General features: G+C 31.2%; 5 protein-coding genes across 8 annotated transcripts; 2 read left to right on the forward strand and 3 right to left on the reverse strand.

Moving 5' to 3' along the window:
• The first annotated feature begins 7,102 nt into the window (after window positions 1-7,102).
• LOC127266042 (uncharacterized) lies at window positions 7,103-12,722 on the forward strand. 2 transcript variants are annotated; one of them, XM_051296125.1, is made up of 11 exons: window positions 7,103-7,231; window positions 7,361-7,465; window positions 8,538-8,599; window positions 8,699-8,782; window positions 8,900-8,931; window positions 9,145-9,226; window positions 10,178-10,406; window positions 10,927-11,154; window positions 11,250-11,542; window positions 11,737-12,128; window positions 12,245-12,722. In XM_051296125.1, exons 1-10 carry the CDS (start codon window positions 7,208-7,210, stop codon window positions 12,095-12,097), a joined length of 1,500 nt encoding a protein of 499 aa, XP_051152082.1. In that variant the 5' UTR covers window positions 7,103-7,207; the 3' UTR covers window positions 12,098-12,128; window positions 12,245-12,722. The 2 variants fall into 2 exon arrangements, with proteins under 2 accessions (XP_051152082.1, XP_051152081.1); XM_051296124.1 differs by having other exon boundaries at window positions 11,737-12,722.
• Window positions 12,723-13,501: 779 nt separating this feature from the next.
• On the reverse strand, window positions 13,502-22,114 carry LOC127265998 (uncharacterized). The gene is made up of 12 exons (XM_051296060.1): window positions 21,952-22,114; window positions 21,254-21,302; window positions 21,128-21,176; window positions 19,392-19,462; window positions 18,895-18,953; window positions 17,760-17,864; window positions 16,537-16,594; window positions 15,602-15,738; window positions 15,452-15,508; window positions 14,518-14,615; window positions 14,105-14,316; window positions 13,502-13,822 (listed from the first exon to the last, which is right to left on the reverse strand). Exons 1-12 carry the CDS (start codon window positions 21,997-21,999, stop codon window positions 13,752-13,754), a joined length of 1,014 nt encoding a protein of 337 aa, XP_051152017.1. The 5' UTR covers window positions 22,000-22,114; the 3' UTR covers window positions 13,502-13,751.
• Window positions 22,115-35,983: 13,869 nt separating this feature from the next.
• On the reverse strand, window positions 35,984-37,539 carry LOC127265896 (uncharacterized). Its single transcript, XM_051295914.1, has 3 exons — window positions 37,095-37,539; window positions 36,916-36,984; window positions 35,984-36,840 (listed from the first exon to the last, which is right to left on the reverse strand). The coding sequence occupies exons 1-3, from the start codon at window positions 37,537-37,539 to the stop codon at window positions 35,984-35,986; spliced, it is 1,371 nt and encodes a 456-aa protein (XP_051151871.1).
• A 4,950-nt stretch (window positions 37,540-42,489) lies between these two features.
• Window positions 42,490-45,793, reverse strand: LOC127265845 (protein JASON-like). Of its 3 annotated transcripts, none has more exons than XM_051295861.1 (8): window positions 45,775-45,793; window positions 45,357-45,522; window positions 45,115-45,169; window positions 44,936-45,012; window positions 44,354-44,565; window positions 43,322-44,075; window positions 43,144-43,226; window positions 42,490-42,835 (listed from the first exon to the last, which is right to left on the reverse strand). In XM_051295861.1, the coding sequence occupies exons 2-8, from the start codon at window positions 45,483-45,485 to the stop codon at window positions 42,742-42,744; spliced, it is 1,404 nt and encodes a 467-aa protein (XP_051151818.1). In that variant the 5' UTR covers window positions 45,486-45,522; window positions 45,775-45,793; the 3' UTR covers window positions 42,490-42,741. The 3 variants fall into 3 exon arrangements, with proteins under 3 accessions (XP_051151818.1, XP_051151819.1, XP_051151817.1); XM_051295862.1 differs by lacking the exon at window positions 45,775-45,793 and adding an exon at window positions 45,618-45,712 and having other exon boundaries at window positions 45,357-45,458; XM_051295860.1 differs by lacking the exon at window positions 45,775-45,793 and adding an exon at window positions 45,618-45,666.
• A 2,792-nt stretch (window positions 45,794-48,585) lies between these two features.
• LOC127265807 (DNA-directed RNA polymerases II and V subunit 8A-like) lies at window positions 48,586-51,426 on the forward strand. The gene is made up of 4 exons (XM_051295811.1): window positions 48,586-48,836; window positions 49,979-50,136; window positions 50,356-50,450; window positions 51,000-51,426. The coding sequence occupies exons 1-4, from the start codon at window positions 48,764-48,766 to the stop codon at window positions 51,109-51,111; spliced, it is 438 nt and encodes a 145-aa protein (XP_051151768.1). The 5' UTR covers window positions 48,586-48,763; the 3' UTR covers window positions 51,112-51,426.
• The last annotated feature ends 9,522 nt before the right edge of the window (window positions 51,427-60,948 follow it).

The raw sequence follows: 60,948 nt of genomic DNA on the forward strand, positions 1-60,948 counted from the left end.
TTAAATTATCTATATAATATATAGATAATAATAATAATAATAATTTTTTAATTTTAATAAATATATTTATTAGTTATAATTTCATTAATTATGTCAATGCTAACCTATTAATTATATTAATTAATATTATTATTTTTATTAAAAAATCAAAAAAATAAGCAAAAGATTTTGATCGTGTGGGACCCACACCGACCTCAAATATATATTATATAGATTATTATTATATATATATTAATTTTATTTCATACAAAAAATATATAGCATAGACTAGTATAATTTGGTCTATGGTCAATTTAATTTTACATATTTTATCTGCTTAAAAATAAATTCACTTTTATTCAAGTTCTAGCTAATCATGGTCTGGTTCAATTCGGTCCAGTCCGTTTAGACAATTCAAGTTTTAAGTTTGTGAAATAATAATTTGACATAATATTTTATAAGATAAAATAATATTTATTTGTTTCGTAAGGGATGGTCTGGTGGTGTAGGGGTTTGACTTGTGACCGTGAGGTCATAGGTTTAAACCCCCGACGTCTCCGGATATTAGGTTCGGCATCAACACCTTAGCAATTGTGTGATCAAATTTGGAAAAATTTTAGAAAGAAAGTAAGAAGAAGACATTTAATTTCATTAACGTTTTTATTAACCTCCCAATTAGTAACATAACTGGTATTTATAGTATTCAATTACAAGTATTAAAAGAATCATATTTTATAGTCTCTAGTGTTTTTTTTTTCTTTATCTTCTTCATCGTGAATTTTTCCGTCTCTTTATATTTGTCTTGGCCTCAAGACACAAAACCAGAAAATCATGATTGAAATTTTTCAAAAAACTCTCAAGTTGCTTCAGCCTGAAGAAAATGTGCCCACTAGATTAACAATTGAGTGGCCGGCGATGAGCCCCGCTTGACTAGACGGCGAGCAAGGATTTTGACCGGTTGCAAAAACACTTTCCCGTCATCATCAAAAGTGGGAAATGAAAAGGTGATCACAAAGGGAAGGCCAACATGCTTCTTCAAGAATGATACATGAAACACGTGATGTAAGCGGGCACACAATGCAAACTCCTGTAAGTGACAAGTCCAACTCGGGCAAGGACTCTGAATAGGCAGCATACATAGGACTCGACTTCGATACTTTTTTGGAATGGATTAAAAGCTGCCTATAACGCTAGAGTTTAAGGTAAACCCAATCACGTTCTTCAAATTTCATTTCACTTATATGAGAATAAACATAATATTTCATCCTAGTTTAAGTTGCTATGAGGACTTGTTTCAATATTAAGTATGTTGTCTATTAGTTACCAACTCCTTAACCCCCTTCACATAGGTATATTATATAGGACCAGAGAACCAATGCTTAGGTTGAAAATCATTCAATGCCTAAAAAGGATTGATACCTAAAGAAGTATGAAATGAGGTGTTATACCAAAACTCAGCCATACAGAGCTAATTAGACCATTGCTTAGGATTAACACTGCACATACACCTCAGATAAGACTTTAAACATTGATTCACCCGTTCCGTTTGCCCATTAGATTGTAGATAGTAGGCAGTGCTCATCCCATGCTCAATGCTGAAAACAAAAAATAATTGTTGTATAAAATGACTAGTAAATATCTTATCTCTGTCGAATATAACACTGTGAGGTAGGCCATGAAGCTTGTAAATAGATGGTAGATACAATAAAGCAAGACTTGATGCAGTGAATGGATATACAATAACAATAAAGTAAGCATATTTGGTGAGTCTGTCCATGATCACCCAAATAGTGTTTTTATTACACGATTTAGGTAGTTGTTCAACAAAATCCATAGAAATGTGAGTCCAAACCTGTTCTGGAATTGGTAGTGGTTGTAACAAATCAGAATTCAGAACATTTCATGTTTGCTATTTTTTTTTTTTCTTTTCATGTTTGCTAATTTGACACACTTGACAAGCAGTAACAAAGGACTGAACATCCTGCCTAACCTCTGACCACGAAAAGGTGTTGATAATCTCTGAAATATTGCAATGATGCCTGAATGTCCACCCACACTACAACTGTAAATATGATGGATGATCTGATTCCTTAATTCTTCCGAAAATCCACCACTAATCTTCCCTTGTATCTCAGCAATTCTTTTGTATAGATGTATGTAGATATATTATAACGCAATGTAGTTAGCTCATCTATAGTGTTTTGAAGGAAGTAGGAAGTGGTCATTGTTGGAACTATTAGTGACCTCAATCGTCCACATAGGTTTAAACATAATAATTATTGAACACCTCTCTTCTAAAACAACCTGATTTATAGTGTGAACTTTAGATAATGCTTTTTCCACCTTGTTTTCAGTCTATTTCTTCTTTTCAATACGATAATCAAACTTCAAAAGTTTGGTTAAATATTTATGTTGGAGTGGTATTGAAAGTTTTTGGTCTAACAGATACCTTAAACTCATTTGATCTGTCTAATAATGAAAAGGGCATGCAACAACTAGTTTGAGGTATAGCCATGATAATAGCTAAGAATCCCTTCTTATAAATGAACAATCCCAAGTTCTTAGGGCTCAAGGTCTTACTTAAGAAAGCTAAAGGAGGTTGTTCTTGCATGAAAACCCTTAAACTCTCTTATAAGATACATCAGTTTCCAGTACAAAGGGTTTAGAGAAATTAGGCAGTGCCAATATTGGGGCTGTAGTCATTGTTTTTTTAGTAGCTAAAATGCAATCTTTATTTTTTCAATCCACACAAACTTATCATTTTTTGTGAGATCAGTTAGGGCTTTAGCAATCATCCCATAATGTTGTATGAATTTTCTGTAATACCCCGCAAGCTCCAAGAATCCTTTCAATGCCTTAACATTAAGTGGTGTTGGCCAATCCAGCATTAGATGTATCTTAGCCCTATCCATGGGTTCATGTTCACCGCAAATTATATGCCTCAAGTACTCTACCTCTATTTTACCAAAGTTGCATTATGACATCTTAGCAAATAGAGTATGCTAAGATAGAACGGTAAACACAATCCTCAAGTGTTGTAAGTGGACTGTCATTCTTATGTTGTAGATGAGAATATCATCAAAGAATACCAGTATAAATTCCCTCAGATGAGCCTTAAAAATCTGATTCATTATCGACTAAAAAGTGGTTGGTGCATTTGTGAAGTCAAAAGGCATCACGAAGAACTTATATAACCCGAAAATAGTTACAAAAGTTTTTTTAGAAATATCCTCATCTTGCATTCTAATATGATTGTATCCAACCCTCAATTTGATCTTTGAGAATATAGTTGTTTTTCCCAATTTATCCAATAAATCCTCCACTAATGGAATATGATAGCTATCCTTAACTGTGGCAGCATTGAGCTTCCTATAATCAATACAAAACCCCCAAGATCCATCCTTTTTTTTTTGACTAATAACACATCGAAAGAATATGGATTGTTATTGTATCTAATAGTATCCGTCTGTAGCATCTCATCCACCAACTTCTCAATTTATTTCTTTGAATCATGGAATAACTATAAATATGTTTCTTAATAGGACTTATATTGGATTTAGAAGGATTTCGTGATCCATATTTCTTTTAAGTGGAAAATAAATGGGAATTTAAAAAATATGACGGAAGTGTTTACTTAGTGGCTCTATTTCAGGTTGGCAAATAACTAATTCTTTTTTTGTTTGTTCAGTAATGACACATAAGAAGCCTTCGGTGCTCTCCCTATCCATTTATATATTAAATTGATTCATATTCAACATATATATTGTGAATCCATGTTGAATCCTCTTGAGCTTGATCAATATTATTTTAAAATGAAATTTGACAGTGTGCTCGTAAAATTCAGAGTTACTTGCCCAAGCTGGAAAAGGACATCCACCCTAATTACCATGTCACAAACCCCCAACTCAGTAATCTTACAAAGAGTTCTAATCCTATGTCCCCTCATTTCCCATTCAAACATTGGACACTTAGAATTGCATTCAACTTTATTTCTATCAACAACTCTTATTAGTTGGATTAGCATATTCTACTATATAACCCACACTTGCAGCTGTTTTAAGATCTAGAAAGGTGTGGGTGTTGCCTGAGTTTAATAAAATAACCAATTTATTGTTGTTAGACTTGCCCAATAATTTCATAGTGTTGGATGACACTTGCCCAACCACAATATTCAAAGAGATTTGTGGTTCTTTAATTTCACTCTTATTATTATTTTTAATTCCATAGTATCATTGTCATTCAGACTGTCTTTAGCTTCCTCTTCCATAATCAAGTACACTATTTTGCATTTATGTCAAATATAGAATACCTCATCAGAATTAAGGCATAATTTTATTATTATTATTTTTTTATCTACTAGCCTTCATTTCCTCAGAGGTTAACCTCCTAATAGATGACAATTTTTGGCTTGACAATGTCTGATCCTCCTTCGGCCTCTGTTGCCATTGACGGTTGTGAATTAGTGAGTCTGTTAGAGCATCTTTGCCTTTTAGTGAGGAGATTGACAATATTTTCACTTTGGATAGCCAATTGAATACCTGTCATCCGATTGCTAAGCCCCTGCTTTGCCACAAGCTTACAAAATTCTTCTTTCTATCATTCAATAAACTTTGCACAAAGTAATTCTTCCCTAAAGCTTTATTACTCCCTCTTATCAAAGCTTTCATCTCCTCAAATTCCCGAATGTAGCTTATAGATTGGTAGTCTATTGTAGTTTATTAAATTGAACCACTAAACTTTCTCCAACGGGATTCAAAAACCACTCCAACACTAGTTCACAAAACTTAGTCCATCACATATTATTTTTTCCTCGATGTAGTCCATAAACCAATTGTCGGCTAATCTTTCTAGATTCAAATAAACTAGGCTAAGTTTATCATAACCGATCATTTGATTATAGGAAAAAATAATTAGAACATTTTATAAGCCACAATCTAGGGTTATCCCTACTGAATTTAGGAAATTCTAACCTCAATTAATTATCCAACAGGTTAGGATGAGGCTCATTCAACCTAGTCGTTGGGAAAGAATCAAGAACAATGTACGAAATAAATGGATTAAAAAGCTCCTTACTCCTTGTTGAAGGACCTGGTTGTTGATCCTTTATCAAGTTTAAGAACTGTGCTTTTAGAATCTTCTCTAGACTCTCCAATTTTGCATCCAACTTCGATTTTTAACCTAGCTTCCATTTGGATTTGGCCCTCCAACATTGTTGTCTAGCCTTCCATCACCTCGTCTATCTGTCGTTCCAAAGTCTCCAGGCGATGCGTATGTGAGGGGCCATCAAAGGGAGCAACGAATTATAACTTTGATACCAAATTGTCATGCCTCAACAATAATGTAATCGAATTTGGAAGAATTTCAAAAAATAAAGTAAAAAAACAAAAAAACGAAGAAGAAGATAATTAATTTTATTAGCTTTTCTATTAACTTCCCAATTAATAGTAAAACAAGTACATATAGTATTCCATTAAAAGTATTAAAAGAAGTCAAAATAGCATAAAATATCATTGTGATTTCGTAATTTGCTAAAAAATTCCTTTCATCCTAAACTTTCACATAGCTTACTCGTAGTTTTGAAAATATTGCACACTCACCCCTTTTTAAATTTTACTAACGGTGTTATACTTTACCAAAAGTGGATTGTTATGCCTCTATTTGTATTTTTTTACTTAGTAAATTTTGGGTTGGGTAGAAACGAATCATCCCCTATTTACTTACACCCATTGTCTGTAAGATACTCTCACCAGCCTCGACACTGCAGACAGTTCCACGCCGCCTCTTGTGTACGCTCTTCCACTCCCATGTCGCACTCATTTTGACACTGTAGTCGCTCTGATGCCACCGTTGTCACCAGTTTAACCTTACCTTACATTATTCTCCTCACGTTGAAACAAATCAGGTTTAGATCCAAGTTACATAAATTTCATATCAAATCATTTACTTCACCTCTAAGATCTTGCTCTCTCAACTATTGAATTCAAGAATCTAAACTTAGTACAACAAATTTGATAGAAGTTTAAGACAATCATCATAGCAAAGCAACCAAATACAATGGAGTAAAAATATCAATCATATTTATAGAAACAATGATGGATTAATTTAAAAAACTAATGCATCAACACATCAATTTAATTAAATCAAAATCAAAAGCACATGACTGTTAATTTTTTTTTTTTTTTTCTAAACTCCACTCCACCACCATCATCTTTTCCCTTTCTCCTAACCCTAATTGTTTAATCGGAGAGACCAATTTTCCATACACGAATCAAATAATAATAATAATAGCAACTAAAGTGTGAAAAGGCTTTGCATTAATTTAACCATAACAACTCTCAAATGTGCTTTGTCGCCCAACAGGGGACTCTTAAAGCCCTAGATAGATATATTCTTAGGCACGCCAAACCGACACAGTTCCATTCACCATCCACTTGCAAGTTTATTTTTCCCATTTTTCATGAATCAATTGGTGAATGGTACTTTCGCTTGAAAAAACGATGGATACAAATGTTTCCTCAATTCGATAACCATGATGACGGCCAAGGATTTGCAGTGCGATTGATTAGGATCAAAGCGAAAATGTATATTATCGCGGAATTTGGCGTGAGACATAGAAATATAGAATCAAACAGAATGAGTCACATGATAACTTCCGCGGTTATATCAAATTTAGAGTAAAGTATGAAGGATGAAGAAGGAGAAGAGAATGGTGAACAAGGAGATGAAGGTACGTCTAATAAAATATGAGGGTATTTTATAAATTCATCTATTGTTATATTATAGTATAGATTTTTTTTTGCCATAATACGCTCAAAGAAATAAAATATTAAAATATGAGAGTATTTCAAATGTTGAACTAAATCATGACCGACAAATCGTGGGTTCAAACTTTCCATCCCTCCAAATCTTGCCTTATAGACTATATGAATGGTTGCGAATTTCTACGTCATTAAAATATATATATATATATTGAAGTCAAAATTAGGGGCTTAACTGTTATATTTTGATATATGAGGGGATTTTCAAATTATAAAAATATTAGGGGTGGAGAATGCAAAATTATTTAAATTTAAATGTGACATATATATAATACAATATAATATTATTACAATAATAAAATAGATAGTAATTCCAAATAAGAGCAGCAGATCATCGCATTTCTTGTTCTCGTCTTCTCCAAAAACCCTCACCGAATTCGCACGCAATAATTCTCACCAATTGAATCGTTATGGCTTCCAATGGAGCTCAAATTGTTTGTATACCATGCCCGCTACTCCAATTTATCTCTACCCTTTTGTTATTTCATATTCAGCTTGTAATTTGATGGAATTTGGAGTTCGTATTTGGGGGTTTTTAACTGTCTAGGGTTTGAATTGTGCAGGGAGATGCGGAGACGAAGGCAAGCTTGGAGAAGATCAAGAAGCAGCTGGCGTCGAGCTCCGGGAGAAATCTACTGCAAGGACCGCTTCTGAAGCGGTCTGAAACGGTTAGTCTTTTTCTTCGCGGTTTCGCTTGTTCTGTTCTGCTCGCTGTTTCAGTTCCGTTTATATGTTTAGAATCTCGCGATTTTTTGTTTGTGAGAATGAATGGATTTCATTTTCATGGTGATTTAATTGTGTGCTTACTCCATAATATAATTTTTTTGGCCTTTTGCTTGTTCAGCTGGTTCTTTTCCAATTTAGGAGGTTGGTGACGAATGGATTGAATTCATGTGTTTTAGTTCCTATAAGTCCATTTTGTGTCGCATAATAGTTGTCGTACGGTACTGAAACAATTGGGTGTGGGTGTGGGTGTGGGTGTGGGTGTGGGTTTGGGTTTGGGTTTGGAGGTGGTGATGTGGAGAAGAAGTAGAATCAGATAATTAATGTGGCTGTGAGATTTAATGTACAATGCGAACTCAGTATCTTGTAGTATGAGGTAACTGTGTTTTCTGCCTGAGTTGCTTTGTAAATTAAAAGGTCTTGTTGACTATATTGGGCATAAAGAGTTATTGCCCAGTTGTAAATGGCAGATGGCGTGCAGGCAGATTTCTATGGCCAGGCATATGTATGTTTCATTAATTGCATATATATGTTCTATGTATGATAAACATATATTAAAAGTTATAGTGTGTGCCATTTACAACTATGCATCACTGTATACCCTCCAGAAGTTTATTTGTGTAACTTGTTCTTCATCAACTATGCAATCAAAGTTTCGTCAACTGAAAAACCAGCTGGGCAAATAATTAGATTCTAGACTACCATCTTTATATTATCTAACTTGCCACTTCTTGTCTTGCATGCTGTTTGAACGCATTATTATGGTAGAAAAATATAAAACGATATCAGGAAGAAGCAAAGTTGAACCATGATTTCTTGTTTACATTTCTTTTTTGTCTGAGTGTTAGTAGGAGATTTCACTACTTTACGTCAACAACTACTTGGTCCTGTGGGCCCTGAGGTGGAGACAATACATAATTGTTCTGTTCTGCAAACTGTCAGATATTTATTTTTTTTGGACTTTAGCCAATCCCATGTTAAAATGAGCAGCATTGCTTACTTTATTCTTTTAAACAGCTGAGGAAGTGGAATGAAAGATGGATAATTTTAGATCCAACAACTGGGAAGATGGAGTACAAGTAAGAGCTTAAAGTGACCCTTATCCGTGGATTTGGAGCCACTTATAAAATTGCCTTCCAATGTTGCCTGCCAAAGTCTTCATATGTTTGTTTTGATAGGCTGAGGAGAAACGAGCCAACAGTCAAAGGAACTATAATATTTGATGCAAACAGCACTATAACAATATCTCCTATAAATTTCCAGTAAGATGTTCTTTTACTTTATTCTGTACATATGGTAGTTCATGTTTTTTATGTCTTTGGGTAGTGCATTTTTACTGTAAATTAATCATAACAATTTATCCTTTTCTATTGATGCAGGGGTTTACCAAAGTATGATGGCTGTTGCATCTGTATCCGTATTTCTTCGAATGATTTCTTTCCATCTACTTCTCTATGTTTTCTCTATTTTATGTGTCATAATGTATTGAAAGATATTATGATATGGTAATCTAATTTGGAGTTCGACAATTCTGAGTGCAATAATTTATGTGTATGTATATAATTCCTTATTTTCATTTAAAAATCCTAGCGCTGGCCTTTTCGATTCTTAACTTGATCAATAGATATCGGGACACCACAGAAAAAAGATTATTTCCTCTGTGCAGAAACTCCGGCTGCTGCTAGAGCCTGGGTATCTACTCTACAGTGAGTTTTTTTTTTCAAGTTATTGCAACTTGTTTCTTCTGTACAAAATGTGTGAATGTGAAGTTCCATAGGCTACCGATACAAATTGTTATTTCAAGTTTAATCCCTTCATCTTTAGAATCCAGCGAGAGTGAAATCTTAGTCTAATTTTTTGTAGCTAATATCATTTCCCTTTTCCATGATATAGAACTCTGGAAGAGTAACTTAAAATAAAAGCATGTCTAATTTGTTTTGTACTCTTACCATTATGATATTGTGTTGTAAATAGGTTCTTTTCTTCTCTGTTATATTTATCATCCCACTTGAAATATTCATTTTTGTTTGATAGTTGCAGTGTGCTTATTCAATCTTCCATAATCATTATTGGCTGTTGTGTTAGAGGTCACAAATCACACTGTGCCTTTCTACGGATTTTTAAATATAAAAATCAGGGTTTTGTGATGGTTAATAAACATATTTACAATGCTAAACTTCTTGAGTGCCACTATGAATGTGAATTAAGTGTTTGTTTCAATGAACAATTATGCAATGTAGAACTTGAAATATCCAAACGATTGTCTGTTTTTTATGCCCTCCATACCACATCTCCTATCCATGTTGCCGTCATATCTCTTTTTTTTTTTTAAAGTATTACACATTTTAAATTTTTTAATCTATAATATTTATAATTTTAATTAGACTAATTAGTTATATTTTTATTTTAATCTATAATTATTTGTATTGTACTGTAACTTTTCTATAAATATATTTTTAATTATTTATTAATGCCACTCCTAAAACAAAAAAGGCGGAACAGAGGAGTATCATTTATTGCCTTTCTTGCATTTTAGTCCCATAAAATATAGTTAAGAGCTTGTTTTACACACTTCGATGTAAATTTTTGTTTACATTTTCTCCCAACTCTACACATCCTGCACACCTTTCAGAATCCGGTTTTCCTTTCAACTGCAGTGCTACACAACTGGTTTTGAAGGCTCATAAAGAGGCTGTGAATACCTTAAGTGGAAATGGATCCTCCAGATTAGGGACAGTTGCTACTGTTGTTGCTGCGGCTAATTCAACTGCCCTAGAAGCTTCTAAGGAAATTGAAGCTGCAATGCAAATCACCATGAGGAATGCCTTGGGATCCATGCTGAATAAGACAACGGATCTTCCAATGGATGATTTATCAATCATGAAGGTAATTTTTTTAGGAACTTAACAACATGGGTTCTTAACTTTTCTTTAAATCGTTAACTTTTACCTTTTGAGATTTATGCTTCGCTTTTTTTTGTGTGTGTGGGGGCGGGGAACTTACTCCATATGCTCTCATTACATCTATATTATTCATAAAATCTTCATTCCAAAATGCCATTTTCAATCAAACAACATATTTGGGGTTTCCAACATTCTTGGATGCTTTGTGTAAGACCAGTGCTTGTTGAGATTATGGAGCGATCACACGATTCAGATGCTAAATCTGTCCGTACATTTAGTAACTTAACGTAATTTTTGCTGCTGAAATCTTCAAGCAGTTTGGAATGTGAGGAGTTTGTTTCCGAGTGTATTTCAATTAAATTAAAGTTACAGATTTAATTTTCTTTTCTTTTTTCTTTTTTTATTTTTTTCTGTTTTTTGTAAATATGGAGAGTTGATCGGCTGTTGCATTCTTGTGATGATATCTTCACCAGCTGAACTTTTAACATTTTTATGTGTTGCAGGAAACCTTGCGTGTGAAGGATGAAGAACTACAAAATTTGGCAAAGGATCTACGAGCTAGGGATTCAACCATAAAGGAAATAGCCGAGAAACTATCTGAAACAGCTGAGGCTGCTTCTGCTGCTGCGTCTGCTGCTCGTACCATGGATGAGCAAAGGAGAATTGCTTGTGCAGAAGTTGAACGTCTAACGAGAGACTCAGAGAAACAAATGGAGTCATTAAAACATAGGGTAATTGTAGATTCTCATTGGCTATAATTTATTTATAGATTCCATTTTCATTCAACAATTTTGATTAATTTACCACATGTTATTTGCTTCAATAGATGAGAGAATTGGAAGAAAAGAATCAGAATCTCAATGAAGAAAAAGACCAGTTGATTAAACAGCGGGATTCAGCTTTTAAGGAGGCTCAGTATTGGCGTTCAGAAATTGCTAAAGCTAGAGAGCGCGCAGTGATTTTGGAAGGAGCAGCAGTTCGAGCTGAAGAGAAAGTCAGAGTCACAGAGGCCGATGCTGAAGCTAGAGTAAAGGAAGCAATGGAAAGAGAATCAAGTGCTGCTAAGGAGAAGCAAGAACTACTCGGTCATATAAATGCACTACAAGAGCAACTAAGAAGGTTTATCAAATTATCTTTTCGGATACAAAAAGATTCGATTTCTAATTCATTTTGCTCAGTTTTGAACTTCACAATAAAAATGCATCTCTTTTATTAGTATTGCCGCCCTTAATTTACTCCCTATCTGTGACGAGTTACATCATAAATGGTCATCTATTATTAAATTTCCTAATTTTATGATTTCCTTCGGACAGGCAGCAGCTTGAAAACAGACAAGTCTTTGCTGAGAAGGCTGAGTCATGCTCAAATATCGGCGGTGATTTACCGCTAACAAAGCATGTGGATCCTTCTCAAGAAAATGTAGACAAAGCCTGTCTTAGTGTCTCGAAGGTAACACCCGGGCCCACAGAGAATATCTTTCATCTCGCAGGTGAACAGTCGGATCTCCATTCTATCAGGGAAAGTGAGTGGAGCGATATTCAAACCACTGAAGCTCGGATAGCTGATGTTCGCGAGGTTGGGCCCGATGCCGGAGACAACAGCCATGATATTTCTGTCGTAGCTTACCCCAGCAACGAGCACCAGGAAAATAGGTCCTCCTCCCATCAACCTTAAGAGATGTTGGGAGTATCGTCAGATCTCCATGGTAAGACTCAACTACCTTGATGATATGCTTGGTGTCGATTTTGCGTGCATACTGTCGTGAGCTATTTGATTATGTTGGCAAATTTTGCATGCTTAGCATAATTTGATCTTTTACAGCGGTGAGCGCGTTTTCGGAGAAAAATTGAGTGCACATATATATATATATATTTGCGTAATGATCTTGCCTGAGACGAGAAGTCAAAATGTTTATACATGACAGTGGTGTTGTGTCATCTCATCGACTATGGTTGCTGATATGTTTAGTTGGTGTAGTGAAATGGCAAATTTTTTTTTTTTTTATTGCCGGTATTATTGTTGAGTTGTGCTTTGGAGTTTTTGTTTTTGTTTTGAGATGTCTGGGATTATGGCTTATGAATTCTTGAATGATGTTTATATGTATTTTGTTCTGTCTTGCTGTTTTTATTGGTTCAATTCTAGAAAAAGTTGTTGTCTTTGTTTCACACACACACACTATATGTGTGTGTATATATATATATATATAGAGAGAGAGAGAGAGAGAGAGAGAGAGAGAGAGAGATTATGGTAACTAGTTGTTGTGGTGGTGGACCATAAGATTATGGAGCCAAATATTTGGTGACGTTTTATCCCAATCTAATTTACTACTAGTGTGTAAGTATTTGAAGAAGATTTTTTTTTTTGTTTTTTTAACTCACACTCCCCCGCAGTGCACACACACTCATCCAGGATTGAATCTTGGACCCAAGTGAGATTTTTCACTGAAGAAGATTAAATGCACATAGGAGTTCAAAAAATATCTTAAATTCGATTCAAACCAAATTGAAATTTAAAATTTTATTTGGATATTTCAAATCGATTTCGTTTGAATATTTCATAAATTTCGGATCCGTTAGGATCAGTATATGCAAATTAATCTGAAAATTTGAAATGTAATATTTTAATAAAAATAAGAACTAAAAATTATTAATTATATTTTAATATATTTATTTAATATCATAAAACAATTATAAAAATTTAAAATTTAAAAAAAATATATATATATAAGGTGTGTTTACTTGTGAGGTTTTTGTTTTAAATTTTGAATAGTAAAATTTTGATTTGAAATAGTTATTTGATGTGATATAAATATGTATTGATATGATGTTTTAAATGTAAAATCAAATTTTAGTGTAATAAAATAAATAAGAATTGAGTGTTTGATTTAATATTTTCTTAAGAAAAAAAAAAAGTTGAAATAGTAAAATTGACTTAAAATTTTACAAGTAAACAGACTCATAGAATTTTTGAAGTTGGCGAAATCGGAATGATCACTGTATTGATTGGATCATACATATATCTGCAATCGACGCATGTTATTCACTTCATTGAATTAAGGTGTAAGCTATGGATAGAGACTTTTATCAAATAGCACCAATTAGATAAGAGTGCAGCAAAAACACACATCTGACAGATTCAAACATGCTCTCTCTCTCTCTCTCTCTCTCTCTCTCTCTCTCTCTCTCTCTCTCTCTCTCTCTCTCTCTCTCTCTCTCAATTTGAAGTTAAATCGGGATACATCTTCCACAAACTACCACCAGCAATTCCATTTTATGTACTCACAAAGTACCAGATTTTTACTATTGACTTTGATAATACGATGAATAAATTAGGCTGAGGTCTGCATCGGGAATGCATCTTTAAGCATCTCGGACATGTTCAGAACAATCTCCGCAAAAGCTGCAGTAAAAAACACCGGAACATTAATAACGAAACAACTGAAAATAGCTATAAATCTTTTAGGTGAGAGATGATCAGAAGCCCCACAGAAATCTCCCATCACATTCATTTATTAGAACAAGCGTTGTGCGCGCAATATAAGAGGGACAGGGACAAGGACAAGGACGCAGGCAGGAAATATTAAATATCCGTCTCAAAACATACAAACGTATCAGCTTAAGATAAAATTGGTGGCATTAAATCATTAATATGTATGTGTAATTTCAAAAAAATTCATCAAACCTTCAGGTAAACTCATTGTTCGTAGGGCATCCTCAGCTGGTACTAAACGAGCTGGAATTAGTTGACTTCTTGTAGCCCCATTGTCCCTCTGGTCAACTGGCAATGCACTGGTTCGACGTTTCTTAGTTTGCCGCTTAGGCCATGCAAATACGCTGACTTCACAAGGTAGTGTTGCGAGAAGATCCGCGTATCTAAGATTCACAGTTATCTTGCTGTGGAATAAATCAGATGAGAATGAACAATAACTCAAAATGATATAATTTTTAAAAATAATAATAATAAAAAAAAAAAAAGGATTTAACTCATAAAGAAAGACAAAACAAAACAAATATTTATGTTAAGAAATAACAATAAAGTAAATTGCTCGTATCATTAATAAAACTCTTGGAAATTGGAATCATGCCGCCACTTACCAGTCAAAATTCGCCAGCACAAACTCTATCATGTGATGCGGGAGACTAAAGTAAAGCTCCCCTATTTGATTTCCATACAATTCCTTTACAAGGCGAACCTAGTTTACAACCAAATTCAAATTTCAAAATCATAATTCACAAAACAACAATGGAAGAATCAGAATCAACGCATATGTATATATATATATATACTCATAAATAACTTCTACAGTTGATAGTGTGAGTATATTCATTAACAAAACATTGTGTTCGGCCACCAAGAAAGAAACCAAATCAACCAAATTCAATCAAAGCGATTTCAAAAGATGCAAACTATATATACATCACACAGAAATATTTCAATTTAATTTTAGTTGACAGCTTCAACTAAAAATAAGCATGGTGTGTTCACCCAACAAAACATTGCGACACAGCTTCAAGATTAATATTACTAAAAAATACAATATATACACACTCATACACTATATATAATGTATACACTTTATTTACTTACAAAAACTCAACAATTCAATAGAAAATATTACTATTTTTAATATTATCGACACGATTTTTCATACCTAATAAAAAAAACACCTCATACTAAAAACATTAAACACGCACTCAATATTATTTATTTAACAAACTAAGATGATGTGAAATGAAAGAAAATGGAGCACTGTGAGTTACAAACAAACCACATTCAGAGACATGTGAATGTAGAAGGATGGGATAACTAGTTAAGATTATTATCATTTTGTGATAGGTTTCTATATGACAAATACACTTGCTGCGAGGGAGTGTAATCATTAAGCCACTTGATTGAAAATTGTGTTTTACTTCAAAATCGCCCCTCGCTGTTCTAAACAGATGATTTTCTCTCAAATGGCTTAATGATACTCGTTATTCATACACACACACACACACGCATATATGTGTATATATTTGAGAAGCATACCTGCTCTTTTCTATCGACATAAGCCTGAAGCAAGTCTCCCACATAATCTATGAACTTCTGCTACCCAGATAAAAAAGGCGTAAAATATAGTGTTAAAATCAGCATAATTAATTAGACTATGAAATTCGGCAGTGAAACAGCTAATCCCACCATTGCATTTGAAGAGAGATAATCATTTTCCACCTCACGTATCGGCAAGAAAAATGGAATTGTATGCTCGAGAACAGTCATTTTCTCTAGAAATGACTTGCTTTCAAGAACACAATGGAACACCTCACAAGGTTCTCCTGTAGAGTTTTGTACTTATAATCACTAACAATTTCTCAGTAAAAACAAGCAAAGGCTGCAGCTAAACATATAAAATTTCCAACATGCAATATATGATATCCGTAAAATAGATTAATGTGTATTTTGAGTTTGTATTTCATTCTGCAAAATAGAGTAATATAAAGTTTAGTGATGTGATCATAAATAATATCTTTTGGATAAAAATTGTTCCAATGATATATTTTTGGTAGTGTGAAGCTTAATTGAAGAAGAATAAGTGAGGAAACAAGATATAAGTTTACATGTGCCATGCTTGTGGGAAAGCACCCAATATCAACCAACAAAGTAAGATCATGAAGATAAAATCTATTATTACAGAACTTCCAGGGTTTGTTTGGATGTAGGATTGGGTTGGGATTCCAACTATTCACAAGTTTCTCCCTTAAAACATCCAATCAAACTTAATTTTTATTTTTTTTATATTACATTAAAAAATTAATATTTCATTCAAAATATAACATCAAAAACCTATTTATATTATACCAAGTACCAAACACATTAAATCAAATTTTCACTGTTCCCAACCCAAAACCTACTCCCAATCCCACATCCAAACAAGCCCTAGTCATCTAAAACCATTGCAAAGATGCATGTATATACACAAATGTATGCACACAAAAAACTCATATGCAGAAAAAGGATAAACCAAATATAAATCATAAAAGCATATTTCCAGTAAAAACAGCAGATGTCAATTTAAGCCATAAAAAGCAACAAAGCATATGAAACAACTTCAAAAGGATGAATTCAAGCAGTACCTGCAAATGACGTTTCATACAGAATGCCAATTCTTGCTCCATCCAAACAACAGATTATCTGCTTAATAAAAAAAATAAATAAAAATAATGTAAGAACTTCGAAACCAGCCATCATCATCAATGGCCACTGAGCTACTGTCAGCCTTTTAAGGATATTGTTTTGGCACTGCTGACAAGAGGTGTAACTCAAAACCATAGGAAGTTACTAGCAGTTATATAAACCATGTGATGCTCTATTTATATAACTGCAGCTCCATCTTTTTATGTTTTAACAGTTAGACAGAATTCATCATTCTTCTACCTCTACTGAATAAAGCTCTTGATCTGATCTACAATTCTTCCTTTCTAAGACTTAATTTCAATTTGACTATCATGCTCAAAGAATACAATATTAATCACAGTTTCATGGAGAAATTCTGACCAGCCGAAATGAAACTTAGAAGTTCCCAAATACAACCAGATAGTTTAGAAACCACCTCTCCTCCTCTCCCGTCTAAATTATAGAAGAAGATATACTAATCAATTCTTTTTATCTTTCTTCACATATTTTATCAGTCAAAGATGAATTATATAAGACCAGAATTATTATATAACCAGAGGATTGTGGAAACACATATGGTGGTTGATGGCTGATGCAGATGTAACTAACAATAATTATCAGTGCAAAACACAGTTAAAAGGATGTAAATGCTAATGCCATCGTGTAATGCATTAAGGGTGTGTTTGTTTGGGGGATTGGATTTAATTTCCACTATTCATCCTATTTTTTCCCCCCAAAAAACATCAAATCAAACACCTATTTTTCATTTTTTATATTATACTAAAAATCAATTTTACATTCAAAACATCACATAACACCTATTTATATCACATCATACAACTATTTAAATTTAAAATTTTTACTATTCAAATCCCAACTTAAAATCCAAACCCTCAAACAAACACACCTAAGTACAAAAAATCTTTGGAAATCGGGATAAAATATATACTGTATGTTTTCATTGACTTGCTGGTTTTATTATTGTGAGATAATTTTCAGCAGCATTACAGAACAATTTTGGTGACACTAGCATGTAAAACTTTCGGTAAGCAGAATTAACAAATAAAAATCCATATGAACACCCTGACAATATCTCAAAGCAAAAAGCAGTAGTCTAGCACAAAGTTTGATGCCAATCATGCCATATAGCACTTCAGAAGCAGAATGCTCAACCTTCATTTACCTTATTTCCAGCTCTATAAGTACATTTCTCATGAATGGAGTGGTCTAACATTGCATCTGCATCTCTTCGCGATTGTAATGTTTTCCTTTCAGCTTCCATGTGAACCTTAATACAAATAAGAAGCCGTGCATGTGAAATTCTTATAAGAGCTAGGAACCTTGAAGACTTGTCATTTTCATCAATCAACAAAGTAGCAGAGCAAAGACATGATATAAGGGATATCATGTTCCAGCAGAAAAGATACATATTCACATAGAAATATATTATAGGCTGATCGTGAAATAAGTGTCAGTATTGTGATGGATATTCTGATAAGTTTGGGATTTTTTTTGGAAATGCTTTTGATTGTTTAGTGGTATCACATTAAAAACCTTGATAGAATTATAAAAAAATTTATACACAACCAATGTAATCCATAAACAAGCATAAAGATTATCCTAAACTTTAACGAATGTATCTGTTTTGAGGAATTTTAGGAATATTAAAGAGTACTATATTTAATGGTAGAAAAAGTGGTTTACTGGCTTCAATTTTCGTTCTTTATTATTATATTATTATTTTCAAAACTGAATTTAGTTTGATAAGCAAAAGCTCATTTGGAGGCAATATGCATGATGATATGGTAGCATAAATGTGCTTATGATAATAATAGTAATAAAAAGTTTATGCAAATTGCAAAATAACATAACGCTCAATTTCATTTTATTTTATTTTATTTTTTTGAGCTTACAACTATATTGGCTAACAGGCCAACTTCTGTTGTTTACAACAATCAATCGACCAAAAGCGTTAGAAGATGCAGGTTGCAGTACAACCTAGGAAAATAAGCATTAGTCACATCTCAAACCTATTAGGAAAATATATGCACGTCTTTACATTATTGTGGCAGTTAAGGTTACTATTCTAAAGAAGGCAATTTAAGCATTCGGGCAAGGTGTCAACACAGCATGCTTAACTACAAACATGGTCTTTTAGCCATCCATGTGACCAAAAAAGGCATCTTACATAGAAAAATCAGAACTTTTTTGTACATAGTAAATGCAAAAGGATATTTTTCTTTAGCCACATAATCCAAAATCCAACAATAGCAGAGAGTGAATTTTAAACCAGGGAATGGACACTCAAAAAAACATACCCGCTCTCTTACTGTTGCTAGTAACCCATCATTCCATTGCTCACCTTCTAAATATATTTCTACAAGGAAAACAAGCATAGAATCAGATGTAGAAACTAGCAAAAAAATGAAAGAAGAGCTGGAATCAGCAACCAAATACATAAATTAAATACGAGCCAGAATAATCAATAAAAGTAGAGCATAAACTAGAACATTGATTTGAAGAATAGAAAGTATCTCTGTCACATCATATTTCGACTATCTATGCCTGATTCCTAATGCATGCAACTCAGATTCCAACTCTATTTTGTATTCTTCACTTGCTCCCCACCGCCTCGATGTTGAAAGCTCTCTCTTCTCTAGCTACTTACTTTGTTTTCAAAATTCTTGCCTATTTAGGCATACATAAGTTTCAGTCTAGAATGATTTGTACAGCTAAGCTCTGAAGATATAAACATATCAATAATTAAAGATGTTACCAGATTGGGGAAAAAAAAGAACCATTGCATATAATCTACCTCGTGTTTGAGAAACACGAACAGCATCAAACTCCTTCTGCAAGCGCTCAAAAAGGGTCTTGTCACAGTCCCTGTGAGACTTCCCAACTTTTAGCGCATTGTACAGTTTAGGGGCAAAAACCATTAGCACTAAATGAAAGTAGTCTGATTTTGTAAGTATACCAAGATAGAAGGAAGAATGAAGGATAGAAACATAAAATTCAGATTTCAGCCCTTTGGGTCATTATCACATACGAGCATTACAAGGTCATCGGCAAGCTAAGCTTGTCCAGCACTATCTTGCCACACCGAGGTTGTAAACACGGAGCCCAGAATGTTGAAGTTTCCCTTATAACAAGAAGAGCCCTATAAAGATTCTTGCTCTTCTCAACTAGGGGGAGAAATATATATTTCAAGCTTGCGGTAAGTTTGAGCTGCCACCAGTTTGGTAAGAACCAATTTAAGCATGAGCATTCAAGTTTTTGTTCCAAGTCATGAACATCCTAATAATAAATTGGTTGTAATCATGAGGATTTCACGAGCAAAGCTCTGTTTCAAGGATTCAATAGATTGGGCCAATCGACTTCCGTCAGAAGGACATGAAAAATAAATGTCAGTTGATCATCGAAATGATGAGGGAAAAGAAACAGCACCAGAATATCTCGATCTTCATTCATCAGAAAAATACCACCTTTTATTGCTCTTGTTTTTGTCATGCAAAATTTGAGGTTAAAGTGGTGAGTAACAATCTCCATGCTATAATAAACAATTCAATCTCAAAATTATTCCCTTAATATTTAAAGAATTGAGAGTTTCAAGAGGATTTTGTTGCCAATTTGGTAGAAACAGAGAACTGATATTATCTCCGAGAGTATCTTTCCTAACAAATGGCATGACTCAATTGATACATGATTCGAAATGTCAGAATAACAATACAATCTAAATAAAAATGTTGTTACCCAAACTCACACACAAGCTACTACAAATTTTTCCGTTGAACAGATCAACCCATATTTGGAACTTGGCTCAGTGTTGAAGTCAAGTAGCTCAAAACTCAATCCAATCAAATTTGATTTGAATTGTAAGTTTCATGTTGAGTGGCTTAGAATTTTAGATGAGGCTCACTACAATCCAAGCCCACATTTTTCAATTTGTAAATACTTGTGAAGAAGGCTAAAAACTATAATTAAGGATACTAAACAGACCAAACTAACACGATTATCACAATGGAAAATTCTTTGCAAAGCATCTATTCACATTAGTTGTAGAGAATATTAGCGCCATATTAGTACCACACCCAATGGGCATATAATTTTATAATTCATAACATTATAGTGTTAAATGAATATTGGCTTAATATAATCGCCTTGCATAATATAATGAGACACTAGAAATCTTGAGTTAATATATAGCAACCAAGTTATAGAACGACAGTCAACAGTTAACTCTGAAGTTTACACCCTATGAGCGAGAATTTGATGCATCTAGCACAATATAAGATAATAAACCAACCGTCTTGAATTAATGAATTGCGAAGTAGCAATAGAACAATGTTCGAAAATCAACTCTTGAACTTTAGACCCAATTAACACAATGTAGCAAATCAACCTTTAAACATAGTCTTTGCCGTTTTGCATAGAAAAGTATTAATTAAGCCAGCAAGGTGAATATATGAAGCAGCAATCACGAAGTACCAACCAAGTGGCAATATAAATGACAGAAATCGACAAAGACTACATTAATGACAGCATCCATACCTCGAAAGTCGCACCGTCAACTCTCCATGCCTTTTGAGGATATTTGTAACTAGAAAAAACAACGGGCTTACCAACAATACAAATAGAAACTTCCAAGATAACAGGACATAATGCAAAGGAAAATACATCTTGCACGGGTAGTCTCTAACCGAATATCTTCAGCCCGAGGGAAATTCTGTTAAAGTGAAAACAAATAAAGTAATTCAGAAACTATGAATGTCTAGAAGAAAATTGCACGAGCCCAATTCCCATTCCAATCTACCTGCTAACGATTTATTAAAGACATGCTTATGTTTAATATATATTTGCCCTAAAAACATCAAATCTAACACCTACCTTAAAAGCCATTTTTCCAGCTGTACTCTCTCGATTATTTCACATTCAAACATAGCATCTATAACATATGCTTGGTTTAAAATTTTCAAATTCAAAGCATCCCAAAAACTACAAAAAAGAAACACACCAGATAAAGGACATATTACTGATGGCATAGTAAGGAATTCAATATCTACAACAATTTTGAGAATCCTCAGCCTACTGATTCAATCATGATAAATTTCTGATCACGTAAAGGGTGTAACACCAATCTTAAATTATATGTTCTTTCTCGAATATATATATATATATATTCTAGTCTACACTTCAAAACGTCTTACGTCTCAATCCATCAGACTTAGGACACTTCAAAATCCCCAGCCCTCCCAAACTGAAACCCTAATTTAAGCCCCAATTTTCTTTTCGATATAACACAATTAGGGTTCGAGATTGTACGAGCAAGAAGATAAAGGCAATGTACAATAGCAGGCAAAAACAAGTAGACGAACCAAAACATTGACCGAGTGACTCCCGTCTTCTTCCCTCGTCATCAACATGGTTCGCCGGAACGCTGAAGCTCGAAAATTTGGATGGGGTCTGCCGGCGATAGAGGAGCGGCGGAGGAGGGTTTATTCTTTTTTTTTTTTTCCTATTATTTTATTATTATTGTTTTCTTTTAAATTAGTTACAAAGGTGTTGTAACAATCGATATATATACATACCAGTCTTATGTTTTTTATTTTGAATTTAAGATTTATTTTATTTTTATTTTTTTGTTAGACACTTGCGATTCAAAACTATTTTAAATGAAATATATATAACTATTGTCTTCAACTAATTATTTTATTTTTATTTATATTAATTTTACTTTAATTATAAACTTTAATTTTTACTATAAAAATATATTTTTTATATATATTTTTTTATATTATTTTATATAATTTTTAATATTTATAAATTACACCACAACTTTAATTTATTTTTACAATATAATCCAAATATATATAATTACATATTATATATCACTTTTCGAAAGGTAAATATATCCCTTTAAAAAATAAAATTATACATTATTTTTAGAAAAATAAAATTATATCACTTTTCAAAAAATAAAATTATACATTATTTTTTTAAAAAGTAAAATTACATATTATTTTCTAAAAAAATAAAATTACACAATATACTCAAAAAAACAAAAATACACAAATACTATAAAACATCACACAAACTTCACTCCAAAAGTGGAGTGGAGTGTATAGTGTTACTCCAAAAATGCAGTGGGTTGGAGCTGCTCTTAATACATATAATGAAAATGCTTCATATATCAAATAGACAAGAAATAATTTAAATTAGGAAAAAAATCAATTTTAATTTTAATAATATAATCAAAATTTATCAATTTTGGTCTCAATATAAAAAAAAAAATTATCAATTTTAGTCATGACGTGGATGTAATGGAGTTATCATGGCAGCTGACACAGAAACTATATGGTCATGTACAATTATATATCATCATGTTGTCACGCGGTCATTTTTAATTCTACACAACTGTGTACATTTCTATTTTTGTCTAAAATTTTATTTTTTTTGTTATATTTTTTGAAAAAAAAAACATTTTTTAATTAGAATAGTTGATATAGTTAAAATAGAAAAAATCAATAGTAATTATAATATAATTAAAAATATATCAATTTTAATTCAAATTTAAAAATGTACATTCTTTTAAAAAAAATTTGCCTAAAATTCTACTATATATCAAATTTTTCCTCTTACAAACATTAACTTTGATAAATTTAATCAAAATTGTGTGATAAATTAAGTTATTTTAATTTAGTTTTACTAATTAATTATAAGTGAAACTTTATTTTATTTATTTTAAAAATATTCTTATATTTGTATAATTTTTTTTATACAAATGTCATTATATTAGTATTATAAGAAAGTATTTTTGTCATTTTTCTTTAATTTGTAATATGTTTTGATATAATAATTAATATTCAAATATCAACGTGCAAAAAGAGTAAATTGATACTAATAATATAGTAACTTAACTGACAGACAAATAATTATATCAATTATTTAAAAATGAAACTTATCCAATTAATTTTAATGATTAAGTACATTAATGAAATTGTAGATAAATGAGAGTAGAGAATAAAATTAGAGAGAAATGAAATTGAACAATGAGAGGTAAAACAGATAATTCAGTTAACGAGAAATGTTAAAAAAAATTGCAGATATACGAATGGATCAAACAATAATAAATGATTAACCAAATTAAAAAAAAAAAAAAAAAAAAAGAGTTTTAACGAATGAGAATTTATAAAAAATATTTTTTGCGAATTTGTTTTTTTTTAAAAAATTATTAAATTATATACGATGTTTTTTAAGATTATATTTTATTACAATTTCTTAAAAAAATCGTAAAAATTAAATATTTTACCGATAAATTAAATTTGATTTTTGTAAAATTAAAATAATATAATTTTAAAAAATTATAAAAATTAATTAATAAAAAGTAAATAAATAAATAAATATATATATGCCACGTCACATAAATAAAAACAGAGAAATGAAAAATAATTTATTTGTCAAGTTTATTTTTCTACTCAAATAAACAAGAGAAAATAGATCATTTCCATTTCTCTGACCTAATTTATCTGTACCAAACATACCCTTACGGTATGCAAACCACATATTTATTTAAATAAAAGGACCGACCAACCGGATTAACTTTTGGTATATATTTAAGACTGATATTATCACTTTTGTCTTGAATTTATCTCGCTAGCAAAATATTTTTACATATTTGCAAAAGTAGCTATTTGTACCTTTTTCCTGCGCGTAGCCACGCGTGATGCAGCGAGATAAATACAAGACAAAAGTGATAATAGGATATAGAGAGATATTTTTTACAATTTTCTCTTGATAGATACTAGCGTTTCATATATATTTCGGTATGGTATATATCCAAATTCGATGCCACGCTGGTGGGTTTATGCATGAGATTATGGTGTATTATATTATTTTATCCGATCTAATCTCATGTTTATTTTGATGTATTAGAGTTCTCTATAATTAAAAGCCTTAATATTATTTATTCGTATGTACTAAATTATCTTTCCTTTAAACACTTAGAAACTTTTTATATAAATATAATACAATATTTTTGTTTAATATACTTTGATTTTATTTTAAATATAATTTATTTATTTTTTAAAAAATATTAATTAATAATATAAAGTTATAAGAATACTATAAAATATGTTATTAAAACTTAATATATAATTTTGAGGACAAAATTTAATATATTTAATAAATGATAAAAAAAAATATATCAAATTATATATATTATGTCATGACAATATCATAAGTAAATTTTAATATTGTTATATATTATATTGCTATAATTAAAATTTAATATATATATATAAGAAATTATATTACAATAATTTATAATAAAATCATTAACGGCGTTTTCAGAAAAAAAAAAAAAAAAAAATCAAATCAAATCAAATATAATTTTGTCTAATATTTGATCATACAAAATAAATGTTATATTAATTAATCTATTGATTATATAACCCATTGAAATGATTTCGGTATAATAATCAATTATTCAAAGTAAACACACCCTAACGGTATGCTATACACCGTGATAAATAAAATTTATATTATTTCGTACCAAAATTTTATGATACAATAGTATACCAAATTAAAAATTGTGGTATACCATATATATATATATATTTATGATATTGTATGATACCACATTTTCGATATAATTATTTACCCTTCATTGCTACAGTTGATATGTTTATTTTTAATTTACTTTATTAAATAGCTTTTTTGAAAAAATATAATTCTTATTTATTAAAAAATCATTTAATTAGTTTATTATATTTGTTAAAAATATTTAAAATTAATAAACTTTAATAATAATAGTTTAATTATTACAATAATAGTTTAATTATTACGTAAAACAAACTAAAATAAAAAATAATTTAAAAAATATGTCAATTTTTGTGAGATATAAATATATATTTTCTCCTAAAACCTTTTCTATTTATTATTATTTTATTTTTTTCATTCAAATACGCATTGATTATGATGTTGATCAGGCAAATCAATTCAATTCTAAGAGCATTTTTTTACCGATCAATTTTCTCATTACTTCTTTTATTATAACTAAAATTATTATCTCTAATAATAAATACAGTTAACACTCACTTATTATCTTTTTTCAAATTTATTTTAAAATATGACATCCACTTATATATTTTTAAATCATATTTTCTTTAAGTATCTAATTTCAATATTTAAAATTTTAAAAGATTTATATTCAATTTTTTTTTGATAAACTATTTTTTTAATCCCGTTAGTGAAGTCTGTCACAAACTAGTCTTTTAAGTAAAAAATTTTTGTAATTTTAATTCTTCGGCGCGGGAGATGCCTGTGTGGCACCCACATGGTTCGTCGGATGCGACGTGTCCGCCAAGTCAGCGACACCGGCGGACACGTAGTTTTTCATTTTCTCAAAAAGAATTTTAATTTTCTTTAAATAAAAATAAAAATCTACGTGTCCACCAAGTGTCACTGACCTAGGAGGATACGTGGCCTCCGGCGAGTTACGCGGGTGCCATGCTGGCATCTTCAGCGACAATTTTTCAATTACGAAACTAAAATGATAAATAGGTACAGTTACGGGATTAAAAAAACAGTTTACCCATTTTTTTCCAACTAGTTCTTTAACAAAATTATTATAAACGAAAATTGTTATGTACCTGGGCCAACGGGACAGCTTCTACCCACATCATGAAATAATTGGTAGCCACGAGGATAAATGTGTGCACTTTTGATGACGGCGGGTGGATTTTAGTGATGACGTCCATTGCCCATCCTCTAAAAGACCACAGTTTGAGAATTGAATGAAGCTCCTCGGTTGGGGCGCGTTGTAAAGGATCGTGGCGTTAGCAAGATGGACATCCCTGGGCATAATCGATGCAATCTTGCGAGATCTAGGGCCAGAAGTAACCATATCGGAGGATAGTCCATCTTATAATCGGGCCAGCATAGTGCGCACCTATAATTCCTTCGTGTACTTCCGCCATTATTCCATCGCTTCATCTCGCCCCAAACATCGAGCCTAGGTTCCATCAGCCGTCGGCGATAGAAGTTCACCCTCGATGCACGTATATTTCAGAAGCTGTTCCCGCATGTGTCTCAAACCAGCTTTTTCGGGGTCTGCCAATGCCTCAAGGAGCTCCTTGCGCCAATCTACAACTCTGCTGGTAGTAAGGTATTCAAATTTAGTGGTTGGTTCATCCGTTCGATACCCGAATGCCTATTGAGCAAAGTCATTCGCCTCAAAATTCTCTTCTCGGGGAATGTCATCCAGTATCACCTTTATGAGCTGTTGAAGCAGACTGTGCACTTCCGAGAAGTTCCTGAAGTCGTGGGTCTTTGCATTTAAACTCCTTTAATGATTGTCGGATGACCAGCTGGGAGTCGCCCCGGATCAGAACATTTTCAGCTTGTCTTCCAGTGAGAAAATGCAGCGCCAACAAGAGAGCTTCATGCTCTGTCTGGTTGTTGGGTATTCTTTGCGGTAGTTGATGTGTGAAACACCAAATTTCTCCTTGAGGACTAGTTATGACGACTCCAGTCCCTGCCGCTCCTCCGGTGCTCGAACCATCGAATGTAACTTCCTATGGTTCCAGTCCGATATATCCCGCAAGGGCGGCCTCGATCATTCCGAGGTGTTCGGCCAAAAAATCGGCAATGGCCTGCCCCTTTACCATTTTTAGGGGCTCATATTTTAAGGCGAATGACACTAGTTTCATTGCCCATTTGACTAGGCGGCCTCGGAAGACCGGCTTGCTTAGCAAATATCTCAACAAGTCTACTTTGCATAACACGATAGTTTCAACAGACATCAAATAATACTCTAATTTTGTGCATGCATAGTATAAAGACAAACATAGTTTCTTGATACATGCATAACAAATTTCATCAGTATTTAAAGTCTTACTAAGGTAATAAATTGCTCTTTATAGGCTTGACTCATTATCTTGCACGAGAAAGCAACCAATAGTGTTCTCTGTCGCTGAAATATAAACTTTCAGCTCCTTCCCTGGGGTTGACGGCATCAGAACCGGTGGTGATGCAAGGGCCTGCTTGATCTCTCCAAAGGGGTCTGTTGCGCTGCTCCCCATTCAAAGACTTCCTAGCTCTCGCGTAGCAACATGGAGAACGTCTTCATCCTTCCGGCGGCGTTGGTGATGAATCGTCATAAAAAATTGATCTTGCCCATCAAACTCTGTAGTTCCTTGAGGTTGCGTAGAGGTCCAAACTCCTGGATCGCTTTCGCATTATTCTGGTCAATTTCGATCCCCCTCTGATGGATGAGAAAACCTAGGAAATTTCCTACTTGGATGCTAAACGCGCACTTCGTCGGGTTTATTTTAAAGTCGTGCTACCTCATCTGGGTGAAGGCCCTCTGGAAGTCAATGAGATGTTGGTCGAATGCTCTGAATTTGACAACTACATTTTTATATATACTTCCATGCAATCGTTTATTAAGTCGTTGAAGATCGCATTCATGGCCCTTTGATATGTTGCTCCGGCGTTCTTCAATCCAAAGGGCATTACAATCCACTCGAAGATGCCGATTGCCCCGGACATTGAAATGTTGTTTTATGGGCATCCTCTTCATCTAAGTATATCTGATTGTACCCCGAGTACCCATCCATAAAAGACAGAATCTCATACCCCACTGTTGAGTAGACAAGCATGTCAGCGATCGGAATAACGTATTCATCTTTGGGCGTCACCAAGGTAAGGTTGCGAAAGTTGATACACACTCAGATCTTCCCATTTTTATTTACCATGGGTACAATGTTGGATATTCACTCCAGATATCAGGAAGTACAAATAAAATTAGCCTTAACAAACTTTTTCACCTCTTCTTTGACCTTCGGCATCACCTCCTCCGGGTTGAAACGCTGTTGGGGCTTTTTGTGAGGTTTAAACGACGGCTTAGTGGATAGCCGATGTTCAACCAAATTTTTGGATAGGCCCAGAATCTCGTGGTAGTCCCATCCGAAACAGTCTCGGTGTTCTCGGATCAAATCCGTAAGTCGCTATTTTTGATCCGGGGACAATAGAGAACTAGTCCTGGTCATCTGGCATACTGCATTATCGCTTAAATTGATTTCCTTGAGAGGATCATGCGCTTCGAAGGATGAGATAGCCCTCTGGATAGGCGAGGGGAATTCATCTTCATTCTAGTCCTCCGACGGATGCGGCGTTTCTGGAGGATCTGTCTGCCTTTCAAGAATTCAAATTGGTATGGATCCGGTACTCCATGTAAACATTATACGTCTCGAGAATCCGTTATTCTATGTCCTGTAATACCTTATGGTCGTTATTCATCACAAATAGCTTGATGAACAGGTCGTGTGTCGGCCTCTGTGCGAATTTCAAATTCCTTCGTTGTAAGATTACACTCTGTCCATGCATCCACATCTCTTAACATCATTGAAAGGGGATATACGCTAGGCGAATAATAAACCGCCTCAGCTGCATGAACCTCCATGATTGGATCGGTCTCAGCCTCAACCGTTTCTACGCGATTACCATTCCAAAATATTACCTTTTTGGTGTAGGGTGGATGGCATACACTGGGTAGTGTAAATCTAGTCCCTTCCTAGGATGGCCGAGTAAGTGGGTTTGCCCTCGATCACGAAAAAGGTCATCCGGTCGGTACGACTCCCAACCGTTACGTCGGCCACTAACACATCGGCAGCCGAATGTGCACTCATTGTAAAATTTGTGGTCCACACGGTAGTAGCGATCAGATATCCCCAATTTTTTCCAATCTTTCGGAGTCTAGAAAAGGCTATCACATTGACGGATGCTCCTCCGTCGACCAAAACCTTGTTGATCGTGCGACCATCGAGATAGAAGTCAGGAACAATGGTTTAAGGTGTCGTGTTTGTTCTTCGGCTAACTTTCGAAGGATGGCCAGCTTTGATTCTTCCTTCGGCACCTCCTGTTCCGGATCGGCCCATGATAGAAGGCCGTTTTCTTCGACTAACACATCCTATTGGAAATAAAAAGGCTAAACCTCCGGGGCAACGAACTCTCTGGGCAAAAAACCAATAGTATTCACCCGAAAATTCTTTTCATAACGTCGCGCCCATTCAAGATCTTGCTCATTTGCGATGATGTCCAAATTTGTAATCGACGTCTTGTCATCCTCCAAGGCCCCGATAATTGGTTCGTGGTTCGAACTCCGGGACAGACACCGTTGGTTCCCCCGGATGAGATTGTTGTCCCGATGGGTCGCTGTCCTTTGGAATAGTTTATTTTGGTCTTCATTCTCGTAGCCTCCTCCTCCGGGGGAGGGGATAATTTCTCCATCTGAGATGTTTCCTCAATTGTAACAATTTTCCCTACTTTCCGGAGGACTGCTCGCACTATTGTTCCTATTCCACAAGGCGTAGGGCAAAGATTTTACGTTGTTGTCTCCGATGTTGGGTTATAGTCAGTGGGGGGATCCTCCTTCGATAATCTATCCATCTCTCATCATTAGGCGGCCTTTCCGGCCGTCACATACTATGAGGAGTTATCACCACTTGGTTGACTGAAGTTACTCGCTACACCTCGTCGTTCTTTTCGAAGCTAACTTTGACAACGGTATTATGTGGCGAAAGATGATCCTATACTGAACTACTCCGTTGAGGTTTTATGGACCTCTCAAACCTTTCAAATACATTCATCCATGGTGCGGCATGCCCGTAATTTAGTCTACTACCCGAGGCTGATTGGTTCCTCCTACCAGGTCGGATACCAACGACATTAATTTGAGCCGGAAATTGCTCCGTATCGATCTTCGTCTCCGACTTATCGGCCAGCCGTAGGCGGCCCACCTTAATAGCCTTCTATACTGCGTTTCTGAAAGCAATACAACTCCCAACCTGGTTTCCATATAAGCCATGCCATTTGCAATAGGATTTTTCACTTAATTTCTTGTCGGACGGTATTTTGTGAACTTTAAACCGCAGCTTGTTAGTCTTCAACAAGAAATTGAATATTTGCTCAGTTTTAGATATATTGAAAGTATATTGTACCTTAGGATTTGTCTCCTTCATCCGAGGTACTTTGAGCGCTGGGCAAGTGTATGCCTTTCCTTGCGATATTTCAGCCACGAACGTCTCCTCCGGCTCCTCCGAGCAGTCTGCTTCGTCCTCATAGACTTGGACAAGATGTGCTCCGCTTCTGAATTTCTGATGTCTAGTTGTCTGAGAATCCCGAAGAAGCTGTTCTACCTTCACGGCTTTCCCAGTAAGCTGCCGAAGGTCATTGTATTCCTGGAGGGCATGTTTCTCCCAGAGCTGGTGTGTCATATTAGCGATAGTTATATTAACCACTTGATTTTCAGGTATCCGGACCTGGAACCACCCCTCGGCCCTGGGGAACCTCTCCAAAAACTATTCCAACAGTTCATTGTGCTTTTACCGTAGATTGGTTAGGTCCGAGACCGTCACTTTCGCCAATGGGCTATAAAAGCGTTCGTGGAACACCCTTTCGAGATCGCCACGTGTTACACAAATTTGGCGGCAGAGACGCATACCACATAAATACCGGACTTGTGAGGGACAACGTGAGTAGTTGGAGTTTGAACCAATCGTTGGTCTCAAATTCTCCTCTGCGCTGTGTTGTGAACCGGCCGATGTATTCAATGGTGGACCGTGAATCCTCGCCCGAGAACAACGTGAATTCTGAAACCCATGCATTCCAGAAGAGCGAGTTGTCAATGGAAATCTGATCCGGGAATGGACGTTGATAATGTAGCTGAGCGGGAAACCGAATAGGATCGCCACATAGCCTCTGGATTGTTTCCTTGATGACCTGCGGATTAATAATTGGTCGCAGCGGATGAGCAATTTTGGCTTATCCTCCAGGCTGTCCCGGGCCGGGTTGGACGCGAGAAAAGTATTGTTGATGGCCCTGTGGATGGTGAGCCGGAGGTGGACGCTCTTGATTCCGCTCGGTTGGTACTCGCGGAGGTTCTGTCGGTGGAGGGACAAAATTTCCAAAATGAATCAGGGAACCCTGCTATGCAGGTCCATATCCCTGTTGTGCAGCTAGTCCGGCGGGGGAGCTTCCTGGTATGTTGTCTGCCCCCCGAATGGAGGAGGTATGGCCGGAGTTGATGCACTCGAGCCTCAAGCAGTTGCTAGAGTTGACGGAGCTGAATCCCATGGACCCGGAGAAGCAGAAGTGGCCCCTTAAGGCAGGTTCGGAGGTGGGGGGGATGCCCCCCCAAGTCATCCTCAGAGCGGGAGGAGAGGCCGGAGGTGTTGAGGTTGTGGTCGGCCGTGCCCCCCAAGGGTCAGCAGTTCCTCCTTCTACACGGACATTTTCTTGACCGTCTGCCCTCGCGGGTGATGTGAGGGCACTCATGCCACCGAAAAAATGATTGTTTTGCTATTGGGCGGCCGATGGCGTATACCCGTTGTTCCCCGGATGTACCTAATGTGGCGGTGGCCTTAAGATGGCCTGCCTTGAGGATCGCCTAGGTTCTTCAACCAATGTTTCGTCGGGGAGATTTTTATTTTCGTTTTCCTTGCTTAGTATGGTGTGAAGTTACCATATTGGAGCGTCGTTGAAGGGTGTCCAGACGTGCCCCCCTGTGTTACCTTCGTTGGAGGTGCGTTTTCATATCTCCGGGACCGGCCGCCAGCACTTTACCTTTGTGCAGCTCCTCCTCTCTCGCCCATGCAATCTTGTTTCGGATAGTTGGCTTCAGGACGTCTGCGAGATATTTAGAGAGTGTCAACGCAGACTTGTGGAAGGCTGTTTGGATCTCCCGGAAGATCTGATTTTGAAGATTGCTTGCAAGAATAGTCAGCATGATTTCTCCACTCCCCGAAGAAGCAAAGGACTCATCCTGCATGAGTTCTTTGGGTGCGCGTGACGCTGAAGTTTTCACCGGTGGTTTCCTTATCTTTAGACATTGTAGATTTCTCCGGCAATGGTAATTTGTGACTCTTTAATTGCAAAAAAAATGCGAGACTTCGTCGGAGTCCCACTAAGCGTGCCAATTTGTAGATGCTGAAATTCGTCGATGACAGCCCAAAAATTCTAGGCCAATTGAACTCGACAAGAATTGAGTTCCCCGGCCTACTCAAGAAAATATCCATGCTAAGTTTCACACAAAAATAAATTGATCTATAATTTGAAGTAATGAAATTGATGAAATTGAATTGAAATGGAATTGAATTGGGTAAAACAAATTCGATAGGAATTTAGAAAAAAGAAAATTAAATGAGAAAGCAATAATATTGCAGGAAAAAATAGAGATAAGAGAATTGAATTTGCTCTTCTGGATCATGAGTTGTTGTATCCCTCCCGTACCGTTGCTTTTGCCTTATTTATATATATATATATATCCCAAAAATTACTCCACTTTTTCCAATTTGTAGGAACTAACTTTTTTCACTTCTCCACTATCCTTTATCTACGGTTGCAAGACTTCATTTGTGGGCTGGGTCTTACTCGAGTTATTGGGCCTGATTTTGGATTTTCGGCTAGACTAGGCAACCTGCTTCTTGAGCCTGTGTGCTTGGGTTGGGCTGCCACATTAGGTTCTGGGTAGGCCTTTGGGTTTGATAAATTTTAAACCCCTCTTAAATATATTTTGGGGATAACATCAATTTATGTTTTTTTTTTAGTTACTTTTCCAAAAATTTTATATAAAATATTATTCAAATCAAAATTTTTATAGGTACATCATGTTTTTATTGTTTAATTATGTTGACATTATTAAAACTATTTTATTATTTTTTATTGTTACATATAATTACGGTTCTACAATTGATACAATTTTTTTTTTTTCCAAAATTAATTTTAAAATATAAAATATTCATCATAAAAAAAAAATTAAAAATAAATTATTTCAATTTTATTTTAATATTTCACTAATTAAAATAAATGGTGATATTATTGTAATGATAATTAAAATATAAGAATTTTGTTTATTTTCATGGGACCACAATTACTTAAATATATATATATATATATACATGGTTCGCCGTCGCGGATCGGCGTCGCGGATCGGCCTTTACCGTTCCAGATACGTCGCGGCGTATCGGTCGCGGCGTATCGGTAAAATATCGGCCTATATGATTTTTTTATATAAAATTTATATTTTTTCAAAAAAATAATAAATAATTAATTAAAATACATCAAATTATAAATATAATTAATTTAAAAATATATATTATTGAAAAAATATATTATAATTTATAATAGATCAAAATTTAAAATGAATAATATTTCAACTAAATTAGCGGATATATATATATATAAATGTAAATGCTAAATTTTATGTTTTGCATATTGTCATTATACTAATAAATTTATTTTAATAACAAAATGATGTACCTTGTGTCCGTCAATGTCAAGATTTCATCTTTATCATCTGCATTATATAAATAAAAATAATTAGAAAAAAAATACAAATAAAATTTTATAAAATGTTCAAACTACGTTTATACTAAATATTTATACTTACCATTCAATACCATGTGGAATGTCGTGGAGGTTCAAAATCATTTTCATCTGCTGATCGATTATATTACGAATATCCTTGTTCTGGATTCATATTGCTTGGATAAGGAGAGATGTTCGAACCATATTGATTTTCTCTGAATGAACCCCTTCCATATACATCAAAACCTCGATATTCTCTATTATCATTGCTTCTGCTTGATGAACCATAATTTTGTCTACGATCATCAATACTACCCGAACCAGATGTAATCCCTCCGTAATATGTTCCAACTGGTTGGTTGGATCCAAATATAGGAAGATTGGCTGAATCCTGAAGATGTCTGGGTAGATTAGATAAACCGTATCCTGAGTAATAGGGATTATGATATGCATTTGGTTGGTCGCACTCCTGTCTCCCCAATCTATTACTCGAGCTATGAGAAGAATCTCCATAGGAATAACCTATATTCAAGTCTTGCATATGTTCGTGAACTCCAGAATATCTCCTAGTATCTGAAAAATTTGAAGCATCGGCTTCACTTGAAAATTCTGTTAAACTATTTAGAAAATCTCTTTGAGCTTCTATACCAGGACGATATCCATGACCAGTGTCTTGGGTAGCATAATAATTTTCATTTCCTTGAGCCCATCCCATATCACTTGAGTATCGGCTATCCCTGTAGCTCCCACTACCACCACCACCACCACCACCACCACCACCATCATCATCATCATCATCATCATCATCATCATCATCATTGTTATTATTCTTATCTTCACCATTAGTCGATGAAGATGAAGATTCCAATATGATTGCTTTTTTTTTCTTGGCCGTATTTTTGTTTTCTGATTTTTTCTCTTTCGCCTTCTTTTTTCCATCAGCTATAAATTGAGATAAAAGCATATCACTGTCATGATCATTATGCTCACTTTGACCTCGATCTCCACTTTCTTCAATAGCCTCATCCAACCAATTCAAATCACTATCACGAATAAGTGGAGATTCATTTTCTCTAACCCATTCATCTAAAATATCATTTTCATCAAAAATATGATTCAAATCAATTGGGTCATAAAAATCGTCTGTGTCTGTCCTTTGCATAAAATTTTTTACCCGAAGACGCATGTTGTAGTGGACATAGACTAGCTTATGCAGTTTCTCAATAGCTAATCTATTCCGAAGTTTAGTATGGATCAAAGCCCACGTACTCCAATTCCGCTCACAACCCGATGATGTGCAAGTTTGACTCAAAACTTTTAATGCAATTTTTCTTAAACTAGGAGCTTCATCACCGTACATATTCCACCAGTCAGCTATTAAAAATAAATAAAAAATTATTAATAATGCAACATTTTATAACAAGTATATTTAAAAATATAATTAAATGATAAATTTCATAATACATACCTGGTAAAGATGTAGATACAGCTCTAATAGCAAGTGCACTTCCAAACTCTCCAATTTTGTTAACAAATATGTTTATCTATAGACAATATAATAGTAAAATTATTAGAAATTAATATATATATATTTATATATTATTTATAAATTTCACATAATTTACCTCATTCATAGCCTTTACTTGTATATCCAAATCTGGCTCGAGTCTTTTGATAACTTCTTTTACTCCTTTTCGAACCTCCGATGAATCAAATTCACAAGTGCCGGAGTATTGAAGACCAGGATTTAAAAAATAAGCTGCATGAAATGTATATAAAATTAAAAAATAAAACAAACGATTAGCACAATATAAAAACAAAAAAATAACAAGAATAGTTACCTGCTGCATGCAAATCTTGATGCAATTGATTATACCATCTTTCATCGATGATATCCCAATATTGTTGAAAATCTTTCACCGCGGTTTTTATTGCCATTTTTGCCCTATCCATTGCCTCATAAATGATAGGTAGTGTAGGTTTTTTATCTTGATCAACTACTTTTAAAACCTTCACTAAGGGTTCCATGACCCCACAGACTCAGCGTATCCGTTTCCAAAATCTTTCATTCAAAATCAAGTCTGATATATCTCCGGCTTCATGTCTTCTCCTCGAGGTATTATTGTACTCAACCCATTCTCTAGAAGTACACATTCTTTTCAAATCGGTTGCATATCTCAGAAGACTTTCCATTGCAACAAACTCGGTTGCAAATCTTGTTATGCCTGGTCGCAACAGATCTCGGCCATTCGTATATGTTTTCATCAAATTAACCACTTTATCACTGTTGTATATAAATCCTGTAATTCTTCTGGCTTCTTTTATCGTATCTTTCACTGACAATATATCTCCGATGTCTTCTAACATCAAATCAATGCAATGCGCTGCGCATGGAGACCAAAAAATGTGCTTCCTTTTCCTCATCAGTTTTTTCCCAGCCGCCTTCATACTAGCTTCACTATCAGTTACAATTTGTACAATATTGTCAACCCCTACTGATTCCACCACCTTATCCATTAGGGTGTAGACAAAGTCCGCAGTCTTCGCCTTATTTGTACAATCAACCGAACTGTGATATATCATATCTCTATCACAGTACACCATAAAATTTATGATTGGATGTTTTGTACGAGTACTCCAACCATCACACATAATTGTACATCCGTATGTTTTCCATTTCTGCTTTAAAGAATCAACATACTGTACAACTTCTTGCATCTCCTCGTTTAAATATTCACCACCAATTTGTTTACCAGTAGGTCCTTTAACTCCAGGTCCAACCGATGCAATCGTGTCAATCATCGTTTGGTAGTAAGGACCACTATCGGCAGCGTGAAATGGTATTGCATTAAAATGAAAAAATTTCGAAATTGCTCTACCCACTTTTTTTGCATTATCTTTTGAAAACATATTTTTCAAAGACTTATTCTTCGATTGAAACATGTATGGATCAAGTTTTTTTTAATGCAAACCTTCTGTCTTTTTCATAGAGCTTTCGAAAAAATTTCTTTTACTTCCTTTTGTATTCAAGCTGCTTCCTCCTACAAAGATAAAAAAAAAAAAAAAAAAAAAGCATATGATCATATATGGTTGTTATCTCAAAAAAAATATACTAATATTTAAATATATTTTATAAATTTAATAAATATACCGGCTTTAAAATTCAAGCTTGGTAGATCTCCGGAAACAGAATGTCTACGCTGCTGCTCCATAAATTCCATATTTCTGCTTTCAGCCATTGCTCTTTTTAAGTGTTTTCTTTCAGCATCTATCTCATCTTCATTTATTTCAAAAACTTCATCTTCTTCCTCATCAGAATCATCTTCCAAACGAATGGAATTTTGCAATGCTTCTAACTTTTTTTTATGTGCTGCTCGCATACTTTTTCCTTGGATCAAGTGTTTTTTTAATAACTCTCTTATTTCTTTTGGAGCTCTCGTGCATGCTTCAACTTGACCTGTAACATGTGCTATATGTTGTTTCATCCTAGTAATTCCGCCGTGAACAATTTTACCACAATAATTGCATTTTGCTTGTTTTCTATCATTGCTGATAGGAGTAGCATGATCCCAACCAATATCTCTGTGCGGTGCCATTTTACACAAACTCTGTAATTGAATAATACAATTGTTAAAATATTTATAAATAGTAATTCATTAATTAAATAGACAAATTATATATTAGTTTATTAATAAATCAAACTTATACAAAAATTTAAGTAGATAACTAATTTGTTTATATAAAAAATATAGTTAAAATATTAATTTTTTACAATAAATTTACAATTAATACAAATTTTGTCTAAAATAATATTAATTTTAAATAATAAGATTATAAGTTATTCTAAAATATTAATTTTAATGAACTCAATTTATATAGATTAAATAAAAATTAAATACAATCCAACACAATTAAACTAAATTTATCAATAAATTAAACAAATTATTCTAAATAATTAAATCTAAAATAATTAAACCTATAAATTAAATAAACAAATTAATAAAAAATAATTCAAATTTATAAATATTTAAATTAATTAAAATAATATAATAATTAAATTTACCTTCCTCCTTTCTTCCCCTCCCCCAGAACGCAGAACCCAGAACTCTTCCCCTCCCCCAGAACGCAGAACCCAGAACGCAGAACTTTCCCCCTCCCCCACGATTTCGTTCAGACGCGAACAACTTCCCCTCCCCCACGATTTTCTTCACCGACGCGAACGCAGAATCCTCCCACTTCTTCTTCCCCTCCCCCACAATTCTTCTTCAGACGCGAACGCAGAACAGAGGTCTTTCCTCCACGATTCTTCTTCAGCGCACTGGTAAATGTTTTCTTCTCCGATCTGATCGAATTGAGATGAATTGTTCGAATAATATGAATAAAAAGTAGAAAATCGGTAAGAATAAGATTTATAATGGGTTTTATAGATGAGATATGAATGGATGGGAAAATTTTGGGCAAATATCGGATATTTTTTACGAACCGGAACGTTCCTGACCGTTCCGGTTTCGGATCGGCCGAGTCGGACCCGGCGAACCATGTATATATATATATACGGACAAATTAATTTCCGATAGATCAATTTGACAAAATGTATAAATTGATTCACGGATGGAGTGTTAATTTATATTCATATGTTTATTTACTGATACAATGGATGGATTTATGTAATGTGATAAATAAAAATATTAATTTCAAATATAAAAACATCAAGTTAGTTTGTCTTATATATGATTTCAACAAAATATACATAGGGTGTGTTTGTTTGGGGGATTTGATTAGATTTTTATTATTCATCTTATTTTTTTCTCCCAAATATCAAATCAAACACCTATTTTTTATTTTTTATATTATACTAAAAATCAATTTTACATTCAAAACATCACATCAACACCTATTTATATCACATCATACAACTATTCAAATTCAAAAATTTTATTATTCAAATCTCAACTCAAAATCCAAACCCCCAAACAATCTCGACAGCGTATTATATATATATATAATACACTATTTACTTTCATATAACATCACATTAAAAAATTATTTAATTTAAATTTCAAATCAAAACCTAAATTTGAAATAAAAACCAAACACACACATCAAATTCTATTTATGTTATTAAAAAGTTAACATAACTATAAAAATTATAATACAAGTTGTGTTTGATTTTAAAGTTTGATTGAAATACCAATTTAAATATGATATTTTTTGCAATGAAAAAAGTAATATATTGTTTATAAGAAATTTGTAATACTTTGAAATGCAATTCTATTTAGAATCACTTCACATGCTAAGAGTCTTCTTCTCGGCACACTTAGAGCACACACAACGACCAAAATGTCTTTGCCTTCTTCCTCTCTTCTACCTTGTGTGGTTTTGGAAGAACAAAAAAAGACGTACAATGGTTCACAAATACATTAAACAGAATATGCAGATGTTTGTCAAAACACGTCCATGTTTAAACACATAATAATTATATTTTATTTTTAAATCTTGACTTCAATAAGGTTATGTATATTAAACACGGTTGTGTTTATAAAACAATGTAATGTATACTCTTAAACACATCTGTGTACATATTTATAAAGAACACGGCCGTATTATAGAGAGAAAAAGATGTTACAAATTGTTTCGATGCTACCTTACCTGCACCAACCCTTTCCCAAGTCTGTCGATTTTTTTACTATAGAAAAGAAAGCTGCTGCAAACTAAAAAATCATCGACAGAGAAGACAGGACCGCAAGTCAAACAGTGAAGTCGTCGATTTGAACCACAATATGTGCTCTTAATTTTTAAATAATTTTTTTTAAAAAAATACATATTATTTACATAAATAGTATAATTAATCTATTCATCTCAACTCTATAGTAATACACATGGTACTCCCTCCGTCCCAATACAATAGTCTTGTTTACCATTTTTGTTCGTCCCAAAACAATAGTCTTATTTCCATAAATAATCATATCACCATACTTTTTTATTTTTATTACACAATTGCCACTACTTTTTACACTAATACACTCATAAGGGCAAAAAAGTCTTTTATCCATACTTTTTACCAGCTACCAATATAATATCAATATTTATTAAATCTCGTATCCAATCCAATTAAAACTATTTATGGGACGGGGAGAGTATAAATAATAAATAAATAAAATAGAACTCTACAAGTGACAACAAAGATATTCTCATGCTCTAAACCCTAATTAGATTTTGATTGTTCTATCAATTAAGTTTATTGGGAAGTAGACTGCAATTCATATACTATAATTTATTAAAATTAAAATAATAAATAATAAATAAAAATATGTCATTATTATTTAAATGACGTGGGAGCCGTTACACGAAAATGCATAATATATAAATCAGGTCCGACAAGATAACGCATATTAAGCGAACTACAACGGATATTTAAATATATGACGTTAGGGTCATATATTCAGTCTCTCACTATTACGTCATTCTTTACTAGACAACATTTGTCATTATTTTATTTTTGGGACTCGAGTTAGGGTTGGGAAATTGATTCATTTGGTGGTTATAAATTATACACATTATACTTGATTATTATGTAAAACATTTAAATTAATTGTACAAATAAGTATACATTATATAAACTATATTCATGTACTAATTAATTTTATATTATATTAATATAAATTATATAATATTATAGGTTTATTTGGCCGTGGATTGAAAATAATTTCAAATAAAATATTAATTTGAATTTTTATTTAAATAATATTTTAATTTAATATTTTATAAAAAAAAATAACTTATTTTATATTAAAATAACTTTCAGTTAAAAATAGAAAAAATAAAAAGACAAACAAACTCTATAAATATGTAATTACCGTGTGAATCATATTAATTCTATTATAAAATCTATAGGGTGTGTTTGTTTGTGAATTTGGGGTTTTAGTTTTGGATTTATAAATAGTAAAAAGTTGAATTTGAAAAGTTAGTTTGACGAATACATGTTGATCTAATATTTTAAATGTAAAATAAATGTGTAGTATAATATAAAAATAATAATAATTGTTTAATTTGATATTTTTAAAGAGAAAGAAAAATTAGAATAGTAAAAAACTATATTAAAACTCACGAAAGAACACATCCTGTGAAATTATTAAAAGAAATAAACAATCAATATAATCATACATATTCGCATTAATAAATTAAAAAATGACGCCAACAAGAAGCAAACGATTATAAACCAATCAAGAGCCTCAAAATCTATGAATTAGAATGGCTAGGGATGACAATGGAACCCGTGCCCGACCCATTTATTTGGATTCGGGTTCAATTAATGGGATATCTGGTCCAGATCCGAATTCAAATTCTATTTTAAGTTAAATTTTTAATAATTGTAAAAGATTTCTTTTGAGTCTCTCGAGTCTACGAAGTCTTGTCGTGTATTATTCAGGTCGAATCCGAGTATAATCAAATTCAATTTAGGTCTCGAATCCAACCATGTATATTCAGAACAGGTCTCTAGTCCGATTGGACCCGACCCATTGTCATCCCTAAAAATTGCCTATTGCTTAATATATTACAATTTTTTACTCAAATTTTAAAACTTTAAATAACCTTGATTGTGCTCATCACTAAAGTTGTTTTCTTCTAGAATTATTTAGCAAATCCCAACAAAATTATACCATAATATTGAAGACATTCTCTAACATACTATTTAACAATTTATATAAATTGAATTTTGCAAATCAATCTTCACAATATATATATAGTATATTCCCTCAATCCAGTATTAAGATATATATTAAATTTTTTTACAAAATTTAAAAAATAATAATACTTAATGAGTAATTCAAAATAATATAAAAATAATTTTATTTTTATTTTTTAATATAATAGTAAATATATAATAAAATAGTAGTATTTATATTAAATAATAAAGTCCATAATTACTAAATATATATATACATTGTTATAAAACAGACAAAAATAACAAAATATATACACTTACACCATACAAAAGGAATATAATATCTTTTGATAATATTAATTTTTATTTGAAATAAAATACTAACACACCCAATATAACATGAAGATAAATAGATACTATATTTTACACTGTTTTTTTGTACCATCTATAAATATATACAGCATTACAAGTCAAATTCAAAGTTAAAAGATAATAATAATAATAAGTGTAAAATAAATATCTATTTTATTTTATTAATTATGATATACTTACTTGATAACATTTAATACATATTTATTTTATTAAAAAATAAAAAAAAATTGACAAAAAAAATTTGGTGCAGTGAACCCCACACCTATCTCTTATATATATATATATATAAAAATTATTCAATGAATATATTAAATTATCTATATAATATATAAATAATACCTATATAATATTAATGGTAACCTATTAATTATATTAATTAATATAATTATTTTTATTAAAATATAAAAAAATAAGAAAAAGTTTTAATCGCATGGGATCCATTTTCTAAATACATGATGGTAAATCATTTAATAAATTTGATATAAAAATCTATCACATATTTAAATTAAGAAGCCATTCCCACCATTTTCATTGAAGATCAGATCTTGGCAAAGTATTGGAAGATCACCTGGATTATACATATCACACACACCTTCAAACCCATACCAAACACACACACATATATATATATGTATATATCTATAGAGTTCAGACCATCAGAGAAGCTGACAGCATACCAATGTTTGCTGGAACAAAAATATATGACAAAAAACACAGGGAACTCACAGAGATAATCGAATGCCGGATTCGCCGGTGCTCGTCAGGGCTTTGAAGTGGACTGCAGACGGGACAAGGCAGTGTCGGATTCCTCAGTTTCATCGAAGTCCACTGGAGGAGGGCTGTCGACGGGCTTCCTACAAAAATGAAGAGTTTTCGATTTTAGAATCTTGCAAGGCAGATGGTATGAACAAACCAACATTTATTTTTTTGGGGATTAGGAAGCAGCAACAACATAAATTTAGTTACAATACATGTGCAACCTCGAGTCGACTCCCAACAAGACAGCTCTCGATCATCTATATAGTATATCTATGTTATTCTAAGAAGCTTGGGACAATGTCTATTTAAGATAATGCATGCTCGAATACAGACTATACATGAGTTTAGGTTATAAGTTCGACTCATTAGAATATTTACGGAACAAATTAGCAACAAATGATACCTTCGAGTTACACAAGTTTCTTCAGACAGTGCCTTTTCTAGTCTCTCCTCGAAGGGCGTTGCGTGCCAACTAACTTTTTGATCCTGTGAAGTAAACGTCGACATAGTTTGTTTAATAGCAGGAAGCGGAAAAATCAGTAGAAATAGAGAGAAATGGAAGATAAAGAAACCAAAGTTACCTCTTTGTACTTGTTAGTCGAATTTGGAATGCCATTTCCATCCCACCATTTAGGCGGAATATGAGGCTCTTCCTCTTTGTTCCAGTAAGCTGCAACCATACCTATAATGGGCCTGTCTCCGGGAGTTTTAGCACCAACTTTTTCAGCCGAAACAGAATCGAATCGTTTGTTAAGGCCGCCTTGGTTCATGGAAACTAGTTTGAACCAAGATGATAAGCTTCTGTCATCCTCAGGTGCTGGTGGTCCCAACATCGGGGTTGGGATCAAAGTATCTTCATCTGATTCTCTAAAGTCGTTTGAAGAGCTTTTGTTGTCCGAAGCTGAGAAGTTTAAGACCGGATTCCAGACATAGTATGCACGCTGAGATCTGTTGTTGGGAAGTTCCTGACTGCATGCATCATCTTTGTAAGGAGGGACTTCGGTGCCCGGAGTTTGCATTTCATCGGTTAATTTCAAAGGTGTTGGATACGGGCATGGCTGTGGTACAGTTTTGTCTCCCGTGAAGCCAGATTGTTTCCAACAATTGCTAACACATTCATATGAAGAGCCCTCAGATGAAAAGCTAGATCGGTTGGATTCAAATGTAAAATGAGCTGATTTGGTTGGGAATTTAGGAAAGGGCAGGGGCGAAATGGATGAGGTTCCAGAACGAGTTTCGCTGCCTTGCATATCGGATGATGCAACGGCATTGTGAACACTTCTTTGGTAGGAGGTGCTTGAGACTCGGCCCGTGTTTTGTCCATCCGTCATGCAACTAAACAGAACACAAATTAGGGAGTAAGTTCAAGAGTTCTTATACCCCATTTATCAGTACTGATGAAACTAAAACAAAAGAGAAGAAAAAAAGAAGCCATAGAAGCTATTTATTATATTTCCATACAATTACGAGGAAATATGACTATTGGTAGCATGTTAACCAAATCAAGAAGCTTCACTAATACTTAAAACTGTGAAACTTGGCATGCCTGTAAGTGTTTGAATCGAGCATACGAGTAATTGATGTCTTACACCAGGTGGGAATGGGAATGGTACCTGCTGGGAGATCCTGATCCAGTAACACAGTCGTCGTGAATTTTAACGGCTACCGGGGAACCAAAAGATTCCTTCTCCTGTTTCAATTTATCAATGGATGCATTCGAAAACCATGAAGTGAATTTTGAAGAATTTTCTTCTCCATTGTAAGATGTCACATCATTCTCTTTTCCCAAATCCTTTTGAACTTCAGTTGTTTTGATAAACTTTACCTGCAGCAGCAGAACAATCAGAAGCCAATTTAATCACGCAACAGTAGCAGACAGAGACAGAGGGATTGCTTTTATCTAACTGGCATTTTTCTTGATAGCAAGAAGTTAGATCTACCTCAAAATGTCTGAAACATGTTTCAAACCAGAAATTTAAACTACTACGCACCTCAGAAACGATCTAAACATATTTTTTCAATACTTTGAAAGTAAGTGCACGCACATTCATCTACATTACTGAGAAAAAAATAAGTTGAATGGTAGGTATATTCATTGTTAGCTTTCAAATTAATGAAATACACAGATGAATTGCAGATGTTCTTTGGTTTCCACCGATGAAAGCTATCTAGAAGAGTTTGAACAGAGAAAATACCTCGCTGTTGAGCTCCTTGATGTCATGTTGTCGAAGCACTGGATTCTGACCTTCCTCTCCTTTTAGAAGTGTTTCATCTATTCATTCGATCATAAACAAAATCAGCAAATTACAATAGCATTTAACCAGTACAAGTTTACATTAACCAAAAAAAAGGATTACGAAGCGCAAAATATTACCATCAGAAACAAACAACGACGACAGTGCATTTTTACTGCGAGAAACGGCCACCTCCTGCACAAAATCAAATCAATCACTTAAAAAATAGAACAAAAACAAAGAATGTTTACTGTGCAGCTCTCCACATCACCTCGCATAAAAGGAAAACACCGTCATCCACAAACAAACACGCGATTTTGGCAGCAGGAAAAAAAGAAACAGCAACGCAGCCGCAAAAATCAAAACAAAATCCAGATCTTACCTGTGGAGGAGCTGGAACGGAGCGAGATTCCTTGATACCAAAACAGCCGAACAAACACCCCATCGCTTTCGCCGCTAACCCTACCGCTTCCCTTTCCTTATTCTGAGCAGATAGCCAAAACAGTAACATTTACACCTCCTCTCTCTCCACATATACATACATACACCTAGACATATATATAGATATAAATCTGTATATGTAAATATCTCAACAATGATGCGAAATCACGGAATTTCATTATAATTTGAATTGAATTATTACGTTAAAAGAAGAGAGAGAAGAGCAAATAGAGAGAGAGAGCAGATATAGAGAGAGAGACAGAAGTTGGGGCGTCACTGGTGCCGATGGCTCCATTGCTTTTTTGAAATTGGAATAGAGGGAACCGAAGGAAATACAATATATATATACACACACTCACACTCAGACAGAATCATTCTGGACTGCGGGTTCTGCCCACATCGGACCGTTCGTTTGAGGGAGTGTTTAAATCGACGGTTTCTGCACTCCAGGATCTCTAGTCCAGAAACCTTTGAATTATTTTCTCCACTGCATATACTTCCTACGGCAACAAGTATTTATTTACTACTCCGTCTCAAACAATTGCAATATTTGCTTTTGACACAAATTTTTAGGTGTATAGCATTAAATATGATAATTTAAAAATTAAATGATGTTATAGAAAGAGAAATATATATTTTATTTTTTTATTTGGATAATATTAGAGGATAAAGTGTCTGATAGAGATTAAGTTAAATTAATTATTTCTAATATTGCAGATCCTTTTTTTTAGACATACCAAAAAAAAAAATATTGCAGACGGAGGAAGTATTTGTGCAGTATATATATAATTGTATAATTTTTTTTATAAATATCACTGTATTAGTATTATACGATAGTAATAAAATTATTTTTATTATTTTATTTTAATTTATAATATATTTTGATATAATAATTAATATTCAAATATTCAATACGGAAGGAAGAAAGGGAGTATATTTTTTTCGAATTTAGGGAATTAATTATATAATGCTCTTAGTGATAAAAGGGATGAAGTATTTATTACGTTTAAAATTCATTAATTACATATTGACCAATTATGAGATTTTTAATATTTACTTGGAGCAAATTTTAAAAATAAATGAATTTGCATTTTATCTATTCTCAAAAAGTTTTTTCTTTTTTAAATAGAAATTAATTTTTCATTAATTATTTGATTATGATATTACTTATTATATAATAAATGAATATTTAGAGAATTTTATTAGACTGCATTATTAGAATAGCGGAATTTATTGCGTCAATATAAGTTGTTTGTAATTATTGTAACCATAGTCTTAATTTGGTGTTTGTCGGATTTTTATTTTTATTTTTATAGAAAAAATGCTAAATTGTACAAAATTCACTTGAAATTTTAACGAAATTATGTCAAATTCTTCATATTTATAAAACTGCATCAAATTTTTTCGTGATTTTATAAACTATATTCTAATTCATTTGGCTGTCCTTATTTAATGGTATTTGATTTAAATGCACCAAAACTGCTAATAAATTTAACAATTGCAATTTCTAAACCCCTAAAATTACAAATATATTTATATTTCTTATATTTAGTCAAAAAAAAAAACAGTAAAAATAATCTTTTAAAACCCGAAAAAAATTATTATTATTATTATTATTATTATTATTATTATTATTGAGTATATTTACTATTTGTTAGGCTAAATATAACAAAAAAACGAATATATTTGTAATTTTAGGGGTTTAGAATTTGAGATTCTAAAATTTATTCGCAGTTTGACCGCATTTATGTTAAATAGCGTTAAATACGGACCACCGAAGGAGTTAGATGCAGAGTTTATGAAACCACGAGAGAGTTTGACGCAGTTTTAGAAATACAGGAGATTTTATGCAATTTTATGAAATTACGTGTAAATTTTGTACAATTTAGCTATCTTTTGAAATAGTTATTCAATTTTTACTATTGAATTCAATAATATCTAAAAATATGGTACGAGTATGCTCCGGAATTCAATATTGGCATATGTTTGATGAAATTATTGATTAATGTATAAAATTGCAAATAAAGATAAATATGTAATTTAATTAATATAATAATTAAAGCTGTGCTTTATTTTCGAATAAATCAAGGGAACACAAATATCGATATATATATATATATTTTTTCATCTATCGCGAAATTAACATATCGAAGAATTTTTATTACATCATATTTTTATCTTCTTAATATCATATTGTAAAGATATATGCATTATGATCATATTAGTCATTCAACGTACCAATAGTCGCACACATAAATTATTGAATTATTAGTCAAAACAATTGAGGAATTATGCTTCCAATAGTACAATGAAATGCATTTTTATCGAGCTCAAATAATGCGTACAAGTCGTATTGTAAATACACATATAGACGAGAGTTTGTCATAGAAAAACAAATACAAAAAAAAAAAAAACCAAAAAGTAATAATTGTCATATGTAATATATTCACTATTGTTGCAATAAGAAGGGGTACAAAAAGGATTGTAAAATTGACCTCAATAATAAACGAACATATTCGAAGGCTTGAGATCTCATTCCGTTGCTTCCGCCATTAAAATGTTAGTTTTACTTGGAGGTGTAAATGGAAGGGGAATCGAAGACGTCAAATGCAGCAGAGACGGTCGGCGTGTTCGACGGCAGGGTTGCGGAAGGTGTGATCGATGGATGCAGGGGCAATGAGAGGAGGACGGGGACTCCACGTAATAAAATTAAAATTTCGTAAATAAATCGGAATTGAGATGGTAAAAATACTTAATATTTATATATAATTAATAATTATTTTATTTAAAAAAATTGATACATCACAATCTAACACTCTAGGTCTGTTTCTCCGGTCCACTTTTGGACTGAATCACTGTGCACAGTGATCTAGACCAAAAGTAGATTGGAGAGGTTTAGGGAAAGATTTTTTTTTAAAATTATAAATATAAAAAAATATTATAATAATTATAATTTAATAAAATATATATAATATATATTAAAATATAATTTTTTATAATATAAATAAATAAAAATTTAAAAATACATATATAAATATAATATAAATTTAAAATTAAATTATACAAATTATTTTATATTTATATTATTATATTTATTCCCATTAAATCAATACAAATCAAACCTCTTCAAAATTCAATCAAACTCAAGAGACATCAGAATTCAAAGTTCAAAATTCAAATAAAAATCCTATCCGACTCAAATTTCCCCAAAACCTCTTTAGAAATGCACCCTTATTATAAACCCTAACCCCCAAATCCAGTCCAGTTTGATTCTGTTTTCAATTTCTCTCGATTTTGAGTTCTTCATCTCAGCTTCATCATCTTTTCTTCGACTTTAGGTGTGCAAGGATGGTGGAAACGCTTTTCGAGGACATTTTTCGTGTCGACGCCTTGGATCCGGACGGGAAGAAGTTTGATAAAGGTTTCATTTCTCTCACCAATTGCGTCTAGTCCTTACGAGCAGCGTGTTTTTTAGACTTGTGTGTGCTTCTGAGGGATTTAGGTGTGTGCTAATTTGTTGATTTTATTTCTTAGCAAGATTACGTTGAGATTCGTAGCTGTTCATGTATTCCTGTAAATTCCAGATACTGTGTGAGAACTTAGGGTTTGTATCTTGAGTATTTTGAAGTTCTAAAAGGTGTCGAAAATATATAGTGATGCTTGACAATTTGTTGAATTAGTTCAGCTGGTGAGCCGAAAAGTTGGAGGTGTTTGGTGTGTGGAGCATTTGATGGCTTTGATAAACTAATCAACTATATAAAAACGATAAGGGTGTAGTAAGCTTTTGCGCTTAGTGCAACAGTTAGCTCAGATATTAAATTTTTGTTTGTTCGGTTTTGTTGTACTTGTATGAGGCAATGGTTGGTGTTCTATTGTTTGTAAAAATGTGACTAATAGAGTTATTAACGAGTCTATCTGAGCAGGGCTTTCATTGAATTTTTTTATACAGTGGAATGAGTTGAATAAGCTGTTTTAGTTTGGCCCGTTAACTGATGGTTCAAATCAGCTTTTGTTTTCAACTAAGTTTCGCATAAATGAGCCGCACTAAACAGTTTAGGTTAAATGGTCTGAATCAAATGAGTGTTAGATGAAGTAATGATGGAATGAAACTTTGGCGAGCGAAATGAGTTAATGATAAGTGGGACTAATTGTATCTTGGTATAACCGCATATTATGTCCCCTAATAATCAATATCAAATGTTCGTGAAACTCCTCAAGTAGTAAGTTATGAAATGTATTTAAGCTCAGCTTGTTTAACTTGTTAACCAGAGCTTCTATCATATTCAAATGAATTAACGACTAAGCTGACAAATAACTCATTCAATTTACTACTTTATTGAGTAGCGAAGGTCCTATGCCTTTTTCTTTTCTTTAATTTTGGGCTGAGCAGCAACGGTAATACTTTCATTTTCAAGTTATGGATTATAGATTAAGCACTCTGACTGTCTGATGCATTTTACTAAAAACTGTTAGTATTCGATTATATGTGCACTTTCACTTTCATCTTGACATGCTTTATGCCATGCATAAACTTTTATCTTACGGTTTTTGTGTTATCGTCAGTGTCTCGCATTGCTGCTAGGAGCGAGCAGTTTGACATGCTCTTGCACCTCGATATTAATACGGAGATATATCCCATGCGCGCTGGAGAGAAATTCATGATGGTTTTAGCATCCACTCTGAACTTGGACGGAACACCAGATAGTGGTTACTACACTCCGGTATTCTCTCTCTCTCATGCCACAAAACATTAGATTTTGCAAGTCTGATGTTCTACTGAAGTTTTTTCGTGTGCAAGGCTGTTTTATCTTTATTGAGTCTTCTATATAATTTCCATTCTGTTATTCTGAAAGAATTTCCAATCACTTGTAACAATCATTTTCTTGAAAGATCTTTGAAGACTGGATGATTAAAAAGGTTGCAATTGAAATTCGATCCAGGGTAACAGGAAATCTCTAGCAGACAAGTTTGACTATGTCATGCAAGGGAAACTGTACAGAATTTCAGAGGAAAGCCGAGACAAGCAGGTTAAAGCGTAAGTCTCCATCTTAACATACTTATTTGGTTCCTCTTGCTAGTTCATAACAATTTAAGTGATGTTCCGCTTACACATTTTTGGAAGTTTTGGTTATTCATCAACATTATTTTTATTTTTTATTTTTAAAAAGCATCACATCAAACACTTATTCTTTCTCACGAATATCACATCAAATACAAACTTTGTACTATTTTCAAATTCTTTCAAAACTCCAATACACCAAAAGTATTTGTCTAAACAGAGCCTTACTTTTACTAGATCACTTGAGAAAATAGTACACAAATCAGTAGCTAATCATTTTGGTTTGTTAGGAAGCAAACACAGGCTACTTTGGATTTGGAAATTATTAATAGAAAATAGTCGTGAGATGCAATTCTATGTATGGGAAATTAATATTTTCATGTGTGCAACAGCCCTCTTATAGATGATGGAAAACAGCTCCGGTAGCAATATTTATTTATTTCAATTGCTTATGCCATCTGCACAATATTTACTGCAGCAGTGCTCGATTTAAAGTCACCTTATTGCAAAATTCTGAACTTTCAGGGACATATACGTATCGTTTGGTGGACTTCTGATGATGCTCAAAGGGGACCCTTCCATTGCTTCTAGATTTGAACTCGACCAGAAGCTGTTCATTCTCATCAGAAAGGTCTGATCAACTATCCATCCACTCCCAGAGACCAAACCTCATTGCCAAGTACGTTGTGCACCATACTTTTTACGACATTTCTTGGCAATAGACAGCTTACATCTGCTTCTTTCTTAAAAATTATGCGGTTGCTTGACTTATGCTATCAGCCTATTAATATGTAGCGCTAAGAACCATAGTATGCTCTAAAATGCACCAAAACTCGGGGATGATTTCCTTGCACCTATGCTTATGTTGATTAATAACTTGTATTAGTTTATTTTCTTGGTGTTAGATCACCCGAAGGTCGATGTTGAACACTCTTCTGGTTCAAATGGAAAATAGATATTATATGCGAACAAATAAAATGTTAGGCAGAACAAGAAAAGCATCTCCTTAAATGCTAAATGAGGTAAATGTTTGAGATTTATTATCTTACACACACACACATATATATATATATATCTAGGTTGCGTTAGGGTGTCAAATGACAACACATTAAATATACATGGATAGTGCATAACAAATAGATAGACGATATACAATTTATATTAATATAATGCTGATTTGATCGGATCAAATTAATATACCCTACAAAATTGAGGTTTGGAGTGTAAAGCCATGGGAATGAAGCCTTAAAGCTATAAGTTGATAGGGGCCCAAGCATGCATTTTGGTTAATGATGCTTCCTAAAAGGGTTTGTCACAAATTAGAAAGAAAATATTGTCATGTAATCCAAATATGCAATCAATGGCACAAGATTATCATATAGTCAGATAAAATGAATAATGTTATGTTCTATCCACCTCGATCATCACAAACTTCTCATGCAACTTAGCTCATGCTCTCTTCGTCTCACCAAATTAGTCCAACTTTTCTTTTTTAGCCGTCTCACCGAATTAGTTCACTTTTCTATTATAGTAAATAATTAATAACTAATACTTATGATTGACAAACTTAACCATATTCTATTAACTTACAAATATATTTAGTTTTACTATTTGTTTAGTTGTAAATTTAGAAGTTGGGCTAAAATTTTGAATAATAAAAATAAAATAAATATTTGATATGATATAAATAAGTATTAATCTAATTTTAAATTTTTTAAATTAATTTATAATGTAATACAAAAAATTGAAGTTTGATTTGAAAAATTATGGCCGAAAAATTAATTAAAAATGAGATTTGATTTTGAATTTTTTTTTTCTTTATTCAAAAAAATTAAAAACATAAAAGTTATTTATCATGCAAAATTATAAAATTATTTTTTATTTTGGTATTTTACCGTAATATATTATATTCTAATACCGTGTATACAATTCAATTAGAGATAGTTTGAGAAGGTATATCGAACTATATTGTACACCGTATCAAATTTTTTAAATTATTAAAAAAATATCGTTATTATATCGAATATTCGGTATATACAAAAATATCGATTTTTTTTATTATTTATATATACTGAGAATATCGTGTATATCGTTATTATACCAAAGAAAAAAAAACATATCGTACTGGAAATTTAATTTTTTTTTTTTGATATTTTTTTCTATGAGTATGAATGTTATTTACGCAATTCAATATTTTTATTTATAAATTCGGTATACCAAAATATTTATACGGCATTGGCATGGTAAAATATCATACCAAAAACTCTGATACCGTATACAATGTGGCATTACATTTGATGTGTCATAACGAACTATTTCTAACAACAATCAAATTCGTAAAATTTTATGTATTTTTTATGTAAAATTGTTATTATGTAAGATGTATTTGTTTTGTGAGATTGTTGGAAAGAAATTTTTTTATTATAAGAAACTGTGTACAAAATATAAAAATAATGAACATGTGTAATATTTTAATTTTTTTGGGAAAACATGTTAGGCAAAAATTTTAGAAAGAACAAAACCATACATTTTTTATTGTATTAATTACATTTAAACTATTAATTTTTTTTTTTAATCTAATTACATATATTGATTTACAATATATACAATTATTATTACTATTTTTCAATCATTTCAATAAATAAATAAAAAAAATTCAATATTTAAAAATTAAAATAAAAAATATTTAAAATAAATTTAATTACATCAACAAATCAAATTAATAAACTCTGTAATATAATATTTCTTAAATTGCGTGTCGAAAAGAAAGTGAACTAATTTCACAGGGAGTAGTTTTTAGCTGTCAGTTAAAAGGTAGGTTTGGTAAAATAACTAAGGGTGTGTTTTTTGGAAGGATTTGTAAAGATTTCTACTATTCATCCCATTTTACCTCTAAAAATATCAAATAAAACACTTATTATTTATTTTCTATATTATACTGAAAATCAATTTTACATTCAAAACATCATATCAACACCTATTTATATCACATCATACAACTATTCAAATTCAAAATTTTTACTATTCAAATCCCAACTCAAAATTCAAACTCCCAAACAAACACACCCTAACTGTTTTATACCTAGTAAAATAATAATGAAGGATATTTATATTTACTTTTTCAACATATTTAATTGTATTGTTTTAGGTTTAGAAATTTTAAAAGTAGAGAAAAAAATTATTTTTGGTTCCAATATAAACAAAATTTATCAATTTTAGTTACAATATAAAAATTTTATCAATTTTGGTCATAATATAACCAAAACTCATTATTCTTGGTCTCAATATAAAATTTTTATCAATTTTAGTTTCAATATAATCAAAATCATCATTTTTTGTCCGAATATAATCAAACTTTATCTTTTTTTTGTCTCACCGTCAACAAACCGACGGAAAATGCTGACGTAGACTTGTAAGATTATGCAATTCTTCAAATATAAATATAAGGTTTGATTTTTTTTTCACGTCAGTATTTTCCGTCAGTTGGTTGATGGTGGGACAAAAAAAAAGATAAAATTTGATTATATTGAGACAAAAAATGATGAGTTTTTGTAATATTGAGATTAAAATTGATAAAATTTTTATATCGAGAGCAAAATTGATAAGATTTTTATATTAGAATAAAAAATAATTTTTTTCCCTTAAAAGTATTATTATTTATTATTTTTTTATTTGAAAAACATAATATTTTATTAAAAATATTACTTTCTCCCTCCCACCGAATTAATTTTATTTTTCTTTTTTTGCCGTCCTACCGAATTAGTCTCGTTTTTCTTAAAGGTAATAATTAACTTCTAATAATTTCAATTTAAAATTTAATTATATTTTATAACTATTAACACTTATATCTCTGAGATTTGTATAATAGTTAATTTGAATTTTAAATAATAAAATTATAATTTCAATAATTATTTGATATTATATAAATAGATATTGATTTGATATTTTATTTTTAAATTAATTTTAATTTAATAAAAAGTAGTAAGTAATTAATTTGACATTTTGGAAAAAAATAATTAATGAATAGTGAAATTTGAATTTGAATTAAATTTCTTTTAAAAGATAAAAATAATTACATATTTGAATTTTAAGTTTTTATAATTATTGATGTAATATAAGATATGTTACCATGATGTTTAAATGTTAATGTCAAATTTAGTGTAAACTAAAAAATAAAAATAAATAAAATTTAATTTTATATTTTATGTGAAAAGTGAAATTTAAATTTGAATTTTTTTAAAAAAAAATAAAAAAAAATATATATATATACCCACCCATCACATTTATTTTCATCTTCCTAGCACAAAAGAAAATCAATCAATATTTTTTGGAGTAAATTTTTTGAAAAATTTTATGTAAAATATTGCTTAAATTAACACTTTTTATAGTAATGCTCTATTTTTATTGTTAATTATATTTATTTATTTATTTATTATTATTATTTTTTTTTTTTCGGACTTTTTCTCATGTTCTTTGATATCTACAGTAGAGATGAGAGGTATTTGACCCCCAAATTGAGAGTTTAGATCCTTGAAAAATTTATAAAAAATTATTTATTTATTTTAATTATTTAAGTGCTTGTATTATTTTATAATTGGTATAATATTTTTTGAAAATTAATTTTAATACATAAAATATTCAATATGAAACAATTAAATAAAAATTATTTCAAATTTTGTTTTTTTTATTATTTAATAAAAAATAATTGAAACAAAATTGCATTATAAATACTAAATCAAACTAATTAACTATATAATACAGTATTCCTTAAACTCTTTGTCAAAACGAAATGGGACTAATCCGGTGGGACGGATGAAATAATATATTTTATTGAGAATAGTGTATATATAATTATTTTGTTTACTCTTTAATTAATTTATTATATTTATAATTTTCAATAAATTTATTTTATTTTATTTATTTTTTAACATAAAATTATGTATAAAAATAAATTAATAATGTTTATACTTTCTATTATGTTTTAATTTTAACAAGTTTATATATTTTACAAATAAAATAAATAATATAAAATATAATTATTTTAATTATTTCAAAATTTACAAAAATAAAAATTATTAGTAAATAAAATATATTAAAATAATTAATAACTACTGCAATACAAAACATATTTATATATGTATGTGAAATAAATAATATAGCAAAAATCAAGACTAGTCCCAATTCTATTTATTTTTTTCAATTTTAGTCTCATTCAAAACATATTATCAAAAAATAATCTCATATAAAAACTAAGGGGGTGTATTCATTTGAAATTTCATCTATTTTTTTTGGATTTTAAAAAATTTATGGAGAATTTAGAAAGTTCATAGAGTTTGATGAATTTTATTAATTAATTTAGATGAATTTTCATAAATTTGATTGAGAGGGTATTTGAGAAATAAACTTTTTTAAGAGCTTTTAATTTACTGTTTGACAAGTCAAAAAACTAATTTAGGTGTTTGGTAAATTAGTTTTTTTAAAGATGAGTTATTTCTTATTTACCCTTAAAATTTAATTATTTATTTTATACATATAAATATATTTTTATAGCAGTATTTATTAATTATTTTTAATATATTTAATTTATTAAATTATATTTTTATTTTTGTAAATTTAAAATAATTACTATTATTAATTATTACATATAAATTATTTTATTTGTAAAATATATAAATTTTTAAAGCTAAATCAAATATAAAAAATAAAGCTTATTAATTTATTTTTATATATTAAACAATAATTAACATAATAAAAATATATATACGCAAGATTTATTATTTTACTTTTTTTACATAATTTTAATAAAATATTATTATTTTTTAGTAAAAATAATTTTCTCAGATCTAAATAATAAAATAAAAATAAATATTTTATAATATTTTTATAATTTTCAATAATTAGTAATAAAAATTCTCATAAATTTCAAACCAAAATGAACAAAATTAAATAATTCAAAAAATAACATATCAATGTCCTTAATAGTTATTTTATATATAAACAATTAATGTCAAACAATAGTTTTACCAAACACTTTAATACAAATCGCTAATTGAATCAGCTAGCAGCACCAAATGCACCCTGATTTTTTTTATAAATTTATGTTGATTTATTAGGATTATAGAATAATTTTTTTAATTAATTTATATAATTATATAAATTTATGTGAACACAAATTTTATAAATATAATATATTAATAATTAAAGTTATTATATGTTTTTATAAAATAAAATTAATATTAATAAATAATATATAATTATTAATAATGTAGAAATATTGTAACATATATAATACTATTATTTTGTATAGTAATATTTTTAATTTTATAATTTTTATTATATTATCCTTCAATATATCAGTTTATTTTTATTTATTATTATTATTATTATTATTATTATTATTTATTATTATTATTATTTATATAATTTTTTTACATAAAAATGAATATATAGATAAAATTAAAAATTTGCATTTACAATTTTTGAGAAAAATAAAATAAAAAATAAAAAAGTAAATAAATATAACTAACGGCTCAACGAATAAAAAATATGTATATCTAGTTAACTTTACCGACAATATAGTATATTCGATAAATAAAAACGAAAAAAAACAATAATACATATTTATTATGATAATAATATTTTTTCAATATTATATTTATAATATAAAACATATTTTCAAAAAAAATTAATAATAATTTTCTAATATATTTAATTTTAAATTATTTTTCTATTAAATATTTATAATATTATAAATAAGTATTATCATATTATTTATAGCTTATATATCAACAGCAACAACAACAACAACAACAATAATAATAATAATAATTTTAAAGATCCATCAAAATCTCTTCTTTTCAAGAGAGATTTTCTGCTGTACAAATTTTTCATAATTGTCTATCAAAATTCAATAAAATCCATAGACTTTTAGACTTTAAAAGTATATGGATTGTTGAATACCTTAAAATTTTAAAAGATTTTTAAAAGTTTCGATTGAATACACCATATTTTAAAAAAACTTTTAAAATTTTGAATTGAATATCACTTTTAAAAGTCTCATTAAATACATCCAAATTTTAAAAATTCAAAAAAATTCTAACAGAGTTGTGATTGAATATACCCCATAAATTATCAATTTTAATCCTTTCAGCTGGCCATGTTGACGTGGATGTCTTAGAGGGATCGAACACGACCATGTTGTATAGAACACAACTGTGTTTACACTTACATCATCAAACTGCTTTCATTTGTTGGATAATCAGTTATTTATTTAATCGATGAAATTTAATTTATAAATTAAATTCATAAATTTTGAAACCGATTATTCGGTGAGTTGAAATGCATATGTGCTATATAATGGTTATAAGACATATGAATGTCGATAGGTCATAAGTTCACTGCTCACCCGAACCAGATAATATGGTTTTGAGTTTGTGCTTGAACTTAGGTTTGGTAAATAAATAGATTAATATAGTCTATGAGCTCCGGAGCATAATAGATATAATAAATATTTTTTTTGTGAATTTCGAAACTCAAGAAAGTAAAAATTTAGCCCTAATATAATTGCATGAAGGTGCATGATTATGAGTTAAACACATTAATTATAATATGTGAAAAATAAAATTGAAGTACGTGAAAGCATGCAATTGCCATGCATGTATTTTGTATAAATTCATTTGTTATAGAATATGATTTATGGGCATTGCAAGCATGCAATTAAATGAATTTAATTTAATGCATTGATTGCATTTCAATTTGAATGAGAGTGCATTTGGTGCTCGGCCGTTCATCCGTTTAAAATATAGAATTCTTGTTTCCGGCGTTTTCCGATGAGATTCTGATCAATAATCCGAAGATTTCCTTCTTTTTGAGCCTCCGACACGGCATTAGTTTACCACATTTTAGTTCGTCGGAGCTCCAAAATATTAGGGTTTTAACCGTCTATTGATTTTGTTATAGGACCAAATTTAATAATTTATATTTTGTATAAGACTATTTTTATAATATTTTTTGAATGGAATCAAACACTTAAATTAATTAACTGTTTTATCGGCAATAAGTAAAAAGCTCTTTCTTTACCAAACATCCTTGTAATCTGACCAGTATTTAAGACTTTTGTGGCAAAAGAATTAAGAATTGAAGTCAATACACACACAGGGTCGATCCGGACTTTTGATGCCCAGGGCGAAAAAAAGAAAATGAGCCCCTATATGTACAAATAAGTTTTTTTTTTTTTTTTATAATAAATTTAAATAATCAAATAAAATAACTTCTTCTACTATTTTTACAAACAAAATTATCAATAATAGCATAAATATCGATATTATCTAACATTTCTTTTTCAATAGATAATATAACTAAATCATTTAATCTCTCTTGAGATATAGACGATCTTAAATAAGTTTTTAATAATTTTAATTTTGAAAAACTTCTTTCAGCCGATGCTACAGTTATAGGCACAATTAATAATATACGATAAACAATTGAAACATTTGAATAGCAATCCGCAACTTTAATAAATTCAAAAAAATTTATTGGCCATTTTAAATTATCTGATAAAATCATTTGCAAAACTTTTAATTCTTGGATAGTTTCTTCTATCAAGAATTATTGAAAAATATTTTAATTATTTAATAATTTGTATAATAAAATTTCTAACACGGTGGGCTAATAAAGATATTAATTCATTTTGAATTTTGTGGCTAAGATAATAATAATAAATTTCATTATTTTGAATACGTCTAATATGATCTTTCATTATTATATCAAATTCTGCAATCATTTCAATTATTCCTAAAAAAATACCCTTACATCTTGATAAAGTTTTTCACTCGATTCTCGAAAAGCTAAATTATGTTTAGAAAGACTTTTTACAACCGATATTATTCTTATTAAAACTTGTCTTAAACGTTCTTTTTCTTTTATAATTTCTAGTTGAATATTTTTATCAATTATTTGATTTTTATTTAATTTCATTTTTAATTTATTCCAAATATTCATATGTGTTATGTGTTCAATATTATTTTCATGTTGTTTAAGTCTTTCCGCTAGATGCTTCCAATCATTAAGTCCATCGTTAGCTAACAAACTCTTAAAAATTATTATTTTTGAATAATTTACAACAAAAACAATATACATTTTCATATTTTGAATACACCAACCATTTTCTAAAATAATGAAAATATTAAAAATGTCTAGAAGTATTATATAATGGAAAAGTTAGATTTAGTTCTCTAATAGACCATTTTTCGATTAAAATATTTTTTGATATATCATCAAGATTATCCCAATTTTTAGAATCATAAATATCTAAATTAAAAATTATACTATCTTCAACTGCCAATCTTATTTCATTTGAAGTATTATGATTATCATCATTATTTACATTATGTACATCACTATCAATATTATTCAAGTTTTCAATTGATTCCGAATGTTCGATACTATTACTATTTGATTCACTAAATTTTGTAGACCTTGTATTTCTATTTAAAAAGTTATCAATAGCCCTATTTTCTGAATTTATAAATTCTTGTTCTTGTTTTCTTTTTCTCCTTTTTTTTTAGTCTCTAATAAATATTTTTTAAACAACATCACTAAATTCATAAATTTAATAAAAATAAAATAATAAAGAACAATTACACCTTATTTGTAAACTATCTTTGTCAATAATTAAATTTTTTTTATTAGCTTTCAAACACTATTCATGCAAAAATCCACAAGTATTTGATTAATAAATATTATTTAACATTTACAAGTAACATATAGTGTTCTTTACTTGTAAATGTTAAATAATATTTATTAATTGAATACTTGTTGATTTTTGCATGAACAATGTTTGAAAGCCAATAATAAAAAAAAAATTCAATTATTGACAAAGACGGTTTATAAATCATATGTGATTGTTCTTTATTATTTTATTTTATTAAATTTAGTGATGTTGCCTAAAAAATATTTATCAGGGAGTGAAAATAGAAATACAAGTTCTACTAAATTTAATGAACTAAATAGTAATAGTATTGAACATTAGGAATCAATTAAAAACTTGAATAATAGTGATAGTGATGTGCATAATGTAAATAATTATGATAATCATAATACTTCAAATGAAATATAATTGACAGTTGAAGATAGTATAGTTTTTAACTTAGATATTTATGATTTTAAAAATTTGGATAATCTTGATGATATATAAAAAAATATTTTAATCGAAAAAGAGCCTATTAGAGAACTAAAACTAACTTTTCCATTAGATAATACTTCTAGACATTTTTCATATTTTCATTATTTTAGAAAATTGAATAACAGAGAAATTACGGATAGAAAATAGTTAGTTTATTCAAAATATGAAAATAAAATATATTGTTTTGTTGTAAATTATTCAAAAAAAAATAAAATTCCCAAGAGTTTGTTGACTATCGATGGACTTAATGATTGAAAGCATTTAGTAGAAAAATTTAAACAACATGAAAAT

This window comes from Andrographis paniculata, unplaced genomic scaffold, assembly GCF_009805555.1.
Source record: "Andrographis paniculata isolate CXL003 unplaced genomic scaffold, ASM980555v1 Contig74END, whole genome shotgun sequence".
Classification (NCBI taxonomy): Eukaryota; Viridiplantae; Streptophyta; class Magnoliopsida; order Lamiales; family Acanthaceae; genus Andrographis; species Andrographis paniculata.

Coding starts and splice junctions, on each gene's coding strand:
- LOC127266042 (XM_051296124.1), top strand. CDS start 7,208: ATGGCTTCCAATGGAGCTCAAATT. Junction 7,232..7,360: donor CTTCCAATGGAGCTCAAATT/GTTTGTATACCA, acceptor TGAATTGTGCAG/GGAGATGCGGAGACGAAGGC. Junction 11,543..11,736: donor CTACAAGAGCAACTAAGAAG/GTTTATCAAATT, acceptor TCCTTCGGACAG/GCAGCAGCTTGAAAACAGAC.
- LOC127265845 (XM_051295862.1), bottom strand. CDS start 45,710: ATGGAGCCATCGGCACCAGTGACGCCCCAACTTCTGTCTCTCTCTCTA. Junction 45,013..45,114: donor GTCGTTGTTTGTTTCTGATG/GTAATATTTTGC, acceptor TCGAATGAATAG/ATGAAACACTTCTAAAAGGA. Junction 43,227..43,321: donor CGACTAACAAGTACAAAGAG/GTAACTTTGGTT, acceptor TTTACTTCACAG/GATCAAAAAGTTAGTTGGCA.
- LOC127265896 (XM_051295914.1), bottom strand. CDS start 37,539: ATGGCACCGCACAGAGATATTGGTTGGGATCATGCTACTCCTATCAGC. Junction 36,985..37,094: donor AAGCTTGAATTTTAAAGCCG/GTATATTTATTA, acceptor TTATCTTTGTAG/GAGGAAGCAGCTTGAATACA. Junction 36,841..36,915: donor CTCTATGAAAAAGACAGAAG/GTTTGCATTAAA, acceptor TGTTTTCAAAAG/ATAATGCAAAAAAAGTGGGT.
- LOC127265998 (XM_051296060.1), bottom strand. CDS start 21,999: ATGTTGATGACGAGGGAAGAAGACGGGAGTCACTCGGTCAATGTTTTG. Junction 21,177..21,253: donor AGAGACTACCCGTGCAAGAT/GTATTTTCCTTT, acceptor TGTTTTTTCTAG/TTACAAATATCCTCAAAAGG. Junction 18,954..19,391: donor TCGTGTTTCTCAAACACGAG/GTAGATTATATG, acceptor TTTTCCTTGTAG/AAATATATTTAGAAGGTGAG.
- LOC127265807 (XM_051295811.1), top strand. CDS start 48,764: ATGGTGGAAACGCTTTTCGAGGACATTTTTCGTGTCGACGCCTTGGAT. Junction 48,837..49,978: donor CGGGAAGAAGTTTGATAAAG/GTTTCATTTCTC, acceptor TGTTATCGTCAG/TGTCTCGCATTGCTGCTAGG. Junction 50,137..50,355: donor ATAGTGGTTACTACACTCCG/GTATTCTCTCTC, acceptor AATTCGATCCAG/GGTAACAGGAAATCTCTAGC.